This window comes from Aulonocara stuartgranti, assembly GCF_965226115.1.
Source record: "Aulonocara stuartgranti genome assembly, chromosome: 22".
In the NCBI taxonomy this organism is placed as follows: domain Eukaryota; kingdom Metazoa; phylum Chordata; class Actinopteri; order Cichliformes; family Cichlidae; genus Aulonocara; species Aulonocara stuartgranti.
Window position 1 is genome coordinate 32373070 of NC_138957.1, and position 71095 is coordinate 32444164.

The 71095-nt window shown below is 41.3% G+C and overlaps 5 protein-coding genes and 4 long non-coding RNA genes across 14 annotated transcripts in view; 7 read left to right on the forward strand and 2 right to left on the reverse strand.

The window, feature by feature from the left end:
- The window catches only part of LOC309699235 (uncharacterized protein), a 3556-nt gene extending 3471 nt beyond the window's left edge, over positions 1 to 85 (forward strand). For all 4 annotated transcript variants that reach the window (XR_014274268.1, XR_014274269.1, XR_014274270.1 and 1 more), the window contains one exon: positions 1 to 85. This exon is cut by the window's left edge. The gene's annotated coding sequence lies outside the window, so the exon portion shown is untranslated.
- A 153-nt stretch (positions 86 to 238) lies between these two features.
- Positions 239 to 1921, forward strand: LOC309699245 (uncharacterized protein). The gene is made up of 2 exons (XM_082522196.1): positions 239 to 619; positions 1509 to 1921. Exons 1-2 carry the CDS (start codon positions 360 to 362, stop codon positions 1777 to 1779), a joined length of 531 nt encoding a protein of 176 aa, XP_082378322.1. The 5' UTR covers positions 239 to 359; the 3' UTR covers positions 1780 to 1921.
- Positions 1922 to 2119: 198 nt separating this feature from the next.
- Positions 2120 to 3718, reverse strand: LOC309699256. Its single transcript, XR_014274274.1, has 2 exons — positions 3220 to 3718; positions 2120 to 2384 (listed from the first exon to the last, which is right to left on the reverse strand). It is a non-coding gene; the product is annotated as an uncharacterized lncRNA (long non-coding RNA).
- A 16380-nt stretch (positions 3719 to 20098) lies between these two features.
- On the forward strand, positions 20099 to 23337 carry LOC309699274. Its single transcript, XR_014274292.1, has 3 exons — positions 20099 to 22319; positions 22607 to 22675; positions 22784 to 23337. It is a non-coding gene; the product is annotated as an uncharacterized lncRNA (long non-coding RNA).
- Positions 23338 to 25898: 2561 nt separating this feature from the next.
- On the forward strand, positions 25899 to 26687 carry LOC309699267. Its single transcript, XR_014274285.1, has 2 exons — positions 25899 to 26290; positions 26420 to 26687. It is a non-coding gene; the product is annotated as an uncharacterized lncRNA (long non-coding RNA).
- Positions 26688 to 34260: 7573 nt separating this feature from the next.
- Positions 34261 to 37431, reverse strand: LOC309699254. Its single transcript, XR_014274271.1, has 2 exons — positions 36193 to 37431; positions 34261 to 34419 (listed from the first exon to the last, which is right to left on the reverse strand). It is a non-coding gene; the product is annotated as an uncharacterized lncRNA (long non-coding RNA).
- Positions 37432 to 42019: 4588 nt separating this feature from the next.
- Positions 42020 to 48992, forward strand: LOC309699076 (uncharacterized protein; the record flags this gene model as incomplete). Its single annotated transcript, XM_082521931.1, has 2 exons — positions 42020 to 42625; positions 47137 to 48992. Exon 2 carries the CDS (start codon positions 47598 to 47600, stop codon positions 48990 to 48992), a length of 1395 nt encoding a protein of 464 aa, XP_082378057.1. The 5' UTR covers positions 42020 to 42625; positions 47137 to 47597.
- A 7312-nt stretch (positions 48993 to 56304) lies between these two features.
- Positions 56305 to 57758, forward strand: LOC309699228 (putative nuclease HARBI1). Its single transcript, XM_082522175.1, has 4 exons — positions 56305 to 56855; positions 56932 to 57044; positions 57130 to 57241; positions 57322 to 57758. Exons 1-4 carry the CDS (start codon positions 56423 to 56425, stop codon positions 57702 to 57704), a joined length of 1041 nt encoding a protein of 346 aa, XP_082378301.1. The 5' UTR covers positions 56305 to 56422; the 3' UTR covers positions 57705 to 57758.
- Positions 57759 to 62861: 5103 nt separating this feature from the next.
- Positions 62862 to 70284, forward strand: LOC309699215 (major histocompatibility complex class I-related gene protein-like). Of its 3 annotated transcripts, none has more exons than XM_082522152.1 (7): positions 62862 to 62975; positions 64319 to 64591; positions 64944 to 65222; positions 66377 to 66706; positions 68150 to 68254; positions 68453 to 68470; positions 69169 to 70284. In XM_082522152.1, exons 1-7 carry the CDS (start codon positions 62927 to 62929, stop codon positions 69216 to 69218), a joined length of 1104 nt encoding a protein of 367 aa, XP_082378278.1. In that variant the 5' UTR covers positions 62862 to 62926; the 3' UTR covers positions 69219 to 70284. The 3 variants fall into 3 exon arrangements, with proteins under 3 accessions (XP_082378278.1, XP_082378279.1, XP_082378280.1); XM_082522153.1 differs by having other exon boundaries at positions 68457 to 68470; XM_082522154.1 differs by having other exon boundaries at positions 62911 to 62965.
- Positions 70285 to 71095: the final 811 nt, after the last annotated feature.

Below are 71095 nucleotides of genomic sequence, written 5' to 3' on the forward strand. Positions count from 1 at the left end.
ATGGTAGTCATTATGAGTTCTGGCTATTGTATTTGCTCTGACGTAGCATTAGAGCACAAATTGTCATTTAATTTTATTGTACATTTAATTGTGTCATTTAAGTGTTGCGTAACACTACACAATGATTAAATGCTATTGAGGCAGCATAATAATACATTGGTGGTTTATTTACAAGATTAGACTTTTAAACAAATAAACAAAATAGAAAATAGAAAAATCCATCGCGGGTCAAAATATGATATTTTGACGTGCGTGAACCGGAAATGTGGGAGGAATGTGGGAGGGAGTTGTGCCAGACCGGTATCTTTGCAAGATGGCAGCTATCGAGCTAGCGCTTGAAGAGAGAGTCTCCCTTCTCTATGTACTGTGGAGAGCAGAGCAGCAGCGTAAAAGACGTCCTCGCCGTACCTGGGTCCATCAGGTCCTCCAGAGGCATGAGCAGTTTGGTGAGTTTCACCACTTGCTCCAGGAGCTGCGCCTGGATGACGGCCGATTCCAGCGCTATCACCGTCGGCCAGTTTGAGGACCTGCTTTCCCTCGTCGGTCCCAGCATTGCCCGCCTAGACACCAACTACAGACGCTCAATCCCACCTGCAGAGCGCCTGTCCGTCTGCCTGAGGTTAGTAAAACTATTTAATACGGTAGTCCTTTATTGATATCTGTGCTAATATGCTAATCCATCCAGTTATACACTGCTAACATGGATGTGCTATGCTAACAGTGAATGCTGTCGGTGTTTACTGAAAGCAAACTGTGGTACAGAGACGACTCTTTATAATATTTCTAGTGATACTCAGAAGCTCTCATCAAGCCCCGATTTAATTCGATTTATGCTGTTATCAGTGTTTGCATGATAACATGGCTGTGGTGTCACATCAATGTATGCGCTCGGTGTTTGCTGATATCAAACTGTAGCATTAGGACCACTGAGTTAACCTTTGTAGTGATACTCACTCCTTTTTATTTAGACCTGGTTTAATTCTGGGATAGTTGAATATTTGTATATAATCCCTGCAGCTGTCAGACTCTATAACAGGGGTCACCAGCCTTTATTAAAACAGAGTTAGATAAAACTGTGAACAGTTTGGTTCATCTTTAGTTACATGGTTCTATCTTGATAAGCTGTCTTATCACAGATTAATTTTTCAAAAATATTAATGATTTAAGCAAGGAAAGGGCTACATGTCAACATACAACTCTTTATTTCTATTAATGTCTTACTTCATTCCTACCTGATTGACATGTTTAGGAATTATGCGTGATTGGCACACTGTAGTTGTGAAAGTTGCTACCAATCAAATTATGATATGTTAAAGTTAAAACAAAACACAACTGTTTTAGATATTATCTAATATACATTTTGTAATTATCCTTATAATTACAAAAGGTTTTATGTAAGATTCATGTTTTGTGATTTAAATCTGACATCACAAAAGTATTTTGGAATTTGAATGATGTATTTTGTAACTGCAGTACACATAATACTGATTTTGAACAATTTTGTCCAGGTTCCTTGTCACCGGGGACTCCTTCAGGACCATCGCGTTCAGTTTCAGAGTCGGTGTGTCCACGGTGAGCCAGATCACCCCCCAGGCAGCGACGTCCATCTGGGACTGTCTAGTGGACGACTTCATGGCTGTGCCTTCACCTGGAGACTGGCGCTCCATCACAGAGGGATTCCAGGAGCGCTGGAACTTCCCTCTGTGCTGTGCAGCTCTGGATGGGAAGCACATCCAGACAAAGGCACCCCATATATCATATAGGAGACACACACATTGATATACACTAAATATTCATTTCATTTCTTTTTTGTGGTGCCCAAATTGATGCACCTGCTTGATTTTGTTTAAACAATTATTGCACACTTTCTGTAAATCCAGTAAACTTCTTTTCACTTCTCAAATATCACTGTGTGTGTCTCCTGTATGATATTTAACTGACATTTTTTTATTGTAACAACCAACAATTTATACAGGAAAATAATGTCTATTAACAAGGTTGCCCAAACTTCTGCATCCCACTGTATCAGTATATTTTGTCATTAGTATAATATGAAATAAATTCTACATGTGTCAAGTCGTGTGCCAACATTTGCTGTGTAGTAGAACTGAGACATTAGTCATTATAAACATTTATTTGAAATAATATTAAAAGTCTCAAACAGAAAAACATTAAACATAAATATATAAAATATAAGAATTTACAGAGAGACAGGAATAAAAAGGACCAGCTGCTCTCCAGAGCAGGAACAAGGCTGAGGAGGAAATGCTCCATTGGAGACTGGTGTGGCCTCTTCAGGGACTCCAGGATGGCCAGCTCCACCGCCGATGGACCGTCCTGGGACCCGTCCCTCATCTGCCTCGGAGCCGTCCTCCTCTGTGGGCCTGTAAAACAGCACAAAACACAAAGAAATGAGAAGGCTGCTACTAGATTTTAATTTCAACATTGAAAAAAGAAAAAAACAATAACAGGATATAATCAGATTGGTTGTAGATATTTAGTAAAGGTGATCACAAGGGAATCCCACCGACTAAAAAGGTATCAGTGCTTGCTGTACATATCTGTGGGTGCAGCAGCAGGAGCTCAGGGACTGGGGATGCTCTGCTGCAGAATCAGTTGGTTCTATCAATACAGTATTAAATGTTAACAGGTTCGATATAATAATCGTAGAGTAGACAGTGGTCCCTCATTTATTGCAGGGGTTCTCAGAATAACTAGCCCCTGGTCACAGTTCTCACAATTGATTCTCAAAGTGCAAACCTTTGTAGATTGCAAAACGTAAAAGTATTATTATGCCGCGGTTTGTCTTCATCTGCCCGCCACTTTCGTGCGCCTTTTTCCCTCACGGTGCAGGTGTCTATTTCCGAATGAGGCTCATAGTTATGGGTGTTTTTGTGCTGTTTTTTCTATTGGACGCGATGGTTATCAAAACCAAACGTGATAAATTTGGCAAGCGCAGGAGATTTGTCAATCAGGCTGCAGAATGCAATGCTGTACTGTGCAATAAAAAATCCGCGAAAAAGCAAAGCAGTGACGGATGAACAGCGGGACCACTGTGTGCTGTTTATTAATAAACAATAAAATATATTCCTAAATGATAACATGCATAAAAGCAGAACGGTATTTGTACGTCAGTGGGAAAATAGCGGTGGCTTGCTAGCTTTTGTGCGGCTTCCCCGGGTCAGTGAAAACTTTCAAAAGAGAAATGAATGAACTTACCAGGTTGCCCGATCTCTTCACATATCTTCCTCCAAGCTCGGTCCTTTTTATTCCTGTCTCGGTACTGAAAGCAGCTGGTGTTGTACAGCTCCGAGTTGTTTGCTACCGCATTGATTAGCCTTCCCCTCCATTGAAGTATGAAAGGCTTTGGCTGGATCTGCCCCTTTGACCTAGGTAACAGCCACGTCACCAGGCTCCTGATTGGTTGTCGCGGCGCGATTTGACGCTGGAGTTCAGATTTTTCCAACTGAGCGGTAGACGCGAAACGCGCGTATGCACAAAATGCAACACAAAAACTCACGCGCGTGGTTTTATTCGCGAGTCAAACGCGCCAGACGCGCTACACTGACGCGCGTTTCACGCGTTTTGGCGTTTTGGCGACGCAAATCTGCTTCTGAATTTTCGCGGGACCCGCAATCGCGCGTCATCGCGCCTTTCCATTGACTTTACATGTAAACCTGACGCTCTATTCGCGTCCATCGCGTTCGGTGTGAACACACCGTTATTAACTTGAGCACAACTCTATAATGAGCAACAAACTGCAATATGTATAAAAATGATCATGGTTACACCTGCAATGAAAGATCATATGACCATTCTGACACCTGTAAATAGAAGATTAACCTGAGGTTATAACAATCACCGTAATACAAATGTTAATGTAATGTCAAAAGCTTCAATAAATGATCAATGCAATGCTTGTTATATGATTCTGATGCAATAATAATGCTGATGCTAAAATAACAGTAAAACACCCCCTTTTTATCCCGTTTATAAACTTGACACATAAACGTTTATAAATGCCTCTTATACTTTTATTTCCCCCTGTTTTCCCCTCACTGACCACAGCAGGGGAATCTATGTTTTGATTCAGCCATGAATCCAGCTCACCTGATTCATCACTGAGCCCCACCGTCACTGGTGTCTGACAGGGTGGCGCTGCATATTCTTCCTTTAATGTCTCTATTTTCAATCTGTTAATTAGAGTGCTTAAACATGAAGTAGACTACGTCCACAACAAGTCAATACAGCTGTAAATGTGGCCAATTATCAATCTATTATCAATCAATAACAAAAAATAGATTTTATTTTATGCATGCTTTTAGTCAACCACTCACCCAGAGGATCTCCAATCCCAGAAAATTCCTTCTCCTCATTTAATGAGTCCGTCCTCCTTCCATGCCCTGGTAACTGGTCCATCCAGAGCAGGGCTCTCAAAATTTCAAAATCCCTGGTAGCCCTTCGGGCAGGGACTCTTCAGTTTTTGGTAGCCCAAAATAAATGTAAGTAGCCCGAATAAAAAAGAGAGCAATTTTTTTGATTGATGTTTTGTTTCCTGTTTTGTTTCCTTTACAATATTATACATTAAAGTATAATATTGTAAAGGAAACAAAACAATCAAAAAATTGTTGAAAAACAAATTACAACATTGTATAAAAATTACAATCATCAACTCAAATACTTGGTTCTAATTGAACAGAAATTTCTATGAACTTGTAAGAACTAGGGATGGGTATCAGAATCAGAATCAGAATACTTTATTGATCCCTGGGGGAAATTATTTTTTGTTACAGTGCTCCATTTTAAACCAACATTAAGACAAGACAGACAATACGCTAACTAAGAATAGTACAATATATACATATATATACATACATACATACTGTCGAGGAGGGAAATTATTTTACTGCTATTGTCAAATAATTGTCATTGCATTAATAATATAATCTGCAGCATGGATATTGCATTCCAAGGTTTAAACAGTGTCTCTTTCAGAAAGACTGAGTTGCAGGCTGACAGGAAGTTGTATGCAGAAAGAAGCAGGAAGTTATTTTGAGCCGCAGGCTAAGACGAGGCTTTAACAATGTAACAGATAGCTTTAAGAAGGCCTTAAGCAGCTATGACTATTTTATACACAATGCATATCTGTGCTTATTAAAGAGTTGGAGCTCGGTCAATTAATTGGGGGTCGGAAGCTTTGTTCGGCGCGATGTTCGGACAATCTATTGTGCAAGTGACTTGGAGCCAGAGAAGGAATTGCAATACATGCTTACAAAACACTTATATATCAGATCATTTTATATTAAGGTTTTAGTAGAGGGTCTTGATTAAAACATTTATTTAGTAGAAGACATACACATAGTCTCAGTGAGCTTCTGGTCTGGTAAAAGGTCAGAAGTGCAACAGATGAATTAAGAAAGAGCATTTGAGGACGAGACACAGACAGTAGGTGAAGAGGTGACACAAAGAGCATGTGAGGTCAACACACACACACACACACACACACTTTAAATTAGATTTATTTAGAGGAGAGGTTAGTTATGTTTGGCTGTAACTGCAAAATTGTCTTGGTAAAAGAGGAACCGTTTCTTGGTGTCTCGGCAAGAAAGAGGAACAAGACAAGAACTGAAAGGTAGACAGGAAGGGCTAGCCATGAAAATAGAAGATGATTTTCTAGGTGAAAAGTCAGGATGATGTTGATCTGATCTATGTATAAAATGTGTCTGTGACGTATGAAGGGGCGTCAGTAAATAAACCCTGATGCTATAAAATATCTGTTCATGCTTTGATTAAGTCGAAGACTACTTCCTGTCTGCGTACAGAGTTGTCTTCCCACACGTGTGTTCATTAAAATCATCGTTTGACTTCACCCGGCCGGATCGGTGTGGTTATTCTTCGATCACCTCTTGTACCCTTCCTCAATACTGAATCTTAACATTTGGGGGCTTCGTCCGGTTATTGAGGAGGGAGAGTTGGAGGTTTAGACGGAGAAATCCGGGGTCTTAGGTGGTCTGACGGGCAGACATGAATTCCAGTGGTCTAAGTGAGTGGGCATAAGCCGGCTTATCCAAAAGGTAAGGCACTACCTGTTGAATTATTTCCAAAGTGTGCCAAATTGGACATGATAAAATTTAAGTCTACTCACTGAAGTTACTGGTGGATGTCTGTTTTGATTTTGATGAAAATCTCATGAGTTGAAGCAGTTAGAGTTCTGCTAAGAAGAAATGAAAGCAGTAAAGTCTGCTAAAGCAGTTTGAGTCTGCCAGGAAAAAGTTTAAATATTGGGTTGAAGTCCCAAAGAAATTGAGTTAGAGTCTCAAGTAGTTTGGTAGGGAATTGGTTATTGTGTTGGTTAGAGTCCAAATTTGGTCATAAGAGTGGACCTGAGCGGTCATTTTGTGAGTTGGAGTCTCCATTTGACCACTAGGTTGCACCTGCCTCAGTTATACACTTGTTTCGGGTGTTGATTGTTGTTTCAAAGTATTATAAATTATTCTAGAACGGCAGTTAGAGTCTGCTAGGAAGCGCAGTTCTCGGAGGTAATGCTCCCTCCCGGCCAAGGACGCTTGGCCCTGACCTATCGGCGAATAGGGTTAGTACGGTTGGCAACCGGGGAGAACTTGGGAACCTCCAAAATAGCTAGGAGTTAGAGTCTCCTTACCGTTTGAAACGGTATCTGCGCTTTTTTGGCCAGCAGAAGTGGATTTCGGGCGTGTAACTTTAACCTAAAACTTCAAAAAGTTTGGGTTGGTTGACGCTTTTAAATTGAGTTAGGGATTTTAGAAATGAGGCCAGAAACAGTTAAAGTCTTGATACTGGTTAATTGATCGCAAAAAACGGTTATGTTAAATTTGTCGAAATTCGATAGGTGTTAAAAGGTTTAAAATCTGTGCAGTTGTAAATATAAGACGTCTCTGTATTAAAAAAGATCTCTGTGGGTCGAGTCAGCAATGCACTGACTGCCTGCTGCTATTCTTAGATGAAGAGTGTGTGTGCATGCAAATGAGGCAGCTGATGCAGAGCGCATGAGAGGACTATGCTTTCGGTTTTGTGTGTCATTCAGCTCTATAACTATTGTTTGCAAATGTGGATAAATGTCTGCAATTAAAATGCTGGCTTAGTAAATAATAACATTGTAAATATATGAATGGTGACAGCGTTTCAAAATAGAATATAAGAATTGTTTTTGTTTAAAACCAACGTTTAGGTAAAGAAGATTTAAGGTGGATTTGAAGGCATAAACAAAAAATAAAAGGGTTACAGTCTGCAAGGGTTGTTAATACATGAGCTGACTGGATGCAGAGTAAGTGGAGTGGTCATCCTGAGAGGATTGAATGATGCTCTAACTCTGTGGTCAAGTCAGACATAGGCTTTAAGCAACCATGAGCCACTAATAAGCGTGACAGATTAATGAGTATGTGTAAATTGAACTTGTTAAATAGCTTTGATAGGAGTAACTCAATGAGCACGCAATAAAGTGGACCTGTTAGAACCTGTTTGACATTTGTCGCTTTAACAGTAAATGATTGTGTTGTGTCCCATGCACTAAACAGTCCCATTTAATACTGTAAAATCGTTGTTTAAATAGAATAAGCAAACATGCCTGTGATTTATTTTGCAACCTGTAACATACAAATTGCAGAGGAAGAGGGTCGACTAGAGGTGACCTGTGAATGTCACATAGTGACTGAGGAAGGTGGTTCACCTTATGAGATGACAGTGTGGTCCGAGATTGAGCTGCATGAGCTAAATGCCTATATACAACGTTGTCTATTTCTATTTCAAGGCTTAAAGGAGATGACTGAGCATGAAAATGATCCAAATTGGGAGCCCACAGAGGCCGCCCACTTTGCTCAGGTTATGGTAGAGTCGGTACTAGACGGTTTTGATTCTGATATGCTTGCTTGGGAAATAATGTAATTATCTGTGGAGATGTCTCCAAGCAATTAGTAGATTTAAAGGAGACAAATGTGCTTGAGAGTGCGTGGTTGAAATTGTATGTGTGCGTGTGCGTTTGATATGTGGGAGCCTTCTCGGGCAGCGATTTTTTGTTAAACCTGTGGCAGGCTGTGCAACATGGAGAAAGCTTTGACATAATGTCATAAAGGTGATTTCTTGGTTTTAGATTTATTAGTATGGGATGCTTGAGGGTGTGTTGCTGTAAAGTATATAAGGGACGCGCAGCGCCGTTAATGGGTTTAAAATAAATGAAAAAACACTAATCCGAGGAACTATTGGAGAGGTAAGTATACGGAGATGAGCGCGTTGCGCATAAGGGTTGCTGGTGTCATATATTAACACTCGGAGGGCGAATAATTTTGATTGAGTGTCAACGCTTGAGAACGCGAGGACAGCGTCTAAAGGGCTGGGTTAAACTTTGTGTATCACCGAGCAGGGGAAGAGGAGCTAGTGGTTGCGAGAACAGCGAGACGAAGACTGAAACCGAAAGTTAAGCGTGTCTGGGTGACCTAGACCAAGAAGGTGGAGTCGACCAACGCCATTGGAAGAGGTAAATCTGTGTTTCAGAGAATGGCTGACAGCTCGGGTGCGACACCTAGTAGGAAAAGGGGATGCAAACCTCTGAAGGATCAGCTCGAACAGCTTAAGAAAGCTGTTCGCTTGGCTTCCCCTGGAGTATTAAAATCAGCAGAGAAAGAGTGCCAAGCGATGGAGGTTGAGGTAAGTAAACCTATTACATCCCAACAGAAAGGGCTGGGTGATAAAATACCTCTGAGCTTGGTGTTAAAAACTGAAGGAGAAGTGTATGGACAAATGCATGAGGCCCTACGTGCGTCCATAGAGGCATTAACGGCATTGGAGGTTATAAAGCAGAGAGTAATGCAGGGAGGGCCAGAAGAGGAGAATGAAGGCCGTGCGACGTCATCAGAAGAAGAAGACGATGAGGAGGACGAAGATGGAGGAGCTGAACCCCAACCAAGTACAAGCCTAATTTTGAGGAAAAGAAGTGTGAAGAGAGACCAAGCACAGAGACGGCCCATATTTAAGAGCTCAAAGAGTAGAAAAGTGAGTTTTGAACAAGGAGCTCCTGACCCTGGTTTAAGTCTGCCTCTAATAGCAGGTCCAAAGAACGAACCAGTTTATCGCGCCTATAAGGTGAGAGATTTGGAAGCATTGGTTAAACAACTTCCACCAATAACCAAGGGAGAACATTGGGAAGGAGAAGAATTAGCGCTGGGCGACTTTCGCACTTTGGCCGGACGTTGTATGCTGGGTGGTGGGTTAGCAGATGTAGAGCAGATAGCTCAAACAACCAGATATGCAAATGACCTGAAATATCATGAGGTGCAGAGTGACTTAGCAGATGCAGTTCGGGAGAAGGACCCAACTCCTAACTCTGGAGCCATTCCAAAAATTATTTGGGATCCCAAAAACACACCCAGAGAGTGTTTAGCTAAAGCAAAGGAACAATGGTTGTTAGGAACAGGAATACATCCGGGGAAGGAGGGTGAAAGTAGAGCGTGGTTTCGTTCGGCAGTGCTGGCAGGGCTGCCCAACCAGGTTACAGTTGACTTGGAAAAGAACCCAGATTTTGCCGTTGCAGACTCGGTGCAGTGGGACAGACATGTGACCCACAGACTTCAGCAGGAACAGGATTTGGCAAACAAACAAAAGAAAGAGTTGGAGGAAGCCCAGGCGTGGCTGGTCAAGTTGCAGCTGGCAGAAGCAAAAAACAAAGCAGGAGACAGAAAGAAAGAGGTCTAAAGAGAGCGCAAGGAAAATAATGGTGGCAAGGCCTCAGCCCGATCCTGTGCCTGACTGGCCAGATCAGGATTCGGGTCTCTACCCTGATGACCGTTGGCCCGCCAATGCACCAAGGCAGCGTCAACCAGTAGGGAATTGGGGGACCGGTGGACCGCAGAGAGGGCGTGGTGGATCCGTGAGGGGAGGACAAAGGGCTCGGAATCCGGGGAATCCTGGCAGAGTGTCTTGGACTGCGTGTCTGAGATGTGGAGCAGAAGGACACTGGGCCCGAGATTGCCCTGAACCGCCGCAGAACTATCAGGGGCGAGGCTATCAATCTCAGGCACGAGGAGGCCCAAGACAAAGAGCTGCTTACAGGGGAGCACATCAAGCTCCAAACCCGAATGCAGCACCAGCCCCGAGTACCCAGTAGCCGACTGGGGCTGGGAGGGGGAGCAATACTGACGGAGCCCGGAGAAACCGAACAGGGTGGGAACGGCAGAACCCATGCTGTCGATGACCGTGGAAGGCACTGAATTGCCCTTCCTGGTGGATACTGGAGCAATATACTCAACATTGAAAGACACACCAGACAGTGCAACACTCTCCTGTCACACAGTTAATGTGGTAGGCTTTTGCCGGGATTCCAATGACACTGCCATTGACAAATCCAGCATTGACACAGCTGGGAAAACAGACTTTGAAGCACCAATATGTGGTGTCCTCACAGGTGCCTGGAAAATCTCATGGGCAGGGACCTGCTTGTGAAACTGGGATCACCTTCAAAGACTCAATATCTAGTCCAGAACTCTGAACAACCCACTGCCGAAATCTACTGGGGGAGGCTAGTGGAAGGAGGCATTCTGAGACATTATCAGCTATGGAAACCCTGGATAATGAGCCTGGCCGTCTATTCCCCTGCGCGAGATCCTTTCCACGTTACACTCTTTTATGATAGGGAAGATAACGATATCTATTGGGAACAGTTCCAGTCTGATCTTGAGGGACAGACGTGGAATGTGCAAACACATAACATTTATGTTGGACCAGAAGGTGTGGCCGCGGCTGTGAAATTTACTGATGAACAACTGCCTTGGTACAATGTGGGAGAGGATTCAGCCCCTCACATTACATTGGCGGTCCACGAGGGTCATGGGCCAAGAGATCTGGGACCAATGGTCAAGTGGGCGCTGGACAACGCATGCTGGCAAAGCACCCAAATTCCAAATGTCTGGTATGCACCAAAATGTAAAATATATCGCATAACTTGTTTGTCCAACGATGCAGTGATCTTAGAACATAAAGAAATCTCCAGAATACATGGCAGGGAAAGAATGGATCATCCTGATGCAGTAGCTGAGCTCTCAAAATTGCCTGGTACTTTGTGGTCCGCAGGGCCCACAGATGTAGGTCTAGCTAACTGTTCGCCTGTCCTGTTCCGGCTGAAGTCTGACATACCATTTAACAGACCATAATAGAAGCACAAAACTGAAGACCAAAAGTGGTTCACATGTATTGACCTAGCGAATGCATTCTTTTGTCTCCCACTGCACGAGTCACTCAGAGACATTTTCTCATTCACATACAGAGGCCGCAAATTTAGGTACACACGCCTACCACAAGGCTTTGCACTCTCACCAGGAATTTTTAATCAGGTGTTGAAAGAGGCATTGTCCCCATGTCAACTGCTAGGGGGCTGTACATTAATACAGTATGTTGATGATCTTCTTATTGCAGCCCCGTCAGCAGTGGCCTGTACGGCAGCATCGCTCGTGGTGTTGAACAGATTGGCGGAGTGTGGCTTCAAAGTGAGCAAAGAAAAACTGCAGTTGGTCCGGCCAGAGGTAACATTCCTGGGCCGGGTGATCGCACACAGATCAGTGGGGTTAATGAACACACACAGAGACCAAATTCTGACACATCCAAAACCAAGAACTGTGAAGGAGTTGCTTTCCTTTCTTGGCTTGACAGGTTACAGCAGGCAGTTCATTCCGAACTATGCGGGTAAAACGGCCCCTTTAAGGGACCTGATCAAGAAAGTTGGTGTTCGAAATCTGAAGGCTGAATTGCCTTGGACGCCGGACACAGAGACAGCGTTCATTTCACTAAAACAGGATTTGTCAAGAGCCACAGATCTGGCCACACCTAACTATGATGAGGCATTTTATCTTGATGTTTCAGAAACAAAGGGAGTTGTGAATGGTGTGTTGTTTCAGAAAAAAGGGGGAGGTAGGGATGTACTTAAGTATGTCAGCATAAGATTAAATTCAACAGAAGCAAGGCATCCCACATGCACACAACACGCAGCAGGAGTAGCAAAGATAATTCAGAAAACAGCACATATAGTGAGGGAACACCCACTGAAAGTGCTTACTACACACAGTGTAGTGGCCTATGTGAACTCACAGGCATTCACAATGACTCCACTGACGCAACAAAGGTTCAGCAAAATTTTAGAGGCGCCAAATCTGATACTCACACATGAAGGAATAAATATGGCAGACCTAATGGGGTCAGGAGAACCACATGACTGTATTAAGAAAGCCCAGGTTGAAGGAAAAATCGAGGGACAACAGTCGGCCCAGAGAGCTGAAGTGATAGCCCTAACTCGAGCCCTGAGGTTGGCTAAAAACATGAGAGTGAACATCTACACTGACTCAGCATATGCGTTTGGAGCAGCTCATGTGGAACTGGCTCAGTGGAAGAGAGCCGGGTTCAGAACGGCCACTAATGCACCCATCTGTCACAAAAAGGCCCTGGAGGACCCAGACGAGGTAAGTATTATAAAATGCAAAGGCCACTCACAAGCAGACAGTATGGTGGCAAGAGGAAATCAGAAAGCTGACGAAGCCGCAAAGGAAGCAGCGGGCTACAAAGGACAGAGACAACTGGTGCAGGTAACCCCAGAAGAGGAGGTTAGCACTAACAGCATGGAAGAAGTTAGACAGGCTCAGGAGGAGACATCCCCAGAGGAAAAGGGGGTGTGGGAAAACAAAGGAGCCTGGCAAGATGGCGGTTTGTGGAGGGGGCCAGATGGGCGTCCCGCTTTAACGGCCAAAATGGCGGAACAAAAGGTGAATGAGGCTCACGGGCTTGGTCACGTGGGAGTGGAACAGATGGAGAGAAATTTGTGCCGATGGTGGCATCCTGATTTGAGAAGGATGATACTGGAAAAGGCCAGAACGTGCCTAATTTGTGGGGCACACAACCCAAAGCCAGCAGTAAAACCTGAAGCTGGTAAGGTTCTCATGCCAGGAAGGTCAGGAGAAGAGGTCGTGATTGATTATACCGACATGATTGATACAGGCCCAGGTGGGGTGAGGTATTTGTTGGTGTGTGTGGATGTTCTGATTGGATGGCCCGAAGCATGGGCGACCAAATGTGAAGATGCGAAAAGTGTGATTAAGTGCTTAACCAATCATTACATTCCAAGGCATGGGTTTCCCAAGAGAATTAGATCAGACAATGGTGCTCACTTCAAGAATAAAGATTTGCAAGAGGTAGAGAGGATGAACCTAAATTTGGAAAACAAGTTGGCTAAAATTTGTGCGCAGACAGGGCTAAATTGGGTCGCAGCCCTGCCCATTGCTTTGATGACCATAAGATGTTTATGATGATGTTAACTTTGTATTTCAGGTGCAGTTATAACTATTTTATACATATTGCATTTTGTGCTTTTAAAGGAGTTGTGGCCCAAATTTGTCTCTGGAGGGTCATGAGCCTTTGGCTAGCGCTATGATTAGCCAATCTACTGTGAGGATAATATGAGTTCATGAAGGATTGCACACGCTTACAGACACAGAGTTAAGAAACACACATGACAGTAGTGATTCCAGGCAAAAGGCCCTAAATTCATTTAGCTTTTAACTGAACTTAAAGAAGGACCAAAGAGGAAGGAAAGCATATATTTTGGTTAAGTCTGATACATTAGAATTAGAAGGTATTGTTACATTAAGGGAGCAAAATGAAATAAAAAAGGTTATACCAAAACAGGTGATAACATAGGAAATGTGAGGTTTTAAAATGAAGTTAGTGTTAACACATAGGAGTTGTTTCAAGGCAGCATTTAGCTATGCTGAAATGTATACAGGAGTAATTGCTTATATGCTTAAACATAATTGATTAAAGTGGTTGTTTTCTTTTGGAGTAGATTAACTTGCAGCAGCGACAACTTGTGCACAGGATGTTGATGATCAGATAAGGGAAAGTAGAGCGAGCAACTGGACGTGAAACCAGCGCTTAAAAGAATTTTAAAGTGATGAGTAACGTTGAAGAGTATACATAAATACAAGTCAATAAGTTAAGAAGGTAATTAGGATCAGGCTTTTGATTAAAGAGTCCCAGAGAGGATAAGTTAGGGAGATGCAAGAAAAGGTGTTTTGTTTCCTTTGCAGAAGATCGATCTCGGCGACCACAGGAGGGGCGAGGATCCTGGAGATCTCGAGGTTCGAGACCACCAGAGAAGGGTCTGCGTGAGGACACAATGTATTGTGACCTCTGGTGTTCCAGAGGTCAAAAGGGGGAGTGTCGAGGAGGGAAATTATTTTACTGCTATTGTCAAATAATTGTCATTGCATTAATAATATAATCTGCAGCATGGATATTGCATTCCAAGGTTTAAACAGTGTCTCTTTCAGAAAGACTGAGTTGCAGGCTGACAGGAAGTTGTATGCAGAAAGAAGCAGGAAGTTATTTTGAGCCGCAGGCTAAGACGAGGCTTTAACAATGTAACAGATAGCTTTAAGAAGGCCTTAAGCAGCTATGACTATTTTATACACAATGCATATCTGTGCTTATTAAAGAGTTGGAGCTCGGTCAATTAATTGGGGGTCGGAAGCTTTGTTCGGCGCGATGTTCGGACAATCTATTGTGCAAGTGACTTGGAGCCAGAGAAGGAATTGCAATACATGCTTACAAAACACTTATATATCAGATCATTTTATATTAAGGTTTTAGTAGAGGGTCTTGATTAAAACATTTATTTAGTAGAAGACATACACATAGTCTCAGTGAGCTTCTGGTCTGGTAAAAGGTCAGAAGTGCAACAGATGAATTAAGAAAGAGCATTTGAGGACGAGACACAGACAGTAGGTGAAGAGGTGACACAAAGAGCATGTGAGGTCAACACACACACACACACACACACACACTTTAAATTAGATTTATTTAGAGGAGAGGTTAGTTATGTTTGGCTGTAACTGCAAAATTGTCTTGGTAAAAGAGGAACCGTTTCTTGGTGTCTCGGCAAGAAAGAGGAACAAGACAAGAACTGAAAGGTAGACAGGAAGGGCTAGCCATGAAAATAGAAGATGATTTTCTAGGTGAAAAGTCAGGATGATGTTGATCTGATCTATGTATAAAATGTGTCTGTGACGTATGAAGGGGCGTCAGTAAATAAACCCTGATGCTATAAAATATCTGTTCATGCTTTGATTAAGTCGAAGACTACTTCCTGTCTGCGTACAGAGTTGTCTTCCCACACGTGTGTTCATTAAAATCATCGTTTGACTTCACCCGGCCGGATCGGTGTGGTTATTCTTCGATCACCTCTTGTACCCTTCCTCAATACTGAATCTTAACAATACATAAGTCACTTATAAATAAATATTTGGAAAAGAAACATGTGTAGTTGTAGCAGCAACAGTGTGTTAAGTGGATGCGTTGTACAGGGAGATGGCCACAGGCAGGAATGATTTCCTGTGTCGTTCAGTGGTGCTTTTCGGTAATCTCAGTCTCTCACTGAACGAGCTCCTGTGACTGACCAACATGTCATGGAGTGGGTGGGTATCGGTGTCGACATAAACGGTAGTAACCAGACCGAAAAGCAGCGCACATTTCAGTGCTTTATTTCGGTGCTTTTTTTTCCTGAGCTGTGATACACTTCTAGCCAATCATTTTACGTTTCCGAGGATAGTAGGCGGGGCCAGGTACGTACGTTCTGTTAGAGCAGAGCTACAGATTAAAAATGTCCAAGGCGAAGCGGTCAAAAGTCTGGCTGTACTTCGCAGCAAAATATGCAAACTCAGCAGCCTGCAACAAGTGCTTTAAGCTGATACTGTGATACTGTCAAAGGAGGTAACACCAAGAATCCGATGAAACACCTGGCGACGCATAGCGTTTTTTTTAAAAGCCGAGAAATGCGCCGTATTTGATAGCTTGCTGCGAGACCTCACACCGTGCACGTCGGGTGGGTTGCCAGTTATCGGACCCGGAGCAACATCCCCCAAAAACCCGAAGAATAGAGTCCTGGCCCCTAGCCCTGCCAGTGTAGCAGAAATGATGACGGATGATGATGCAGCAGCAGCCGTTCTTCTCTGCGTGAGTAGCTTAATGTTATTAGTGTGTAATTTACGTTGAGTAGGCTAAACACGTTATTACATTAATGCAGGTAAGGTGAACTAGCAAACATCATCATAGCTACATGCGGCTGTCTTCTTGTTTGATGGCAGATACTCCCTTCACCCTGGCCAAAAAGGCTAAAATGACCAAAGAAAAAGTGGTAAACAGCTAAACATGAGAGGTTTATGGACAAAGTTTGTGTTTATTCCATTGTTTAAGCACTGCTTCCAGCCAAGAGTGATACCATATATGCCACATAGCTGCAGAAAAGGCTAACATTGTTATCTTTTTACATAAAAAACCAGCTGAACATGAGAGGTTTTTGGACAAAGTTTGTGTTCTCCATTCTTTAAGCACCGGTTCGAGCACCGTTTAAGCACCGGCACCGTTTCAAAAGTACCGATTTGGCACCGGTATCGGATAAAACCTAAACGATACCCATCCCTAGTAAGAACTGTGTAGGACATGAATCAGTCTGTGTCAGATCCTGAATTTGAAATTTCCGCTGAAGTGACGGGTAAGAGACAAGTGGAACCAAGATCTAGGCCATTTGCTTTTTGAAGTTTGCAAAGACTGCTAAATTTTGCCAGTGGTAGTTCACTCTTTGCAACATAGTACGCTGTTCTAAACAGATTTTTCAGGTTTATTTTTAGTATGTTATTTGCAATTGGTGTTTGTTCTGGGAAAGATATTGCAGACTGAGCAATAATGCATTTCTTGCATTTCTCATGGGTTCTAATGGGGGCCTTTCTTAAAATGACTGGTCCCAGTAACAAAGGCGCTTGTCGACTCAGAAATCGAGAGAAAACCAACAACACACCCGGCAGAACATTATGTTATTTACAAGGGTGCACATAAGTGGTCCGCATGTGCGCATTCGCTGTCAAAATAAAAGACGCGCACCAGATAAGAAGTCAAGGTCAAGGTCAAGGTCAACCTGATCCAGCTCCGTCAGCCATGTCTCGGAAAAAGCCATTACACAGCTGTCCCTGAAGTCTTTCTGGAACCTGACGTTTCCCTGGAGTTCATCCAGCTTGTTCCTAAGAGACTGAACATTTCCAAGGATAACAGACGGCAGGGGAAACCGACTGACCTGTTGTCTCCTCATGCGCAATTTAACACCTCCACGTCTCCCTCTTTTCCTCTTCCTCTTCTCACTCGTTCTGTTAAAATCTTTATGTATAAAATCCGGCATACATGAGGTGAGGTCCTACCGTCATACGGTAAGTTAAGTTGTAACAGTTCGTCGCGGGAATAAACAATCCTCAGCTGACTCACGGCCTCGCCCACCTCATTGGAAACAAGCCAGCACAGTAGAAATCCAACCACAATGAAGAAGAAAGAATCCATGACGTTCTCACTATTGTGGAGCGTGTGTCAGTTTGTAAGAAACTGTCACTTCTTTCAACCAAAACACATGCCAGCAATAGAACCGAAAAGAAATGATAAAAACTTAAAAACTTAGGATGCCAAGCTCTCACTCACTGCCGGTCGCTGCGTGCGCATGCGCCCTCTTGCGGTGTTCTGACATTTGTTTGGAGGTGGAGGAACACCAAAGTAATTGCTTAAAGGAGCTTCTTCGACATTTTTAAGAGTTTTAAACAAATGTCTGTCCTCCTCCAGAAAATCTTATGTATGCAAACATAAGATTGTTGCAACTTCATATCTTGTGCGCGTTTTTTTTTTTTTTTTTGACAGCGAATGCGCACCTGCGGACCACTTATGTGCAGCCCCGGTTATATAGCTCGTCATATTGCAGCCACAGAAATTCTTTTGTCCAAGAAACCATAAAGCTGCACTTTCTTTTTGCCTTATAGTCTGATTTGTCATAACTTTTCCGTTTTGTGGTAAGCTTTTCTTTGGCTGTCACTTCTTCACCCTGACCTGTCTTATTTGGCTCAGCAGAACTAAAATATATATCCTGCTGCTTTTACACACATAACGGTCAGCGATTCTCTGTGCGATCAACCTCTCATATGTTTAAGCTTGCTGCGGGAGATTTCACTTGTCATGTTTGCATAGTAAGCTAACGATTGATAAGACGATGTCAGAGGAATTGGGGCGCAAATTATCATCACTCACCAATCAGTACTGTCGCTCTCTATACACAGTTCGCACGATTGCAAAGTGAAAGCAAAAAACAAGCGCAAATTCAAACGCGATTTCAATATGTCACATATTGACAGTGGCTCACCGATGCCAATGACATAATTACCCAGCTACATTTCCGAAAGAATGCAAAAGCATTGACATATATTTTTCCTTCCTACAATAGCCCGACGGGCAGGGCAGAGATAGATTTTGGTAGCCCGACTGGAAAAATCGCTAGCCCCGGGACGTCGGGCTACCGATTTTGCAAGCCCTGTATCTGATTGAGGAATCACTCAACTTTAGAAAAGAGAGTTTATTACAGAGAAATGGCTCTTTCCAAAATAAAAGCTATACTATACGCTTCTTCTGGGCTATATTCTCAGCAGCATATTGTAGCGGGTCAGGGCTGTTCGGGGTTCTGTTTGTACAGTTATGTTTTGTTTATGTTGCCATAGTGACGGGTGACGCCCTCTCGCCGCGACGGTGTGTCCTTCCGGGGTCAGAGGGCGCCCTGTGTGTTGTTGTTGTTGTTGCTGTGCGGTTGCCGCGGTGAGCAGTTAGCTAGCGGCAGTGTTCTTCTGCAGATGTCAATAAACGGCTGTGCTCCCTGGCTAGCTCACGGGAAGCAAGACCAAACGACACCTCCGTCTCCTCGTTGTCTGAGCTCGCCACATTGGTGTCAGAAGTGGGATGATGGTGGCACCCCATGTTCTGACCCGAGTGACTTTTCCCCTGCCGGTCGTGACCGGCCGGTGCGCCAAAAGAAGGCACCTGGACATTTGCAAAGTGAAAGCAAAAAACAAGCGCAAATTCAAACGCGATTTCAATATGTCACATATTGACAGTGGCTCACAATGACATAATTACCCAGCTACATTTCCGAAAGAATGCAAAAGCATTGACATATATTTTTCCTTCCTACAATAGCCCGACGGGCAGGGCAGAGATAGATTTTGGTAGCCCGACTGGAAAAATCGCTAGCCCCGGGACGTCGGGCTAGCGATTTTGCAAGCCCTGCAGAGCCAGATCATCTCGAAATATACATACAACAAGCCAAACCACACCTTGGTCACACCAACCCTTTTCCGCCCTGAAGATGTCCAACGCCATCTTAGTCTGGACCAGGGTTTTAACAGTTTTGCAATTTTCATTAGTTTTTTATTTTTATTTAGTTTCGACTTCAGATTTTCAATTTTCTGTCAGTTGTAATTAGTTTTTACCAATTGTTTGCTAGTTTAGTTTAGATTTTATTTTTTTTTGAAAATCCTTAGTTTCAGTTTAGTTTTGATTAGTTTCAGTTATAGGTTTAGTTGTGTTTGCAAATATTAAGTGTAACAAAATCCCAGTTTCATCATATCAGTCATGCTCTTCTGCTTATCCTTGGGTGTTGAGACTATTAACTATTAACTCTTTCAGCACCGGGTGTTCGTAATTTTGGTTCAAGTTAATTGGTAAACTTTTTGAAGGCAACTGACTCACACAGTTATGTAGATGTCCCTGTCCTGTTGTCTCCGGATGCATCACGCTGCCTTGTCTGGGGTTAGCTTCTGTTTTCTGGGGGTGAGGGTTGAGTGTGCTCCCGTACCTTCTCAAGGTAAGCTAGGTTAGCCTTCTGGTGTGAACTTTTCAAGTGCACTTTTGTGGGATTTTTTCCCTTTAGAAATGTCCCTCATTTGCCCCTCAATTTGTCTCTTTCCACTACAAGACACTTGCTTTAAGCAAAGCACAGTCATATTCAAAGTAATCCCAAATTGGACTCTGGCGCTTTCTCCCGACTTTTCCTGACATGATTCTGCGCGTGGACGGAGCAGCAACACAGACGACTCGACTAACGTACTGGCCACCTGCTGACATAATGAGACAGCAAGCAAAAATCTGGAAACTAAACTTAATTTTCACCCTTGACTATCCGGTTGTTCAGTGATGACGCGACGAATCCTACTTCCGGGTCTAAAGTGGTCTGCGTTTAATATGGCTTTTGTGTTGTTAACATGTTTAATGTTATGTGTTTTCTTCTATTTGATCTCAAGAAGCTCCTAAAAACAATCAGTGATCCCTGTTGACCTCCCTCGGCTTTTATTACCACTAATCATTTATTTAAGCTCAGTTTTTAAAACCTTAGGATGTAACTACAGCCCAGCACATGCAGCAGTATATGAATGACTAACCTCGTATTGTGGATGGATTATCTCAGTTGTTCTCCTGGCTGAAGTTTGGTCCTTTTACAGCATCCTGCCATGCGATTACATTTGTTTCTGACCACCGAGAACCCTCACGTTAACTTTTATCGAGTGGAAAAAAAAGTTAGCTTGTTTATATTATGCTAACATGCTGTGTCGCTAGCGGTCACGTAGCACATCATTATATACCAGCTAGCCCAACTTCAGTAACCCTACAAACGTCACTGCTGTTTAGTTTTCTGTCTTCATTTATGCTGGAAGTGATAGCAGAGCTGTACGTTTTAATTTGTTTCCAAAACCCCGCAGTCAGGACATGCTATATTGTATTTAGATAGAAGCTAGCGAGCTAACTCCCTGCTAACTTCTAACTCCGTTAAATGTCATAAATTCCGTTTTCATGGATGCCTGGATGTTAAACTCAATTGTTACACCTGGTAGAGCAGAACGCTGATCATTTTATTAAAGATGAAAGACTTTAGACAGTTTTTCAACTCTCAGTAATGCCATAGTGATAGTTTGATATATGGACCTGCAGCGGAGTGTAGACCCAGACACGGCTAGTGACATCAGACTGAACAACCGGATTGCACTTTTTTCCCGCTTCACTCAGCATGCGAGCATTGTGCTTTACGCTGGGCAGAGGGGGGAGGGGCGGTAGCAGTAGCACAGGAACAGAGCGGGAAGAAGAGAGAGAGAGAGAAAGAGAGCCAGGGACAACAACCTTACATTAGAAAGGTATAGTAATCATCCACAACTATTTTCAGTTGCAGATGATAAAGGATTCAGAAAGTTTATTCATGCAGGTCCATATGACAGAGAATATGCATCTTCTTTTTGTTTTCATATTTTAATTTATATTTAATTGTGTTGTGGTTTGCAGTGTTTTGTGTTGTTTCACTTTAAATTTGTAAAAGGAAAAAGCTGAAAATTTAAATAGTTAAAAGTTGAAATGTGAATAGTTGATTTTTGTATTATATGATTTATTTATTACATTTTATGTGGAGTGAATAAATAAAAGTATATTTACGGTGGCCCCTACAGACAAAGCACATACAAACTTGAAATCACGTACGAACCCTGAAGCACGTACAAACTCCAAAACACGTACAAACTCCAAAGCATGTAAAAACTCAAAAAACGTACAAAAGACAACAGAAGTGCTCCAGGATGCTAGGGGCAGTGTTGAACTTTTGTTACCTAGTGGCTACACAAGCCTGCAAGCACCGGATTTGGTGTGTGGTAATAACAGGTAAATGAACATTTTTTTTTTAAATTATTTGACTATATATGAATGCTTGTGTATAAATACACAAACAATACACATATGCGTTCATGCTTTCAATTGTGTAATTTAAGTGATCTAGGTAGCTCTGTTTTGGAAGTTCAGTTCATGCTAGAAATATGTTTTGGAGTTTGTATGTGCTTTTTGGAGTTTGTACGTATTTTGTCTCTAGGGGCCACTGCATATATTTATATATAAACATATATAAATAAAACCACTTTTTTTTTACATTAGTAATTCCTTTTGTGCATAATTTTATATTATTGTCAATAATAAATTAATTAAAGCAACAAAACAACCTGAAGAGCCGGTTCGGAGCTGAAAGAGCCGGCTCTTTTTAGTGAGCCGAACCAAAAGAGCCGGAAATCCCATCACTATGGGATATCCAAGATGGAGTGGTCAAACCACTGTTAACCAAAAAAAACACGGTGGCAGCAATCACTGACGGAGAGACAGTGGCAAAAATTACTTTGTTTGAGGAATTCTCATCCAAAGTCAAAGAGGGCATGTCTTATATGATGAGGGGACATGAGCTGAGGGGCCAAGCTCCCCCTTATCTAATCAACATTACGGCGAGGACACAGGTTTTTAAAGCTCCTGCCCTTCCAGTCACAGAGGCCCTCATCACAAAGGCGGAGGAGCTTCTTGATCCACCTTCCCCAGCAACACCACTGAAGATGAGCCCAATGTTTGGAGGGCTTACAGTGGAAGGGTAGGTTGTGGAGGTAAATATTTGTTGTTCCATCAGAATTGATATTGCTTTAGGTTTTCAAAGAAACCATTACTTTTTTGTCTTTAAAAGTAAAAATAATAATTTTATTGTTCTTGTCAAGCAAACACAAAATTGTGAGAACAAGATCAACTGCTATTATTTTGTAAATGGTTGTAGATTTATCATTAACAACAATAATAAAATAATAGATGTAGTAAGTCAAGAAAGAAGCACATAGATGTACACACACAGATTTATGCAATCACTATAACTGACATTATATTTTAATTGAATTTTTAGTGTTCGGCAGTGAGGAAAGTTGTCGTAGGCAAACAACAGGTGCCTATACAAACGCTCCAGCTAAAGCAGGTAATGGTGCAACTAAAGTGTAATATTGAAAATGGTGAAAATAGGCATATTTGAGATTTGTATTAGTTAATAAATAAATATTTCATTCTGTCATTTTTGTGATTTCAGGATGGGCATACCATGACTGTCTCCTTGTGGAGGGAGGCATCAAATCTCGATGTTCATGTGGGAGATCAGATAAAGGTCTCCCACGTCAAAGTGCACCGCTCTGCCTATGGTGTACAGCTCCAGACGACCTCCTATATAAAGACTGAGGTATGAAGAAGCCATATGTTTGTACCAACATGTAATAGCAATGTCATTTACCAAAATGTTTAGAATTATAGGTGGTCCAAAAGATTGTTCATCTGGACGTAGCATTTTCAAGTGGGAGAAACGTTTCGTCACTCATCCAAGTGACTTCTTCAGTCTCAGCGGACTGCAGGTTTCTGTGGTCTTTGATCAGTGCCCATGACAATTTGTATATTATTGATCAATGAACTGACCTCCCAGCCTATTGTTCCTTCAGTGGGCTAGTTTCAGTCATTATGCAATGTACTGTTTAAAAGATTGGTTAAATGAGACTGAAGAAGTCACCTGGATGAGTGACGAAACATTTCTCCCACTTGAAAATGCTACGTCCAGATGAACAGAATCAACCTTTTGGGATTTACTTACATGGATCATTGAGCATGCATCAAGACGTGATTACCATATTAAATATATGCTTTTTGTGTATCGACAAAGGAAGATGAAAGGACAGAAGTAACTATAGTTGGTGTGGCCACTGCAGAGCAGTCCACCCAACTACAAGTTCTCCTTCAAACTGGAGAAACCCTCTTCATCGAAGGGGAAATGTGTAAGCCCTACGAGGAGGAGTTTGAGAAGGCCACGATCACCGTTACTGTAAAAAACAAAGGAAAACAAATAGTAGACATAAAAAACCCCAGAATAAATATATATATAGTTCATTTGTTTTGTTTGTATTTTTTAAAATGTTCAAGTTTGAAAAATGATATATTGTTTTTATTTATATTTTATTTATATATGTTTATAATTTTTTATTACATGTTGCTATGTTCATTCATTTAAACAATATTTAAAAGTTATAGTTTCAATTGCAGTCTTGTGCCAAGTGTTTTGTAATCTGATCAAATCTAGTAAATAGCTGAAAATGCATAAAGCAGTCTCATGTTTATTAAATGAAACAGAAGACATGGTTTATAAAACACTCTCTAATGTACAGTTACATTGCATGCTCTGTACAGAGCTTAACAGACTTTTTAAGCACTTAAAACCTTCGATAAAGAACACTGCTCCTGTAGGCCAACAACTGCCTATCTGTATGTTCAACATCAAATAATAATGTTTTTATGTGTGTGTTTTTTCGAAGGCTGAAATATTATATATGTTTTTCTTAAACAGTTTGAAAACATTAATAACACACCTAGAAACAAAGATCAAAGCTCAATATTGTATTTTCTGTGTGTATTAAAGGGGGCAAGTCCATAAACAATATTTCATTTGGTAGCTTTGCAGAAGCCAACAAATTAAATTCATTATTTATTTTAACATTCCTGCTGTTTTCATGCTTGAATTGCTGTTTTATTCAAATAATTATGGAAGGACAAATGATCAAGTCAAGACTTCTGGGTGGATATGATATCAATTAAACAAGGTATTCACATTTTATTAATAAGGCCAGGAGTTTATCTAGCAGGGGTGGGGAACTCCAAGCTTCAAGGGCCAGCATCCTGCATGTTTGTGATGTATCCTTGATCCAACACAGCTGATCCTCACCTGCTAAATCATACTATTTCTGCTAAATCATAATATTTCTACTAAATCATAACATTTTCACTAAATATAGTATTGCTAAATCAAAGTGTTTCGGGGGTCCAAATTCATATGCTGTATCCTCCTGAGGACCCGGCCTTTACTTGGGATTGGTCCTCCGAAGGGTGGGTAGGCCGGAAGTGAGTGGCTGTGAAATTGGACAGTCTAGCCTTCAGATTTGTGTCACCAGCTGTCTTGGCGGGGTTTAATAAACTCAGCCATCTCCTCCTTGCTATCTAAAATATAACAGGTCACTGATGTAAATTCTCAATCATGTCACACTTCTGTTTAATCAGCTTTCTGTTTGACGTTTATTCAGCTGTAATCTCAGCCAAACCAATTTACTCACGAACAAATAAAACACTGAAAAAAGCCAAGTAATAAAATGTTATTGATCTAAATAATATATATACATTTCAACCACTATATTTTAACTAAATATAGTTGAAATATAGTGGCATTTCTTTGCGGGGCCACACCACACCCCTCCATGTGCTTGTCAGAGGTAGCCTGACTCCCATTTGTGGCTTGAGTGAGTCAGGAGTTCCTGCCATACAATGGCATTGATGCTATGGACTCATCCCCCCATTCCCCAGACCTGAATCCAATTGATCACATCTGGCACATCATGTCTTGCTCCATCCACCAACGCCATGTTGAACCACAGATTGTCCAGGAGTTGGCGGATGCTTTAGTACAGGTCTGTGAGGAGATCCCTCAGGATCCCCCAGGTATTGTAGGGAGGTCATAAAGGCACCTGGAGACCCCACACACTACTGAGTCTCATTTTGATGTGTTTTAAGGACATGACATCAAAGTTGGATCAGCCTGTAGTGTTTTTTGTGACACCAAATCCAGACCTACATGGGTTGCTAAATTTGATTTCCATTGATAATTTGTGTGATTTTGCTGTCAGCACATTCAACTATGTAAAGAATAAAGTGTTTAATAAGAATAGTTCATTCATTCAGATCTGGCATGTCTTATTTTTGTTCTTTTTATTTTTTTGAGCAGTGTATATCACATAGGGCTGAACGGTTAATCGTTAGAAAATCGCGATCTCGATTCATACTTATGTGCGATCTCATTTCCAAATGACAACGATTTAAAAAAAGAAAAAAAAAAGATGACGACATAGTACCGCATTTTGATCCCGGACGTAATCTGCATGAAAACAAGCGCTCACTCTTCCTGCTCAACAAATGACAAGGGCGGAGCCTTATACCACGTGATACAGAAGCTGTACCGTGTGATGCTAAAATTAGCAGGGAAAAAACAACGGAGAGCACGTCACGAGAAAGGATGACGAGAAAGTGACAGGAGAAAATCCGTCCCGGTCAACCACCCAAACATCAATAACGGGAACCCTATACCGCGCTTCCCTATACCCGTCGAACTCCCGCAGGTGAAGAAAATATAATCTGATCAAACATTATTCAGCTTTAAATATTGTTCAGCTTTAAAGTTACTGTGCAACTGTGTAATAAAAATGTGCTCACGACTTTGGCCTTGAGAGCGATAAGAAGCGATCGCCTCATCCTGCAGGTGCAAGATATCTGCAAGCGAAGAGACTAGAACACCCAAGGCCGATTTCCTTTTATGGAGTTGTTTTTCTGCTAATGCAGCACTTTCCTCACAACCCCCTCCTGTAAGTTTTAGAGAATATATACCCATCCTCACAGCAAATCTTGGGAATCTCCTGATGTGAGCTGTGTTGAGAGGTTGTCTCTGTCTCAATAAAAGTTCACTGATTCCCCATCTGCCGCAGGTGTCCGGTTGTCTTCATTCTCCGCCAGCCTGGTTAAGTCAATTCCTCCTTAACATCTAAAAGAACCTATTTAATGAAGGAAGACGGGTTCACTTTGTGTTTAATATTATTCTATTGCTGTTGTTGTTTTTTTTGTATCCTTCAATTGGCGTCACGAACAGGATCCGCTCCAGGTCAACTGGAACGGATGGGAGGACTTCGGCCGTGGTCTGAGTGAACGGAGTTTGGACAAAAGCTGTGTGCACACAAAAACAAGGTAAGCAGACCTTTTATTTCTGCTATATTGAACATTATAAAAATACTTAGTGTCCAAACTCCTAGTAATTCATAACCAAAATTGTCTGGCTTACTTAAGGCTTGTTGAGAATCAGACAAGTGAATAAGAAATAAGTGAATAAGAGATAAGTGAATAAGAAATAAGTGAATAAGTGAATAAAGATAAGAGTGAACTGAGGTCTGACCACGGTTGCAGCCGACGGGTTGCTCTCCGGTGTCGGATACATACCTCAGTGCAGGTCTGGGACCTTGAAAGGGTTTATTAGTAACGCCTTTCTAAACAAATTAAAAGGTTAAAGGCCTTGAGAATATTTTTTAGTAATATTCTCTAAACTACAGAAGGGTTAGGAAGGCCCAGAGGACTTTATTAGAAAAGATCCTCTAAAACTTAAAAAGGAGAAGTACTGGTTGGAGTCCAAAGGAGGGGTCCCTTTGATCAATAGGAGAAAACGGATCTCTTCTTAAAACCCCGATGATTTTAGTGTTTTAAATGTTTTGATGTTCTGTTTGATATTGGACACACATAAATACACGCTGAATGCTTGCTGTGGAACACTGGGCAGGACAGTTTGGTTCTCCGTTGTTCACAGATTACACAATTAAAGGAACTAGGTTCCTCTTTTGGTTAAAATAATACACCACACATAGAATTTTTTTTTTTTACACATTTATTACATACATAAGGAGGGTAATGAGTGACTGCAGGTAATGTATGAAGTGTGAATGAGACGTGTGAACAAGGTGACAACCAACTAGCACCCCTATCAGGAAGCTCTAGGCAAGGTTACCCGCCAGACTCCGGTTTGGTAGAAGCTTGGTAACACCTGAAGGGATATTTCAGTGCTGACTCACCTTTAAAGCAGCGCCCCAGCTGTTAGTGCCTAACAGAGGCAGAAACCCAGCTGGCCCAAATTCTCCTTTAAAATCAATAAAAGAACACTCCTCCATTGACAGTAAAATGGATGGAGAATTAGATCGAGAAACTAATGATGATGGTTGGGGTCCCGGTGTTATTCTTAGCACATTGGGAGAACAATTAACATGTGTTGAGACAGTCATCAACTCCACACACCAGCCTAAAGAAGCAAAAAAGCAGAAAGAGTCATTGAGGAAAACAGCTGAAAGGTTAATGAAAGAAAAGGGAAAGGACGAGGGGAGTAGTGGTAACTGGGGAATAATTTGGCAGAATAAGGCTATGCAGGCAAAAGAGAAAGAGGAAGAAGCCAACTCAGCAGCAGCAGGTGCAGGTGTGATGACCGGGGTGAGACACAGAAAGGAAGCAGATAAGCACGCAGGCCGCAAAGCTAAATTTAATCACTGGGTGTGTTTATGGGAAACTGCAAAACCACACATGAAGAAAAATAGGTCTCAGCCACCTCCCTATTCTGCCTCAACTCCTCCCTCAGCAGGCATATATCCAGTACTTAATATCTCTGGTGGAATAATGACTATTGGAGAAGAACCGCCCGTAGCTCCAACTCCCATAGATACCAAGCATTTTTGCCCAGGAAGCTCCTCTCTGTCGGCGACATCCTCAGCTAGTAGTAGAGCCCCCTCTTCTATGTCCCATTGTTTTGGAACCGGATCTGAGGGCCTAACTGACCCCCCTGCGAGCGCACCATTTGCGGTTCGAATGAACAGACAGGAACCCACTGAACAACAATTAACTGATCAAGAAGCAGCATTACGCACCTGCTTAAATGAACATAGGTCAGTGGTCCAGGTGAATAATCGTGTTGCGTCAGCCCCTCTTTCCCGGTCCAACCCCTTTGCCAGCACTCCTGTCGCTGTTAAAGGAGATCTGACCGCTACTGCAAAAACTGAGCCTGGCACTTCACCAAATGTCACAGTTACCATGTCTTTGGTGGGCCGTCAGGATCCGGAAACACAGATGAGTTTAGCCCACGTTTTTGCTGACACTGCTACCCCACCAGGCGGGGAAGAAACTGAGGATACTGATGATGAACTCAGTGACCTTAACAATACACCCCCCTCTACCCCTCCCAGTTTAGGATATCAGACTAGATCTAAGGGCCCTGTGCCTCAGCCTCCAGGCATATTTCCCCTGGTCCAGACTAAAGCGCAACGTAGACCAGTGTATCAACCTTATTCATTCGGAGATGTCCAGGCCCTAGTGGACAAACTCCCTGACATAACGGAGGGAGGGAATGCCTGGTTGGCTGGTTTGGATAAATACACAGCTGGACAGGACCTCGCACTGGGAGATTTTAGAGCTATTATAACTAGGTGCACATCCCGATCTCAGGCAGCGGACCTGGAACAAAATGCGGGTACTACCATGCATGAGAACGAGGTGCCACTAATGCAGGCCTTGAGGTTTATTGGACCGGCCCTGCGCAAACAATTCCCACCCAAAAATCAAGGCACCTTACAGAAATTTAAATGGGAGGGAAAGCAAAATCCCACCCATTATCTAAATCAGGCTGTTGAAGACTGGGTGAACCATACAGGTCATCACCCCAGTAGGACTTGTTCACAGAGCATGTGGTTTAGAAGGGCGGTGCTGAGGGGCATTCCGGAGTCAGTAAGCCAGAAAATGGAGGATAATCCTGATTTGCAGGACTGTGACTTTGCAATCTGGAAGAAACATTTGATTTTTAATCTTAACAAAGTGCAGATTAAGTCTGATGATAAAGCGGAGAGCGTCGAAGATTTACAGTTGCAACTGTTGAAGGTTCAGCTGCAGAAAGCAAAAAACGACCTGGGTGGAAAAGGTGACAAGCCTAAAAAGCAGCTTGTGGCCGCTGCGGCTCCCCCTCCTGGTCCAGTTGCCCCTGATTTGTATCCGAACCCATGGCCAACTGATCCACAGCCCCCCCAGTATGGTGCTTATCACTCCCCGGCCCCTTATGGGCAGAGAGGTTCCCCATTTGGAGGAAACAGAGGTGGTTTCAGGGGAAGGGGTCAGATGGGAGGTGGTAGGGGAGGCCAGATGTATGTTTGTTTCCGGTGTGGACAACCTGGACACTGGGCTAAAGCGTGCCCTTTGAACCCGGCTGCTGGAAGAGGCAGGGGAGCCCGTGGTGGGCCCTATCAGCATCCTGGCCACAGAGGTGGACCTCGTGGTGCTGTAGTTGGAGTGCCCCCGGCCCCACAGATGCCTGTGATGGGGTGGGAGTACTACGAGGGTGGTCCCCAGCTATAGGACACCCCACAGACTGCCCAGGACGGTGAAGGGACAACGGCGGACCCTATGCTGTCCATAACTGTAGATAGAAGAAGAAGCAGCTTTTTAGTGGACACTGGAGCTACATACTCCACCATTAAGGATGTTGCTCGTGAAAGACTTACTGACAGAGTGATTACAGTGGTGGGCATATCTGGGGAACCTAAAACTCTGCCTTACACCGTGCCCCTCCCCACAACGGTTGGAGATCAGACCTTGTTACACAGCTATGTTTGTTCAAAACAGGCGCCTGTGAATTTACTGGGAAGAGACTTGTTGATTAAATTAGGAGCCACAATACTCTGCTCTTCACAAGGCCTAACTGTGACTCTCCCTACTGGGGTTGTACTTCCCTGCTCTGATGGGCCAGAGGGAGGTGGTCAGTTTCTGCTGCAACCCTCCTCCTGTTTGGCGGACTCTGCTGACATCTACTGGGCATTATTGGAAGTTGAAACACCTGCTGAACCAGGAGTTTGGACTGCTTTTCAGCAATGGCGGCCGTGGCTCTCACTCCTACATCCTTATGTCCCTCCCCCTGACCCACCTCATGTTACACTGTTTTATGACAGGCATGACACCACCTGGTACCAGCACATGTTCCAAAAGCAGTGTGAGGGGCGGGCTTGGTCTCTGAACATGTCGTGCATTTTTGCGGCACCGGAGGGCGTGGCAGCAGCGGTTACTTTTACAACAGATCAATTACAGTGGTACATGATGTCTGATGAGGCAGCTCCCCATGTGTCACTGGCCTTACATCCTGGACACCAGGCTAAGGAGCTGGGTGGAATGGTTAAACGTTCCCTTGCGGCCACTGACTGGACACCTACAAAACTCCCACAGGTTTTGTTTTCTCCATCTACCAAGACATACCAAATTTTAAATGATTGCTTTAATTCCTCAACACTGCAACATGGAGTGGTCAGCGGGTCACATGGAAGAGAACACACAGACCACTGTGATGCTGCGCCTTTACTCGACTCTCTTCCAGATTGTTTGTGGTCCCTTGGACCCACAGATGTAGGTTTAGTTGATGTGGAGCCAGTCTCTTTTCAACTGTCATCTGCTACCCCTTTGTGGCAGCCTCAGTACCCACACAGACCGGAGGCTGAGGCTGGGATTGCAGAAACAATTTCTGGTTTGGTCACTGCCGGTGTCTTGGAGCCCTCCTGCTCTAAGTGGAACACGCCCATCCTACCCGTTGAGAAAAAAGGCACGGGGAAGTTCAGAATGGCACATGATTTGAGAAGGATTAATGCCTTACTTGGCACTCCTACTTTGCCTGTGCCTAATCCTTATGTTGCCTTGACCAACCTCCCACCATCTCATGCCTGGTTCACCTGCATTGACTTGGCTAATGCCTTTTTCTGCCTCCCACTTCGTGAGTCACTGCGTGACATTTTCTCATTTACATTTAGAGGCCGACAATGGCGTTACACTCGCTTACCACAGGGATTTGCCCTCTCCCCAGGACTGTTTAATCAGTGTTTGAAAGAACTTTTACAAACCAGCCCACTACCATCTGACTGTATGTTAATACAATATGTGGATGACCTTTTGCTGTCTGCCCCCACGGCTGACATCTGTTTGGAGGCCACCAGAGTGGTACTTCACCACCTGGCCAACACAGGTTTTAAAGTGAGCAAAAACAAACTACAGATTGCAAGAAAACAGGTTTCTTTTCTAGGCCGCATGGTCTCACAGTCCGGTATTTCCTTGTCCCCAGAACACAGGAACTCCATTTTGCACCATCCAAAACCTCTAACTGTAAAAGACATGTTGTCATTTTTGGGCCTGACTGGTTACAGCAGGACCTATGTCCCAGACTATGTTGGCCTTACTTCCCCTTTGCGCGTTTTGGTAAATGAACAAGGCATGAGAAACCTCTCTGCTCCCCTCTCATGGACTACAGAAACAGAACAGGCGTTTATAAAGTTAAAACAACAGCTTTCTGTCGCCTCTGACCTTGCTGTGCCAGATTATGCTTTGCCTTTTCATCTTGATGTTTCTGGAACCGGAACCCATATCAATGGTATCCTGTTCCAGAAAAAAGGGGGAGAGAGAAAAGTGTTGACATATGTAAGCGTAATGCTTGACAACACTGAAAAACGCCACCCACCGTGCACACAACACGTTTCTGGACTTGCAAAAATCATTCAGAAAACAGCACACATAGTGATGAACCACCCACTAAAAATTTTGACATCACACAGTGTGGTGGCCTACGTCTCCTCACAGGCCTTCACACTCACTTCACTCAGGCAGAGACGCCTCAGTACCATTTTGGAAGCACCACACATCACCTACTCACATGAAGGCATAAACATGGCTGATCACATGGGATCAGGGGAACCACATATGTGTGAAGAGGTTGTGCAGGTACAGGAGAAAATCAGGCCAGATTTGCAGGCAGAACCTCTAATGGATGCAGAAAAAGATTGGTTCACAGATGGATGTTGTTTCAGAACTGAAAGTGGAATGTTGAAGGCTGCATGGGCAATAGTGGAACAGACAGACATGAGATGGAAAACAGTGAAAGCAGAGCAGTTGACAGGACAACAGTCTGCACAGAGAGCTGAACTGAGAGCGGTGATTGAAGCCTTAAGGATGGGAAAGGGACAGAAAGTGAATATATACAGCGATTCAGCTTATGCTGTGGGAGCAGTGCATGTGGAGCTCAAGCAGTGGCTAAGAGCTGGTTTTTTGACAGCCAGCGGAAAGCCTATTAAACATGAGATAGAAATGAGGGAATTAGCGGAAGCACTGTTGTTACCTGTTAAGGTGGCAGTGGTAAAATGCAAAGGACACAGTGCCGGATTGGACTTAGTGGCATTAGGTAACAAACAGGCCGACTTAGTAGCTAAGCAGACAGCTGGTTACTTACCCTCCCTGATTATGGTAATGGACCCAGAAGCCACACCCCCTCCAGAAAGACCACCCATACAACTAGGCCTAGCCACAATCAGAGAGTTACAGGACAAAGCCAGCCCCCAGGAAAAATCATTATGGGTAACAAGAGGGGCCACAAACACAGATGTTTGGCGTGGCCCAGATGGAAGGCCCATTCTACCGCCAGGGGTCAGACAGACAGCAATGGAAGAGGCACATGGAGTGGGGCATGTGGGACCTGCACAAATGATGAGGAACTTAGCCGCCTGGTGGCACCCTTATCTAAAAGACATGACAAAATACATGGTTAAAACCTGTAAGGAGGGCAACCAATTTGGAATCAAGCCCGCCTTCAAGCCAATAGCAGGGTACTTCCCCATCCCACTTTGCCCAGGGAAAGAAATAATCATTGATTACACAGACATGGTGGACAGAGTAGGTAGTTACAGGTACCTGCTGGTGGCTGTGGATGCATTTTCAGGTTGGCCAGAAGCCTGGCCGACAGCAAGTGAAAACAGTGGAACTGTGGTGAAGTGTCTGATTAATCATTATATACCACAGCATGGGTTTCCCGAGGTCATAAGGTCGGACAATGGTTCACATTTCAGGAACCACGATCTGCAGAGGGTTGAAGCCGCATTAGGTTTGAAACATAAGTTTGGCTCAGTTTACCACCCCCAATCCCAGGGGAAAGTGGAAAGGATGAATCAAACTCTAAAAACTAAATTGGCTAAAATCTGTGCACAGACCAAATTAGATTGGGTTAAGGCATTGCCTCTTGCATTAATGTCCATAAGATGCTCAGTAAATCAAACCTCTGGTTACACTCCATTTGAGTTGGAGCATGGCAGGCCTTTTCCTGGCCCCTCCTCTCGCCTGTTAATGTCGGATGAAGCTGATTCAGACCTCGATCCGAGGACATATTATAACATGCTCCGCAGTTTTGTTGCCCAGTATTCCTCACAGGTCGCTGAAAGAAACCAGCAAGAGCTGAAAGAGGCGGCTACACCTGGAATGGACTACGTCCTCCTGAAAGTCACAAAGAGAAAGTGGGCTGAGCCTCGCTGGACAGGCCCTTACCGCATAACAGAGCGGACCTCCCACGCTGTCAGGCTCGAAGGGAAAGGTGACACCTGGTTTCATTACACACAGTGCGCTGCTGCCACCGAACCAGGAAGAACCTTGAGAGAGGTGCAGAAGGACCTGTCAGAAGGAGCTGCAACAGCATCACCAACCACTTGAGGGAGCCAAAACTCAACCTACAAGCCGGCTGGTTACAAAAGGGGGTGTTCTTCATACTGAACTAAACATTTTTATTTTTCTATTTTTAACATCTTTTATGACTTTGCTTTTATATTGGCTTGAGTTTTTAAGATTTACATTTTACATTGCAATAGTTTTAACCGCTGAAAGCTCATTTAAAGTTGTGTCACTGATACTTTTTGTTGCTCTTTAACTCCTAGAACACGCCCTTGGCGAGGTGGGGGGAACTGGACCACCTTTCTGTGCCCCATCATCCTCTATTAGAAGACATCCAAGCTAAGTAAACATGTCTTGGCCCTTTCCCCCTGAAATGACAGGCAGGCAAAGATGTTGCGTCTTTGTTTGCTTCCTGGCCCTGGGTCTCATTCCCATTGGCATAATCCTGATCTGTGAAGGGCCCCCGACACTTCTGACACCTTCAAGTTCAAAAGCTTCGCCCCCTTCTGACAGTCCCAATCTGACAAATGTAGCCCCTAGGGTCTTGCCCACCACTTCCTCTCCAGTTTTGCCCACGCCCGATCCATTTAGAAAGAAACGAGACACGGTTACCTCCTGTACCCCAAGTACGACTAGAATGATTACTCTCTGTGTCCCCAACAATAAAAGTTGGGTAGTCGAAATAGATTTTGCTAGCTTCCCAGTCACTCCCGTCACCAAAGACCAAGGGGGGGATCTTTTTAACCTTGCAGTACATCTCTCCTCCTCAGTGTGGTATATAACCCTGGGAGGTTGGCATCAGTGGAAGTGGTCCAGTTTAGTGTCAGAAACGGACCTCGATTGGTCCAAGCACTCTAGGGGTCAGGCTTTGCACTGGAGAAACCAAAATATGCTCAGAATAGCAAAAAAACCGGATCTTTCAGGCTTAATTTTTACCCTAAAGGATCTGGCCTTGACCTCCTGTCAACAATTTATACTTGCCCCTTGGACTGATCGCACCGCCCTGTATTGGCAAATGGAAATATGCCCTAGCGTTGGTGCAGCTCCAAGCTCTGTAGTTAAAGATGATAACCCCACCTTTAATGGCCCTCCGGTGACATATACAAACGGGGGGAGAAACGGCCGAATACGCATTGTAGACACAAATAAAATGTCTAAAGATGACCTCTTCCAAATTCTAACCGGTATTTCTGGAGCAACAAACAACTGGTTACTACTAGCTGAACAAGCTGCTGACAAGACGGCTTCCGACTGCATAGTGTGTATGGGAGCCCGCCCCACTTTAAGAGTGGTACCGGCGCCAGTCAATAGTGCATGCCTCCTGCATCTTATGAACAATACAAAACGAGGTCATTGCTCATATCTGGAAAATCACTTTCCTAAAACTCAACGCTCGGTCTCTAATAAACCACCTTTCTTTTCTTCAGATGTAGCTGTGAACAATTTCACTTGTATTAACCTGACTGGCAATGCAGTAAAACTAGGTAGCTTGAACTCTTCTTGGTGCACTGAGAAGACGGTTATGAAACCAAACTTCCGACCTACGGCTAGGGCTGATTTGTGGTGGTGGTGTGGCAATAACAAGTTATATGATGGTTTCCCTCGGGATGCGTCAGGTCTTTGCGCTCTCATAACTCTTATTTTACCTGTTTTAGTCACTCCAGTAGATCTCTCTACAGAAGTACACGAAGTTGGCCTCCCATCCTCCTCTGAACGCCGCTCTAAACGTTCTCTAATCCCAGGTTCAGCTCATAATCCAACCTATATTGATGCTGTAGGTATACCCCGTGGGGTCCCCGATGAATATAAACTGCGAGACCAGGTTAAAGCAGGATGGGCCTCGATACTTTGGATGGTTGAAATAAATGCGAATGTAGACAGAATTAACTACATTCACTTTAATGTGCAACTGTTGGCTAATTACACTCGAGATGGTTTTGAAGCTGTGCATGCACAGTTATCTGCCACTTCCCTAATGGCTTTCCAAAACAGGGTCGCAACGGATTTTCTCCTCGCAGAAAGAGGCGGAGTCTGCAGCCTTTTTGGTCAGGAGTGCTGTACCTATATCCCCAATAACACAGCTCCTGATGGTTCCCTCACTAAAGCTATTACTGGTCTCACAGCTCTTACTGTTAAAATGAAGGAACACTCGGGCGTTGATACTGCCATGTGGGACTCTTGGTTTAACATGTTTGGCAAATATAAGGCCCTTGTAGCTTCCGTCCTAGTTTCCATCTCAGTTTTTGTTGCTGTCCTAGTCACCTGCGGTTGCTGTTGTATTCCATGCATTCGATCCCTCTTCCAGAGACTGATTGTTACAGCTCTCACTCCTGAGGATAAGGATCTCGCCCGGCAGATGCCTTTATTGGCTAGTCAACTTCCCACCTCCTCGCCAACGGATGATGAAAACTCTGATCGTGAGGGTGACGAACATTATCGTCTTTCTCTTGTTTAAATGCTTCTAGAATGGTTGTTTCTCTGTGGTGTTTTGTATTAGGCTTGTTATTAATTGTTTCCCTCACCCACTTCCTCTTGAAGGATATATCTGGTTGAACTGTGTCTGGTCGGGTTGTGAGGGTTAAGCGATGTTCTCAGGGTCTCCGGACTTAAGCCTGAGCGAATGTGTACTCCCACCACTGGATATAAATTGTTTTTTTTTCCACACCCCTTCCTCACGTTTTACCATATTCACTTTTGAATGTCCTTAGCAGTTACCGTTCTGGGTTTATTTTACGGTTGATTTATTCTTTCACATTTTCACGTTTATATCTCTCATTATTATAGTATACTCTGTACTCTCCACATTTTTATCATTACTTATGCTTTTTGGTTGCTGGGTTACAGGAACTGTTAATTTTGTGTCACTACCCTGGTTGCACTGACTCGTTGTATCCTTGGGTGCAGGACAGCTGTTACTGCTTTCGTCGGGAACCGAGACTGCTTGCAGCCGACCCCTGGGCAGGGTGGTGCCTGGACTCTTTTCTCCTCATCTGCAATGACAGATAAAGACAAATGATAAGACCCGAGGAGTTTTTCGAGCCAGGCTTCGACACGTCTCTGTGTTCCTTTGAATGTTACTTATTTTTGTGTGTTGACCCATTTAAGATGGGTCAAAAGGGGGATTTGAAGAAAATATAATCTGATCAAACATTATTCAGCTTTAAATATTGTTCAGCTTTAAAGTTACTGTGCAACTGTGTAATAAAAATGTGCTCACGACTTTGGCCTTGAGAGCGATAAGAAGCGATCGCCTCATCCTGCAGGTGCAAGATATCTGCAAGCGAAGAGACTAGAACACCCAAGGCCGATTTCCTTTTATGGAGTTGTTTTTCTGCTAATGCAGCACTTTCCTCACAACCCCCTCCTGTAAGTTTTAGAGAATATATACCCATCCTCACAGCAAATCTTGGGAATCTCCTGATGTGAGCTGTGTTGAGAGGTTGTCTCTGTCTCAATAAAAGTTCACTGATTCCCCATCTGCCGCAGGTGTCCGGTTGTCTTCATTCTCCGCCAGCCTGGTTAAGTCAATTCCTCCTTAACATCTAAAAGAACCTATTTAATGAAGGAAGACGGGTTCACTTTGTGTTTAATATTATTCTATTGCTGTTGTTGTTTTTTTTGTATCCTTCACAGGCACAAAGAAATTACGGAGGCTATCACTTATCACCTGACCAAAGATATGGCTCCCATCAACACTGTGCAAAACGAGGGATTTAGGAAAATGATCAACACCCTAGACAAACGCTACACAGTGTCGTCCCGCAACTATTTTTCTATTGTTGCACTACCTGCTCTATACACGCAGTGTCGAGCAACGGTGGAGACGGAATTTCAAGCAGTACAACATTTTGCGGCAACAACAAAACGTGAGACATTTGTTTTTTTTTATGTTTATTTATTGTTTTTATGTTCAGTCTCAACTGTTACGAAGTTGATGTGCAGTTAATAAATGCAATAAATATTTATACTGGAAATATTTATACTGGAATTTATACTGTATACTGGAATTATTATACTGGAATTTATACTGTATACAATAAATATTTATACTGGAAAAGAAAATCGTGAGAGAATCGCAATCTCAATTCTAAGCCAAAAAATCGTGATTCTTATGCAAAATCGTGCAGCCCTAATATCACATAACTTCCTCCTAATGTGCTCTGCGCAGTGTATGTACTCTCCATCTATGCAGTTGTTATGTGTTTTAGGTCTGGTGAACTCGATCATCAGCTCACTGTGTTCAGGTGGAGACACTTCCAATTACTCCAGTCATTTTCAACTTCCCTAAGTGTTGTGCTGTATTAGCTTCTGTCCTGGCTGACGCCTATCAGGGCAAGTCCATTTAGCTCAGAATTCATATGATTACTACCAATGTTTATTAGAATAAAAGAAATAAATGTGAGAAGAACATGTGAGTAGTTGCTGTTAAAAAGCCTCATGGCAATGGGGATAAAGACCCTCCTGAACCTCTGAGTCCTGATGATTGTTCTCCATTTTAGATTACAACTTCTTCCTCATCTGCTCTGCACAATGTCTGACTGACTCGACATCTTTGCAGACTGTCCTGCATTGTTTTGTTTTGTTTTTTTAGGCCTGGTGAATAGTGATGGGATTTCCGGCTCTTTTTAGAGATCCGGCTCTTTCGGTTCGACTCACTAAAAAGAGCCGGCTCTTTCGGCTCCGAACCGGCTCTTCAGGTTGTTTTGTTGCTTTAATTAATTAATTAATAACAATAATATAAAATTATGCACAAAAGGAATTACTAACGTAAAAAAAAGTGGTTTTATTTATATATGTTTATATATAAATATATGCGGTGGGCCCTAGAGACAAAACACGTACAAATTCCAAAGCACATTTCTAGCATGAACTGAACCTCCTAGTGATGGGTCGTTCGCGACTCTTCGCGGCTCTTTGACGTGAACGACGCGAGCCGGCTCCTTATCGCGAGCCGTCACGTGGGGGTTTTTTTTTTTTTCCTTTCAGCCTCTCTCTCGCACTTTTTTTCCGCTTCACTCTGCACGCGAGCCTTGTGCTTTATGCTGGGCAGAGGGGGGGAGGGGCGGTAGTTACACTCAGTAGCACACGAACAGAGCCAGAGAGAGAGAAAGAGTGGCAGGGACAACAACATTAGAAAGATATAGTAATCATCCACAACTATTTTCGGTTGCAGATGATAAAGGATTCAGAAAGTTTATTCATGCAGGTCCATATGACAGAGAATGTGCATCTTCTGTTTGTTTTCATATTTTAATTTATATTTAATTGTGTTGTGGTTTGCAGTGTTTTGTGTTCTTTTCACTTTAAATTTGTAAAAGGAAAAAGCTGAAAATTTAAATAGTTAAAACTTGAAATGTGAATAGTTGATTTTTGTATTATATGATTTATTTATTACATTTTATGTGGAGTGAATAAATAAAAGTATATTTACGGTGGCCCCTAGAGACAAAGCACATACAAACTTCAAATCACGTACGAACCCTGAAGCATGTACAAACTCCAAAACACGTAAAAACACGTACAAACTCCAAAACACGTAAAAACTCCAAAGCACGTAAAAACACGTACAAACTCCGAAGCACGTAAAAACTCAGAAGCATATAAAAACTCAGAAGCACATAAAAACTCAAAACACGTACAGAAGACAACAGAAGTGCTCCAGGATGCTGGGCACAGTGTTGAGCCTTTGTTATCTTGTGGCTACACAAGCCAGCAAGTACCAACGACTGGATTTGGTGTGTGGTAGTAACAGGTAAATGAACTTTTTTTTAAAATTATTTTAATATATATGAGTGCCTGTGTATAAATACACAAACAATACACACATGCTTTCAATTGTGTAATTTAAGTGATCTAGTAGCTCTGCTTTGGAAGTTCAGTTCATGCTAGAAATGTGTATTGGAGTTTGTACGTGTTTTGTCTCTAGGGGCCACCGCATATATCTATATATAAACATATATAAATAAAACCACTTTTTTTTACGTTAGTAATTCCTTTTGTGCATAATTTTATATTATTGTTAATAATAAATTAATTAAAGCAACAAAACAACCTGAAGAGCTGGTTCGGAGCCGAAAGAGCCGGCTCTTTTTAGTGAGCCGAACCGAAAGAGCCGGATCTCTAAAAAGAGCCGGAAATCCCATCACTAGAACCTCCAAAGCAGAGCTACTAGATCACTTAAATTGCACAATTGAAAGCATGTGTGTATTGTTTGTGTATTTATACACAGGCACTCATATATATTCAAATAATTTTTAAAAAAAGTTCATTTACCTGTTACTACCACACACCAAATCCGGTCGTTGGTACTTGCTGGCTTGTGTAGCCACAAGATAACAAAAGCTCAACACTGCGCCCAGCATCCTGGAGCACTTATGTTGTCTTTTGTACGTGTTTTGAGTTTTTATGTGCTCCTGAGTTTTTACGTGCTTCGGAGTTTGTACGTGTTTTTACGTGTTTTGGAGTTTGTACGTGCTTCAGGGTTCGTACATGATTTGAAGTTTGTATGTGCTTTGTCTCTAGGGGCCACCGTAAATATACTTTTATTTATTCACTCCACATAAAATGTAATAAATAAATAAATCATATAATACAAAAATCAACTATTCACATTTCAAGTTTTAACTATTTAAATTTTCAGCTTTTTCCTTTTACAAATTTAAAGTGAAACAACACAAAACACTGCAAACCACAACACAATTAAATATAAATTATAATATGAAAACAAAAAGAACATGCATATTCTCTGTCATATGGACCTGCGTGAATAAACTTTCTGAATCCTTTATCATCTGCAACTGAAAATAGTTGTGGATGATTACTATACCTTTCTAATGTGACGTTGTTGTCCCTGGCTCTCTTTCTCTCTCTCCCCTTCTGGCTCTGTTCGTGTGCTACTGAGTGTAACTACCGCCCCTCCCCCCTCTGCCCAGCGTAAAGCACAAGGCTTGCGTGCAGAGTGAAGCGGGAAAAAAAGTGTGAGAGAGGGTGAGAGAAAGAAAAAAAAAAAACCACGTGCTGGCTCGCGATAAGGAGCCGGCTCGCGTCGTTCACGTCAAAGAGTCGGCTCTAAGAGCCATTTCGTTCGTGAACGACCCATCACTACTGGTGAACTCTTTACCACCTACTTGGTGTTGGTGTTCAGGAAATGACTGTTGTCATTGCTTCAGTCAGTTAAACAAATCTATATTAAGACATCACATTTTAACACAATGACCTTATATTGATTTATGACTTTTAATCATTAATTCAAATTTAAATAATCATGTTTGAAATATTTATTCAACTTTAAAAATTTAATTTCTGCTAGTTTTTTTCTGTGGCAAAAAATACTGTAAAATTATTATTAAATTGACATACATTTTTTACATTCTCAAATGTAATTTCCCACTACCAGTGAACGCCTCTTTTTTCTTAGTTTCTGGCTCACTTCTGAACTTCCGCCCACTTCCCCCCCGGATCGCTGCGGTAAGCTGCTTCTCTTCTCTGAAATGTCTATCATCTGTTTGAGTGATTCACCGAGTTGTTGTTAGTGACTTTTCGAGAAGCTAGCCCTGACAACCCAATGCTAACGCCTAGCGCTTTTATAGACCCAGTTTGAAATGACAATGGGTCATTTGACTGTATGCTACACTTTATTGTGGTGTTTCATTAGCTTCATTCGGCGTGTTAGTATTTCTGAGTCTGTTACGAAAGGTGCAGTTAGTTCTCACAAATCAGTCGGTTAAAACAGCCTCATTATTTAGGCTGTAAGGGTATGTAATCTGCCGCCATCTTAGAACCATTGCGGTACATTACATAATTGAAGCGGCAGGTTCTGCAACTTTGAAGGAGCCATTTTACCGCCTCTGACCCAACAGCGGGAGAAAAATCCAAATTCATGGGCTGCATCCTCCTGAGGACCTGGCCTTCGCGGTCTCCGTGGGCCGGGTGAGGCGACATAGGTTAAAAGAATATAAAAAATCTGCAGAGCCATAGTAGTATCTGCAGTAAAGATCTTTTCATACATTGTATACATTATACCACAGGCCAAGGTGTCTCAATTTTTCTAATTTTTTAATAATATTTTGTACATTTCAAGGACTTCTATTTTTGGAGTGTATTTTTATGTATGTATTATATTATGCATACACATTAAAAGTGAATCTCTGTCCAAATGCACTCAGTTTAGAGCAGGGCGATATGGCCAAAAATATTTATCACGATATGTTACAGGAAAAATGATTCTATGTTTCTTTACCTTCTTTTAAATGTACAAAGATGCCCTTTGTCTATGGTTAGATTAGTTTAGAATTATCCTTTTAGACTTTCCCAGCAAAGACATATTGTTTTGGGACATATTGTTTTAGATTGTTTTATCTCTCACAGCTCTCTCCCAGCTCTCTGCTGACGAGACTAGTACCACATATGGAGTTGTTTATTTTATCTGTTTATTATTTTCTTATCCTGTTCTCACTGTCTCTGTGCTCTGTGCCTATAAAAAATGCCAAGCCACTGTGCATGGTGTGAGTTGTTTTCTGGCAGCTCACCCGTGTACACGTTTAGCAAAGAAAGTAACTTTGTCTCATTGTATCTTTATTTCTCCTGGGTTTTTTTGCAGAGTTTTCTCCTAACATTTCTTGGTCCTTCGGAGCCGGAGCACCTCCATCGTGTCCCATCTCCGTGACCAGTCCACGTTGAATGACTGTCGACAGCTCACACACTAGGTGTGTGATAAAAGTCCAGGAGCGTTACATTGGGGTCCTGGCCAACGTCTTAGAAAGCGACCCACGGTGGTGGGGCCCGATCGAGGTGGACCAGATCCGGTGACACTGACCAGGTAGATACAGACACACTGACACAATCTTGCGTAAAAACGTATTTTAAATTCAGGGAATTTAAAATAGCGGAAGTAGCTCGTCGACTGGTAGTTTTGGAAGCTCGTCGACTGGTAGCGTAGCTCGTCGACTGGTAGCTTTGGAAGCTCGTCGACTGGTAGCTTGGGAGCTCTGGGTAGCTCCCCCAGCTGGGTCTAGACTGGGTCTAGGGAGTAAGTAGCTCTGGGAGCTCCCCTTATCATAAAGGTTCTGGTCGCGCGCGCGTCGAAGCTGTGAATGTGTGTGTGTATTGTTTTAATTAACGGAGCAAGCTGAATTTTCACGGTCCAATAAGAGACTGAGCTGCTCCTACTGTGTTTTTCTTTTACTGCTATTCACTGACGTGCTGGTGAGTTGAGAGAACGGTCGAGTTCCGCCTCGTAAAGTTCACACCGCTTTCGGAACTAGTCCGAAAGTCGAAGGGCGTGTGAGCAACCACTCTCGTCTCTAATACCAGCGAAGGTGATAGCAGCTGTATCGTGTATACATTACTTAAACAAAAATAAGTAAATACATAAATAAGATGGGTAATAAAGAAAGTGAAATTAAAACTCACTCCTGCTGACGAGCAGTGGTGAGAAAAGAAAAGTCCAGGGGCCGGACAATGTCTGTAAATTGAGAAATTTAAGAAATCAAAATATAAACAGTCAGAAGAACAGAACTCAACTGCCAGTTTAGTAAAACCAGAAGACGAGACACTGTGCAGTGCCCACAATCCTTTTAGTAAACCAACACTCATCCCTGCAGCCGCATCTGCAGCAACACCCATATCAGGAAGAACATAATAATCCCTTAAGTGAAAACTAGAGATCACAGTAGTTTGAGGTAGTTTAAAAGGGTTGAAAACAGACCCCACTGAGTAGATATAAATATAAAAAGTACAAAATAAAGATAAAAAGGGAAAATTACAGTAGAAATTATCTTTAGAGTATTTGAAATTAATAATAGACAGGATAACAACCTGTAAAGTGATATCAATGAAACACAGTTGGCATGATGACCATGCCCACAATGTATAAATGGATATAAAGCAAATAATTCACACAAAAATATTTTAATAACATAAATAAAGTATATTAAGACTGTGTCACTGTTCAGCCAAGGACAGTGTGTGAAAAGGTAACTGTCTCCACCTTGGGAAAAGGATGATACTGCAGGTCATCTGAAGCCCTTGATGGATACAAAATAAAATATAAATAATATATTATAATAGAACTGCCTGGTCCGCCATGCAACAGAGAGAACAAATGTGACCGCAGATTGGATGAATTCTAAATTATCTGTTTGCTGAATAAGATGATCCTAACTAACAAATTGGCTCAGTAGTAGTATAATGGTACACACTAATAAAATAGTATAATATGCTATTGCTGTTATCTAAGACAAAGAGGATAATATTAACAATGACATAATATTAACATGAAGAGGCACCTTAGTCGGTTATGATGTAAGGTGGATAATTGTTAAACAGTAGTCTGCATCAAGCTTAAGGTTTGCTGAAACTCAGTGTAATGACATGTGAGATGAAGACAATACAGAGAATAACTAAACTAATGAAGTGCATAGAGGCACTTGACTAGCTTGAAACCTATCATCCTAGAATGACACATTGCTGAGATATAGAGCACACCTATAATAACAACCAATAAGCAAAACCCTGTAGACAACAGCTAAAACTACAGGATTGAGAAGCTGAATTAAATATGTAGACACTGCTAAGCTGATGAGCATGTTCCACATTTTCTTTTCTTTTTTGTTTCTTTTAGAGCAGAAGCTGCTGTAACACACCCAAAGAAAGACTCTAGGTCTGACCAACCGTCTCAGTCGTGGGCAAAAAGATGACAGTCAATAAAATTCTAAAAGATAATTTATTGACGAAAAATATATCAAGAGGTAAAAGATAAAACAGTCCAGTGTCCCACTTGTGAATTGTATAAAAACACACAGTCCCAAGGCCAGAGCCAGCTATGCCACACGGCCAAGTTGCACTCCACATGTTGCCTTTAACAGGGTTAGAAGTTGTCCTTGGAGACCCACCACCCTGCAAGCATATAGTCAGTGGTCACTCAAGCCTCTGCAACTCTGCTGCCTTTAGGCTGTGGCATATAATAGGCCCTGGACTGCACAGAGAGACAAAACGACACACTTAATATAAAATTCATAGCGCAAAACCCATCCATCCCAAACATATCTGATTTCATCACATTACATACCTGCACAGAGAGACAAAACGACACAGCAGTGTTTGTAGTGTGGGCTATAAGTAGACCAGTGTATCAGTGCAATCAAGTACACCTGCCTCTAATTAGTCCAACCCCATTCCAGCCATTGGCTCACCAAAAAATGTGACACACACAAAACCACTCCCAACCCAGTGCAACTTCACACAATAATATGGAGCTGAATTAACACAGGCACATTAGTCTACCATGTTACAAGCTGCATGCTATTAAAAGCCAACATATGCAGACTTCTGCCTTGTTCGGGTGGCAGCATTTTTCTTTTGTGTCCTGACACGTTTATGTTTTTGTTTTCGTTTGATTATTTTGTTGGTTTTGGAAACAAATTTAAACGAACTTGTGACAATACTTGACACATGGTGATTAGGCATATGATTGAAAAATGCCTAGGTTTAGAGCTGTGAGCTATGAGCTGTGAGCAATGCAAAGTTAAATATATATATGTATAAATGGGAAACAACCCTAACTTCAAAGTTTGAAATGTGTGAGATCCATGATTTGTTTGAAAAACTAGAAATTATTTAAAACTGCCTTAAGTGAAAATGTAGTGTTGCATCTATTCTCCCAAACCAAGACAAAAAAAGAAGCAGCATTCTGTACCTTAAAAATAAGGCTGACGTGTTGACAATAGACTAAAACACTAATCCACAGGTGGCTATCAGGAACAGAGAGGCGAGCAAAGTCACAAACACCAAGGCTGCAGACAGCCACGCAGAAACAGCAGATAACATAGAGACAACGCCTGCTAGAACTGTGGAGAGGAAGGTCACTTCACACGAGATTGTAGGAGTAGGCCACAGAGAAATAATGCAAAACAGTTTTGAGGCAGCCACTTAAGAACTTATTTGACCTTACAGCACAGGCCGAAATTGTCTAGGTTACGCAGTAACCACAGTTAGTAAAATAATAGAAGCAAAACCACTTTCTTCTTCATATTCTGCACAGAGCGCTGAGCTGATAGCTGTGATTCGCGCATGTGAAATACACAAAGATAAACAAATAAACATATATACAGACAGCCAGTATGTTTTCTCTGCTGTGCATCATTTCGCAAAACTATGGCAAAACAGGGGAATGATTACATCAACCGGAAAGCCGGTTCAGCATGCCAGCCTGCTACAGCGCCTACTGACTGTAATAAATTTACCACAACAACTCGCATTGTGTAAATGTGCAGCTCACAAAACTGATGGCTCTTTCATTACTACAGGCAACAATTTTGCTGACAGAGCAGCAAAACAGGCGGCGCAAAAGACAAACTTCACATTGATGGCAGTAGACACACATCAGATTCCGCTGGATGTGTTGCAAACTGAACAAAAAGCGGCAAGCACAGCAGAGCAGGCAAAATGGCTAAAACACGGTGCAGTTCTGACAAACGACTTAATGATGTGTTATGGCAAGCCAGTGTTGCCAAAATCTCTCCACAAGATGGCGGCATTAGTGACTCATGGCTGTACGCATTTGTCATCGGGGGGAATGACCTGTATTGTCAACTCTCATTTCTACACTGTAAATTTTCTACACTGTAAATTTTGAAACTTCAGCAAAACAATTTGTCAGAACGTGCATGACGTGTCAAAAATATAATGCTCAGGGAAATCTGAAACCAAAACGAGGCCGTTTTCCCACTCCACCTCACCCTTTTCACACAATTCATATGGATTTTATTGAGCTAAGCGAATGTCAAGGGTCGAAATATGCCCTAGTGGTTATAGATGTGTTCTCAAAGTGGCCAGAAATCTATCCAGTGAAAAAGGCAGATGCAATTTCAGTAGCAAAGTGCCTGTGCAATCACTTCATACCCACATATGGCATCCCAGCTTTGATACGATCAGACAACGGCACTCATTTTGTAAATGATGTCATCACTAAGGTCTCTGAAGCACTCGGTTTCAGCATAAAGCACCATTGTGCATATCACCCTCAGAGCGCAGGCCTTGTAGAGAGAACTAACGGCACTATAAAACAAAGGCTCAGGAAATGCATGGCAGAAACAGGAAGGCCGTGGCCTGAATGTTTGGGTTTAGTGAAAATGTGGATGCGCTTAACACAAGGCTCCCATAAACTAACTCCATTTGAAATCATTCATGGTAGGCCGTTCCCACTGCCCATCACCAGTCAACCAATAGACAAATCAATCAGAGAAAACACATTAGCAGAATGGATGTCTAAGCTGTTAGAAAACAAAGAGATCATTGTACATAATCAACAACCTGATGATGTTTCTCCAGTGTCTTGCAGATTACAGCCCGGTGACTGGGTTCTGATCAAGGTGCTCCAAAGGAAAAACTGGAGCGCACCCAGGTGGGAGGGACCACATCAGGTTCTCCTCACCACGCCCACCGCTTGCAAAATAGTGGAATGACCATCTTGGATCCATCAGAGCCATTGCAGACGAGTAAGTGAAGCCATCTAAACTCAGCCGACACAGGCTCGCCCAATTGTTGTGATCTCGCCCGGTGGAGGGAACAGCCTTTCTGGCCGGGGGGTCTACTCACGACAGGAGGGTGTGTCCTGTTGTCATGAGGTGGTGGCTCCTAATAACTGCAGCGGCCCTGACCCTGGCCGGGCTCCTCATCTTTGCTTCCGTGAGGGACAACAAGTCACGCAATATGGAGAAAAGACAGACACTGTATGACGAAAGTACACCAAGTTTCCCCATGGCTACGCCACTAACTTCTGGTGGCAGCTTATGAACACTACAGCTCACCTGAATAATAAAACTGACTGCTATGCATGTACCCATATGCCCCTATCCTCACAGACGTCTGGCCTGTGGCCGTACAGCATACCTGAAGATCGCAGTTGGTGCCTGTTGGGCCTGGCAACACATCCAGGCTACGGTACTCTTTGGTCCAAGGCCAACTACAGCATCCCAGTAAAAGCAACCTGGAGGTCATCGTCACTCACGAATGTGCACTGTTCCGGACAGACCTACCTACTGACCTGGCCCCAAGTCTCAGACCCACTGCCTGATGTAATTCTACTGAACAAACTGAACGCATCACAACTGCCAGTATGTGTGATGAACAATGGATCGCGGGCAGTGGGGGAGCTGCCTACTCACCTATGTAAATACATATACACTTTCTGCCCACCGAGGAATGAGAGGGAGTGTATGGCCTGTTCAACCAACACAACCTGTGCCAGTAACGCGACGCTGATGAGCCTCAACTGTCGCTCCGACTACAGCTACCGAATGCCACTACAAACAAAGACTCAGTACCAGACAGGATGTGCACGGACGGCACCCAGCAGTAGAGGAACCAGAGTTTTGGCTGACTGGTACTTCCTATGTGGCAATAAGGCTTATCTGTCACTCCCTGAAGGTTGGGGGGGTCTGTGCGCCCTGGTGCAACTATCAGATCACGTCTTCTTCATGCAAAGTGTTGCACATCACCCAAGCAGCCGACAGAGACGTGAAGTGGACATCGCCTATTCTTTCGGCATTACAGTGGACACTGGAGTGCCGGGAGAGTTTTGCATCTGGGGAGGAGGAGTGAAATTCTTACAGAGCTTGATCCCCGGCATTGGAGTTGCCGAGGTGCGGGATCACGTGGAAATCAACCGATATGCTCTGCTACGACACATCAACTTAACTAAGACCCTGGGAACGGCCTTAGCAGGAGAACAGAAGGCCATCAGAACGATGGTGCTGCAGAACAGAATGACACTGGACCTGCTAACAGCATCACAAGGAGGAGTTTGTAAGCTGATCGGGGAGACATGTTGCACTTTTATCCCTGATGGATACGAAGCTGGAGGAGACATTTATGAAGCTTTGCAGAATTTGACCGTTCTGCAACAATATGTCACTGACCACACACCTGGAGCAGCTACAGCACAAGGCTGGCTGGACTGGCTGTTCGGCAGTTCATGGCTGGCTGCTGTAGCAAAACCGTTTGTCCTTCTAGGTCTCATCATGATAGCACTGCTCATATTAGTGTTGTGTGTGTTGCCATGTCTAAGAGTAATGATTTCAAAGATGATAACAACTACAATGACTGCTTATGTTGCCGTGCCTCAAGAAGAACAGCATCCCGTTGCAATTCTGTTAGAGGAACTTGTAATAGCTGCCAATAAATGACGTGGTGATTAAAAATGACTTGTCAAGTGATCATGCACTGATTAACACAGTAGTTTATACAGGTACAACATAAGGTTTGCTTATTATTTTATTTTATTTTTTGTAGTTTTAGTTTTATTATTTTTCTTCATTATTACTTTTATACTTTCTTTTATTGTATTTTCCTTAATTCTTCTATTCTTTTATTTGTTTCATTCTTTAGACCACATGATTTACATTTCTGCTATGCTGACATTTTGACAATTAAAAAATTGCTAAAGATACTTAATAAATAACCTTTACAGACAATTGTTGTATACATTTAAAATAAGTTAAAACAGGAGGGAATATGTTACAGGAAAAATGATTCTATGTTTCTTTACCTTCTTTTAAATGTACAAAGATGCCCTTTGTCTATGGTTAGATTAGTTTAGAATTATCCTTTTAGACTTTCCCAGCAAAGACATATTGTTTTGGGACATATTGTTTTAGATTGTTTTATCTCTCACAGCTCTCTCCCAGCTCTCTGCTGACGAGACTAGTACCACATATGGAGTTGTTTATTTTATCTGTTTATTATTTTCTTATCCTGTTCTCACTGTCTCTGTGCTCTGTGCCTATAAAAAATGCCAAGCCACTGTGCATGGTGTGAGTTGTTTTCTGGCAGCTCACCCGTGTACACGTTTAGCAAAGAAAGTAACTTTGTCTCATTGTGTCTTAAAACTCATTTTTACTCTTTGGCTTATGACACAGTCTGACCCTGATTTTATTGTTTTAATCTAATGTGCTGATTTTATTGTTTTAAATGTGTTTATATATATATTACTTATTTTATATTATTATTACTATTTTTCTCTTTTTTTTTTCTTTTTTTAACATGCTCAATGTATCATGTTTGGCATGTCAAGTGTACAGCACTTTGTGTTCAGCTCGTGGCTGATCTGAAAGCGCTATATAAATAAATTGCTTGCTTGCTTGCTTGCTTTATTTCTCCTGGGTTTTTTTGCAGAGTTTTCTCCTAACACGATATATATTTGAAGATTTGCGATAACGATATAACTGACGATATAATTGATGCGAGACAGAATACAACTCCACAACTTTACTAGCGCAAAAAAACACCATCCATTTATTTTACTTAAACAAGCAGCTGTTTTTTTATGTGCGTTAAAGCTATATAAAAATTTAACAGTGCAAATGCAAATTCCTTGCTGAAGGTTTAACCAAAAGGCATTTCCAGTAGAAATGGGATGAGATATCCTGAGCATAACCATGTATAAAATCCACTGAAGTTAAAAAAAAGGTGCTTTGCAACATTAAACTGCAGTGTGCCAAATAAAAAAGTCAAATACGTATTTTTCAGACCATAAGGTGCACGGGATTATAAGGCACGTTAAGCGAAACAAAGCAGTCAGATAAATCAAACTTTATTCAACTCATTCTTCTTGCTTCCTCCACTTCTGTACCATTGATTCATTAATGCTATATTCTATCACTGCTGCTCTATTCCCATGTTGTTGCAGTATATTAATGACTAACCTTGTATTGTGGATGGATTATCTCAGTTGTTCTCCTGACTGAAGTTTGGTCCGTTTACAGCATCCTGCCATACGATTGCATTTGTCCCTAACCATCAGGAACCTTCACGTTAACTTTTATCGAGTGGAAAAGTGTTAGCGTTCATCCTGCAGCTTCACTGTTTATGTTATGCTGACATAGCTGTGTCGCTAGCGATCACGTAGCCCAACTTCAGTAACCTTACAAACGTCACTGCTGTTTAGTTTCCTGTCTTCATTTATGTTGGAAGTGATAGCAGAGCAGTATGTTTAAATTTTTCAGAAATCTCTCAGTCAGAACATGCTATATCATGCTTAGGTAACTAGCGAGCTAACTTCCGCTAGCTTCCTGCTAACTTCTAACTCTGTTAAATGTAATGAATTCTGTTTTCATGGATGCCTGGATGTTAAACTTCATAGTTACACCTGGTAAAGCAGCAATGCTGATCGTTTTATTAAACATGAAAGAATTTAGACAGTTTTTAACTCTCAGTGATGCTGCAGTGTTTGTTTGACTTTGGGACCTAAAGCGGAGGGAGTTTAGGACCCAGATTACTCCCAGATTTATGAGCACCTTAGTCCAAAAAAATTCGGCCCGCTTGCATGTTCTACAAAATAATGTGCTTTGTTGTGTATCTGACGGACAAACACCAAACCAGTTCCACATCACTGAAGTTGCACCATTTTTACAAACCAATTCTGGTTCATCCCTTTTACTCAACAATCGGCCGTGTGCGTATGAAAACAAAGGCACTGCGCATGCGCGTTTTACCCATATTCTATCGCGTTATTTCATTTTCTTATCGTTGCCTAACATTGTACCGGTATTACCATGAACGGTAATATGGCCCAGCCCTAACTCAGTTCACTTTTTACTCACTGTGTGCATCATTCATTATTCTCCTGCAGTAATTAAGGTTAGGATATTTTTTTTTTTTAAAATTCAAATCCATTCTTCTTTGGCAGTAGTAGTCTTTAGCAGCATTTAAATAACCTTTATCAGATTTGATGGTTTTGTTACAGACTTTTCAAAAAAGTGTTTTGCTTTTCTTTCACAAATGTGGGGATTAAATTGTGTTAAAATGTACAAAACTGTCTTGCCATGTTTTGTGAAGAGGACCCAGGCACAGAGAGACTTGGTGAATTTAAGAATCTTATGATTTAATAAAGAAATTTGCAGACTTGCACAGAGAGGGTAAAATTATGATGACTGATAATGGAGATGAAGACAACAGATGATGAGGACAGGAAGGAACAGAGGTTTAAATGCACCAAGGAGACAGTCAGAGGGAACTCGGGACAACTGGAGACATTTAAGGATGCAGGGACTGACAGAGACAGGGAAGACGTCTCATCGTGACGAGTAAAGTTTACCATGCCTGGAGGGGCAGCTCTCTGGGTGCTCAGCACCCCCAAAGCTCTGATCCTAGAATCGCCCCTGTCTATTAGTATGTAGGCTTCATTCTCAGGGTTTCCAGTTCTAGGTTTATTTTCTGTGTCCTCCCCTTGTGCCCTGTTCGTGTCCCTGAGTTTGTGTTGTGGATTTCCTGTTTTATTTTGAAGGTCTGTGTCTGTTGTCACTGTATTCAGCTTGTATCCTCTGGTCGTCTTGTGTATTAGGATCAGCTGTGCTTCCTTTTTTTTTTTTTTTTTTCTTTTGCCTGTCCCGTTTGGCTCTTTTGCCATCAGAATTATTGTCTAAAGGCAAAGAAAGATGCCCAACGGATTTACTTTACCAAATTGACCATCCCAGCCTTGCCATAATGGTCCATTTGATTCACCTTTTATTGTTTATTTTATTTTCACTTGCTGAATACGGGACAGACTTGACTGGAGGAAAGAAGGGGAGAAAGAAAGAGGGAAAGAGAAACAGCTGAGAAGAGGGACGGGGGAGAAGGGCAAAAGACAAAAACCAACAGAACGGGCAGAGAAAAAAAATAAAGAAAAAAAATGCATATATCGATTACCTGGATCACCTGTACATCTGTACACATGTTGTCAAATAACCAGAACCTACTGTATTCCTATTTATACATATTATTTTGAGGTGGCGTTTTTATGGAATCTACACATTTTACTATCTTACTTTTACAAGTTTCTGGAAAAACTGGAATAAATTCATCTTTGTGTTATAATCACTTTAAACTTGTGAATTAATGATCTTTGTCGCTGTGTTTAACGTCTGGCGACATCTAGAGTTGAAACACATTTATTTAAATGCACAGTTTAACAAATAAATCTTTAACCCCAAGGGGAGCCAAACCTCATTTAGAAAGGCAAACTTCTGGCACCCCCTTACATTAATGAGAGGAACTACTTTTTCCTTTCCCAAGACAATGCCTAATTGACCATCTACTTATTACATTAATCCTAGAACAATAACGACGGGTGTTTTTCACCCAAAGTGATAGTGGTAGTGTTACAAAACTGCATATTATTGTTCTAGAGCTATGAATCAAAATTAAAAAAACAAACTCTCATAAAAGATCCATCTATCAGTCGATCCTATCGCTAAGGGAGAGGCCAGCCACCCTTTGGAGAAAGCTGATTTCTTTTGGTCACCATCCAGAGCTTGTGATGATGGGTAAAGGTAGGGACGTAAATCCACCAGTAAACTGAGTGCTTTGCTTTTATATTCAGCTTTCTTCTCACCATGATGCCCCAGTGTAACGTTTTGCAAAGCTGGAAGTTTGGTCAGTAGATCTTTAATCTGTAAAATTTTTGAACTGTAAAAATGTAAAAGGAAACATTTTCATGAATATTACAAAATTTCTATAATGATTACATAAAATACTTGAACCTATACTTATTGAAATAAATAATAAACAAATGATAAGGGTATCGACTATATTGTATCACCCTATACTAAAATAAATATTTGTATATTTATACTACATTATAACCTTAATAGTATGTAGTATTGAATTAATAGAGCTGAGATAGGCAGTAGGCATATCCATATTCAAGTCTACTATGAAAAGAGGACAGCATGACAATAAATACAAAGGGTTCACCGTGAAGTGCAAGCCACTCATAAGCCTAAAGAATAAAAAAGGCTAGATTGGACTTTGATTTTAAAGAAAAAAAACATCTAAAAAAGCCATTAAAGTTCTGGGAAAACATTCTGTGGATAGATAAAACCAAGATCAAGCTTTACCAGTATGATGGCAAGAAAAAAACATGGAAAAGGTGTGAAACAGCTCATGATCCAAAGCATACCACATCATCTGTAAAACACGGCGCAAGGTTGGGAGTGCATGGCTGCCAGTGGCACTGGGAAACTAGGGTTTTTGCAAGCTAAATGCAATCCAATTGATTGGGTGGCATTTCATAATACCGATGAACAATGACCCAAAACATACAGACAAAGCAACCCAGGAGTTTATTAAAACAAAGAAAAGCAAAAAGGCACTAACCATGGCAGCACAGGAACAAGGGGTCTGCCACACCAGTATCCTTGGTTTATGTGAATAAATAAAGATAACGATTAGCATACAGATGAATGACAAGTTTATTTTTTAGCTCCAATTATCCTAAACGCACCAATTCAGTGAAGCTTAGCAAGGTCACGTGGGCCCTCTTCCTCTGCATGCTCTCCAAGATGATGATACAGGAATAACAAGTTTAGCAGGACGTGGCCCTGGTGTATGAAGGTGCAGGGGAAACACTGATTAGTTACTTAGTTTTCGAGCTCTACTTACAATAAAAGTAAAAATGGGCCTTCACATGACTCCTCTGACAGCTGGGACTGTGCAGGGCTTACAGCTGTGTCTGGTGAAGGAAGCCGAAGGTGAAGCCTTGCCTCTCTCTCCAGGGGAACAAGGACAGTTGCCGGGAATGGCTGGAACCATACTGCTCTGGGAACAGGGACTAGCAGGGCCCTAGCCAACCTCACCCAGGGAGGAACTATAGTCTCAGGATCAGCAGGCTGAGAAGCAGATGTAGTCTTAGGGAGTGTCCCAAGGAGGGCTACAGTTTTGAGGGAATCCATCACATGAGTGTCTTTAATGGAGCCATGATGGTTTTTAGTCACAGATTTGTTGCATTTATGAAAATTTTAGAAGTATAAATGAAAGTTTTCAAAAATGTGTGTTTAGTTCTGAGTATCATTAGGCAATATATTATCTAGGCAAAATAAATAGTCAACTTGTGTTTCAAATTAAAAAATTAATCGGCTTAAAAAAGGATTCCCATATGACAAATGCGCAGTCTGCAACCTGCTTTACACAGTAAACCACAAGAAAGAGAGACTTTCAAAAATCACTGACTAAATGCAAACAAGTTAGTGATAAGTCAGATGCAGATATATATCGTTGTGGGCTAAGGGGAGAAGCTACTAGCCCAAAGACTCATGGGACTGTTCACCTGACATTCACGTATTGAGTTACAGCATTATAACAGCTACTGCAGTTATCTTGTGTTGATATTGTTAACGTATAACATTATTGCAGCTGTGTGTTCTGTATTGATTGTGGCCAGCAAGGACACCATGACTGAGACTGCTGTACCCGCTAATCACCTCTCTCCACTGTTATGTGGTGCTCCTAATAAAAGCAGCATTCCTGTAGTTGAGCGGTCTATGAAACACAGGAGCTGCAGGTTAAAATAGAGATCTCTTTCTCCTACTTTGCTTAAGTTTGCCACAATATATTTACCAAAAAAAGATCTCTGTGAAGTGTAGTTAAATAACTTATCTCCTAAAATGCTGCTCACTTACAGGTGAGAAATATAAGATAAGACTTCATTGATCCTACGGCAGGGAAAATTGTGCGTTACCACAGCTCAGGTACAGATACGAGCACAAAGAGATCCTCCCTAATCTTGATGGAACCTATCAGTTGAGTGTTCTCCTCAAGATTTCATCAGTCATGTCCCAAGAGTGGTGGAGATATGACTGTGTGTTTCAGCTTTTTGATGTAAAGGATCATCAATCATCACCAAATTGGAGAAGGCAGCAATCAGAACAAATTGGAAAAATGTAAATTCTGAAAGTGAAAAAAGATTTTATGTGATTTCTTGAAGATTTTATCTTCTATCCCACAATCCAGTTAATATATTGTTTCAGAAAGTTAATAATAATAAACCAATAAATCAAAAGATTTGAAAAGAAAATGTGTGACAATTAGCCTTCATTGGATAGTTTCAGTACAGATGGACTGAGACTGGCAGGAAAAAACAGGAAACTAACATGCAGCAAAAATTAAGAGTCAAACTGAGGACCTCTTGATTTTTTATTTTATTTTATTTTTTTGTAGAATTTTGTCAGTTCTAAATAGGCTGTAGGTGTGAATGTGATTGTTTCTCTGTGATGGACCTAAACGATATTGCGAAAAGTGTTCCCGTTGTGCTTTCACACTCATATGAACTTAAGTGAAGTGATATCCAATTCTTAATTCTCAGGCTCTCAGGTAAGATCCAAACCTCACCCCAAGTTTGCTTCACTTTAGTTTACTTTGCAGCCACTACTTTATATATATTGTACTCATTGCCCAAGATATTGTTTCATTATTAGATTAGTTTATTTTTTCCATCACACAATGTTTGCACTCATATCAACACTGCAAAGTCAAAATTCAGATTTATGTTGTATTAATAAACTTTTCTTGAACTGATGGTTTGGCTTCTCCTTCCTGGTTGGCAACAGGTGTGGCTCAGGGCTGAGAGACCTGGGCCCTGTTTCAGGAAGCCGGTTTAGTGGAAAAACTGAGTAAGTATACCCTGAGTTAACGAAAACCCAGAGTTTTCGGTTTCACAAAGTGAGTTCAGCTGCAGCCTGAGTGAGTCACTATGACGACACACTCCGTGAAGCTAACCTGCCCCCTAGCAGGTTTACTACAACTAACCCTGACTGTCTCCGCCCCTTTGTCGGAAACCTGACAGTAGGAAGTGTCGGACATGGCGTGTCCCTTCCTTGAAGAGCCAGTAGATGTTGAAGCCCAAATTCTCTGCAGGGCTCTCCGCCGGGAGAGAGTGATCAGAGCGCGTTTGGACATTTTATCATTTCCTGATGATTGTCTGTGCGAACGTTACCGTTTCTCAGCACAATCTATAAGTTATTTGAATAACATCCTCAGGCCATATATTACGCATGTGACACATCGCGGACATGCTCTCAGTTCATTACATATTATTTGTATTGCACTTCGTTTTTTTGCAAACGGGAGCTTTCTGTATAATATTGGTGACGCTGAGCACGTTTCCAAGGCTACCGTCTGTCGGGCAGTCAGGAATGTTACAGTTGCACTGAAACGTCTCCTGTACTCGTCTGTGGTGTTCCCCGGTCACAGACCCACAAGATTTATCAAAGAGGGATGCCACAAAATTGCAGGTATCAGGATGACCAAAACTTAATGTATGATGTGGTGATACTTGAACTACTACTTAAATTGCACATTTATTTTCAGGGTTCCCAGGCGTGATTGGCTGTACAGATGGCACTCACATTCCAGTCATTGCTCCTTCAGTAAATGAAGGAGACTATGTGAACAGGAAGTCTTTCCACAGCATTAATGTACAGGTACATAGTTCCCTGTAGCATTTCAAACTAACAAATTATTTCATCATAGTAATGGATGCTAATTTGTGTTCTCTGCACTGTGAAGATCATATGTGATGCTGCCAACATTATCACAAATGTGGAAGCCAAGTGGCCAGGCTCTGTCCATGACTCACAAATATTCCGTGAATGTACACTGAGCACAAAATTTGGACATGGTGAGTTGAGAATACTTTAAAATATATAAAGACCAATTGCTTCAGGGACATTTGAACTGAAGTGTATCCTTCTGTCTTAGGAGAGTTCACTGGCTACTTGCTTGGTGATAGGGGGTATCCATGTTTACCCTATTTGCTTACCCCTTACCCTGACCCTGAACCGGGCCCACAGCAGCGATATAATCTGGCTAATTGCAGGACAAGAGCCAGAATTGAAATGACTATCGGAATGCTTAAGGCCCGGTTCCAGTGCCTGCAAAGACTCAGGGTCACCCCAGAAAGGGCATGTGACATTATTGTGGCATGTGTGATTCTTCACAACATTGCCACAATTAGAGGAGAACACTGTCCTTCTGAACCAAACATCAGCAGTGATCCAAACCATGAACATCCTGACCCTCCCACGGACATACAAGATGGAAGCGCAGTCAGAGACACCATATGTCACAATCATTTCCTTTGACCCATCACCTCAACATGTTGAAAGAAGAATAAACAGATTTTTTGTTCAACTGGCTTTATTGGTCGCCTGTATTTCCTGTACACAAAGTATTAAAAGATGTAAACCTCATAAAGTGTCTCTGTTGCTTCCTCCTCTGTAACAGCTGTCAATGTTTCTTCATTATTTTCCTGTAGTAAAGAAATTAACAACATTGCTGTTCTACTGTACACTCATATAATCTGTGGAGTATTACTCACAACTGCATGTTGGTCTGGCTCAACAGGAGGCTGCACCAGATGCAGTACACCATCACCATCAACTGATAGAATATGAGGTTTATACAGGTCACTTATGACTTACAAGGGACCAAATGGCAATTAACAAACATACCAATCACCTTACACTTCATTGTCATTATGCTCTCAAAGACAACCAAGACTGAGGGAAGGCAAAATCAGTAGGAAAATAACTTCACTACAAAATAATCCATTATGGTAAAGAGTTTATCAGATGAATGAGTAGCACTGCAAAGGTGACTGTGAAGAAAGGATGTATGCACATCATGTATTATTTTGAATTTACCCCTTATGTAGGCACTTGTGTCTTGCGGGGTTATTGCCTCAGAGGATGTCCCCGCAGAGATGCCTTCGGCCACAGGGCGCCCACTGTTTTGGCTGAGGGCCAACTGCTCAGCCTCTGTGAGTGGTGGTGGTGGAGGACCCCCACCTGTTTTTCGGGCCTCCGCTTTTTTTCTGTTGGCTATAACGGGCCACATTTGAGCATACAGAGTAAGCAAATATGTACTTGTAATGTGCTCAGATAATTTCAATAAGTGCTTACAGAAAGGAAATTAATGTAGCCTCTAACTGCAATTGATTTACATGGGACAAACAGACCAAGCACTATGGCTCATAATACAATTACACCTCACCTGTTTGGACTATATTTTTATATTTCATTTTTACTTGCTGCCAGGAACGTTTGGGGCCTGTTGGGTTGCACCTGCGCTCACATCACATCACAAAATAAAATGTATAAAATAACAAATAAAATAACATATGATAAAATAACGTGTTAAATGGGTGGAAATCCCTGGATCAATGTTTATATTAACACTCACGCATTGACTCTGTCGGCTATGTTTTGCCATGCATGCTCCCTGTCTTTCGCAGCTGTGGCTGTGTTACTTTTTTCCGCGGAATTTGCGTGTTATCGGCATATGCTGCCATCAGAATTTCAGCCTCAAGCGCTGTAAAATACATTGACCACGCCTTCTTTCCCTCCGTCTCCATGGTGACTCGCTTAATCTGTGCTCCGTTTATCAGGGCTTTATGTATCCTCGTGCGCGCGCTTCACTTGGGGTTGAAGCAACTCCGCGTTGACTGAACTAATTGTTATCAGCCTTTCTGAAACCGAATATTCCGAGTTGGACAGTTCGGGGTTACTCAACCCTGCGTATCGTTTTTCACTCTGAGTTTTCTAAACCGGCTTCCTGAAACAGGGCCCTGAAGTACTGCTGACGGCCTCATTGGATTGAACCACAAGCCTTGTTGCCTGGGGGGTGTTTGTTGAATTGTTTTGTGTTAGTTGATTATATGGCAGCCATTTTGTCTTCCCCTTGTGTGTCCTATGGTTTAGCTAAGCCAGTATATAGGTTCCCTTATGTGTCAGTTCATCTTGTCTTATGTTTGTTTGAGGTTTTACTAGTGGTTATTTTGAGTTAAGTTTATCGCTTTTACCTCTTTTATTAGTCTGTCTGTTTAAGTTTCTGGATTTGTTAAATGTTTTTCATGTTTTGGGGTAAATAAAACCCCACTTTTGAATTAAACCCCTGTGTCCTCTATGCTTTACTGCTTAGTCCCTGACAGCACTGTTCTCGAGCAGATCTGAAGGCCACATAAAGTTTGGAAGTGTGTAGCAATTGGCTCTGCAGACAGTCTGCACTCTGTACACTAGGCATCTCAGCTTTTGCTGACCTTGCTCTATGACCATGGTTGAGTTGGTGTCATACCCAATTACTTCCATATCGTTATAATACCTCTAACAGCTGACTGTTGAAAATGAAGTAATGAGGAAATTTCATAACTAGACTTGTTGCACAGGTGGTATCCTATCACAATACCATGCGGAATTCACTGAGCCTTTGACAATATAGTGTACCTGTCTGGGGTGTACTTCACCTTTCACCTAAAGTCAGCTTGGATATCTGGAAATAGTCCCTGTTCTTAATAATTGTTTTTCTTTGTTTGGCTGAGAAACCAGCTATTTTGATTATCTGCATCATTGCTGCTGTGATTGGTTTCCTTACCTTAACTACTGCTGGAACTGTGGCATATATCTGTACAAAAGGTGAGCTATGTGGAGGTTGATGATTGGACCTAAAAGCAGATGTGTGGAAACCAAAACTTGACTTAAACCAAGAGTGAGCTGTTTATATAGGCTGGAGAGCGATACAAAACAAAGGCAGGAGGAAACTAAGGCAAAACTAACTGGACTACACAGGGGAAAATATAAAATAATAATTTTAAAATTCTAAAAGTTAAAAGAAACTTTTTTTTTGTTGTTTGTGACAAAGACAATTACATTTAGGTAAAACCAAACAGTATTAATCACTGAAACATTCACGATTCCCAAAAGGGGTGGGTTATGGACACTAAGTGACTGATAGAAAAAAGAGATACTGTTGAGAAAATTTTGGGGGAAAAACTGAACTCATGTGGTCCAAAACTACATTTGCGTTTTGGTCCCTTTTGTGTATTTTCCCTCAGATGACACCTTTATTCAGTTTTATTAATGCCTAATCAAACAAATAAAAGCCTGTTTATGATTATAGATTAGGATTATAATTAGATGATTATATTTACACTGGCTCTTTATGACGACAGCTCAGCAGATCAGATGGATCCTGAATCTCACATTAATTTACTTTACTACTATAGCCTAATTTCATGTCTTCTACTGGCCATCTCTTGAATTTATGTAATTATCTTGGGTGTAACTGACAAAATTGACTCATGTTTGAATAACTTGCATTGATTTAACTCAATTGTTTAAGTTACTGCCAAAGAAAAACATCTGTGTGCAACCAATGTCTAATATTGAATTAAGTAAATCCAAAATGTGGTCTTTTTTCAGTGTGACTGCAATTTCTGATATTATTTGTTTATTCATATTAAAGTAAACCTATTTGACTTTAAGAAAGAAAATTAGTGATGAATGACGCTTTGGCTCCCCCTCGTGGTTAAATCAGATACCACGTTGCAGGTTTGATTCTAATAAAGCTATGATGTTCTAAAGGAGAGATAGAGAGGACATATTTAAGAAGGTGTGGTGTAGAGCGCAACGCCGCCATCAAGTCAGTGGAAAAAAGCAAAAACTTGAGGAAAACCGTGCAGTGTATAAGTGACTGAAAAGTCCACCAATAAACAATTACGTCATTTTGTTCTAAACTGCTTCATCTACACATCTTTTTTTTTGTTGCTTTTTTTCCTTCAGTGCCTTTAAATATTCATCACAGGCAGCAGAGAATAAGACCCAAACACTGGACACTGCAAGATAATTTCACAAGTTTATTAACCATAGAAATCATAGGAAAATATGTAGCAATGAGCACGGAGGAAACAGGCAGGCTAGCAGCTGAGCATGCAGATCTTCAGAGACGATGCAGCGTTTAGTCCACGGAGTTCTGTCCAAGGACAAATGGGGGCATGACACCATGTCACTGTGAGTTAAAGTTTAGGTTATTATCTAATAACACATGTAGAAGCTGGCATGAACAGACTAAATATAACTGAGTCTGTAACTTTGTAAAGTTACATTAATTTTGTCAAATTTATGGTTTACTTTGACAAAAAGTCTGATAAAACAGCCTACTGGGAAGAAAGATACATCAAACGGCTCCCACAAAGCCAGTTCTACAGTTTACAGAAAATGTTGCAAAAAAAGGTGAAGCTACAGTGTGAGCAACAGTTCTCTGTGTGAAGATACCTTGTTGGTGTGGATGTTTCTAGCAGGAGAAGGTGATACTAAATCTGAAATCATCTCAAACTGGTATTTTGAACATGACAGTCAGTTCACTGTATTCAAATAGCATCCATCAAGTTGGGATGGGAGATTTGCATCATGGATATCAATGCGCATGCATCATGCATATCAATGTGACTGCAGGACCTGTGTGATGCTGTCACATGTCAATATGGTGAAAAACTCCAGGAATATTTCCAGCATCTTCTTAAATCTAAACTACAAAGAATTAAGGCAGTCCTGAAGGAAAAAAGAGATGCAGCCCGCTAGTAGCAAGGTGTACCTAATAAAGTGGCCAGTGAGTGGCCACTTTATTAGGTAGGAAAAAAATGTCTTCTAATGTATACAGTGTTGTCACTCATCTGGCTTTAATTCTCTTAACCAGTTTTGCCTGGGCTCTCTTGAGTTCACATTACTGTCACAGTGACATGACATAATCTAGGAAAGGTTTATAAAGATCCCACATGAAAATAACAGTTAGCTTCATTTTAGTGAACCATAAGCATATATCCGAAAACACTCAGAAGTTTAACAATCCAGAAGGTTACAGGTTATTTCCATTTAATTCCACTCTAAACAGTTAAAACATGAAAATTCAGTTTTAACAGTAACACAGTCATATATGATCTCATAGGAACATTATGAAAAGTGCATAGATGTTTATTTTTACACTTCATATTCAAGTGTATTTTGTAAACTGTGTCTCTTTAAATTACAAATTCCCTTGTAATTAAAACCCTGTTTCTGTTTTTAGATTTTTACTTTTACTTTTACTTAATATGTTTGAAGAGACATTCGTTGAAGGCGTTTATCATCAGCTCATCTGGTCCAGGTTTTGCTTAGATCCAGTTTCAGTATAACTGAATGGACTGCTCTGATAATTTCCTTGTAATGGCCGTGCAAGTCTTATTCTTAAACGTGGTTACTAGTTTGGAGATGGTAGATGTGCTATTTTAATATTATTTTATTTGTAATTTTAAATGTATTCATTTTTAAGGCACTGTATTTTGTTATGTATTTATTTATTAAGTTATAATTTATTATAGACTAACTTAATTTATTACAGACCTACTTATTACAGACCTTTAATGCCAAAATCACAACCCTCAGAAAGTAGCTTTTATTTTGAAATCAGGTAGTTTCCTGTGGGGGCTGGCTTTACCCAGTTTGAAGGCAGAAAAAACAGACTCTCACGATAAACACAGCAACACAAAAGCAACATGAAACATGTGTATCTATTACTCCTCTGCTCTAATGTGGTATGTCCAGGTAAGATCATACATTAAATATTAAAAGTAGTTTACTTTATTATTACAGCTTGAATATGGCTAACTTTTATGAGTTGTCATTTTGTTTACTTCTCCTTATGCTTACCAGTTGGGCTCTGAAGAAATGTAACACACGCTCTTTGTATAGTATGTGTAATGTATTGTTAATTTGCAGTGGTCGAAGTTGTATAATGAGAAATGACATTTTGTGAAGTATTTCCTCCTTAAACTGTCCTATTTGTAAAGTGTTAAATTAGTCTCAGCAGGGTTACAAATGTATATGATGTCATACACAAGTGTTAACTAAGATTTACAAATGAGTATTAATATTTCGGTGCAGTTTTCAGTGCTCATAAATGTGTGCTCCAGTCCACATACAAAGGAATCTGAACACATACAATGTTTTACAAATGTGTGTGTTAATGTGGTGGACATCTGGAATATTTGGCCTTATCTGTATTTTTTATGTTTGTTTGTTTTTTCAAATAAAACAGCTGATTCTGTTCATCTGGACGTAGCGTTTTCAGTCGGAGAAATATTTCATCACTCATCCGAGTGACTTCTTCAGTCTCAGCTGACTCCAGATTCCCCCAATTTTATAAATAGTAAAGTTGCATAACAACCGAAACTCGCACTGTTTCCTGACAATAAGCCACAATTATTTTTTTCAGACTGTCATGATCACACATAAATGATTGCAGACATTCCCAAACTCTGTGAATGGTAAAAGGTCAGGATCGAAGGTTATGTTGCTTTTAAGGTTGGGAAAACCTGCAGTCAGCAGAAGTCACTTGGATGAGTTTTTCTCTGAGAATGCTACGTCCAGATGAACAGAATCAACTCTGGGATTTTCTGACCTGGGTTTTTGAGCATGCATCAAGATAAATAGAATGAATCTTTTATTTTCTAAATAAATATAAAACACAGGAATCTGGGGGAAATCCAGCACTTGAACGCAGCTTACATTTGTTATCCCTCCCAAATAAATCAGGTGATATAATCAGGTGATCTGTGCACTGGCATTTAATGCTCTGTAAGTTAGCAAAAAGAATGCCACAAATATTCATAGACTTTTTTATGCACAGTGAAGTTTTTGAAAGTGTCAATGATCAGATTTGTGAAGCTAAACATAAATGGGCACATTAATTTTCATTATTTGTTCAGGTTTGGGTACACACATTTATAAGTACTCAAAAGTACAAATATATCATTGTACATGCGTCATAATTGATCACACACACCTGCTGTGGAGTCTGATTCATACCGAATTAATCATATTTCTGATTAATGTTTATATATTTCATTTATTTGTTTACTAACATTATAAACATTTTTGTCCCACAGTGAAACACTCATTGGTTAGTTTTGACACTGGTTCCTCTGGAAACCCAAACATCTCTGAGTTTGTGGGTTTCCCAGTAATTGATGGCATTCAGATGGCTTACTACTGTGACAGCAGCAACAAGATACTGGAAGCAAGACAGGACTGGGCGAAGAAAATATTAGATACCAACCCTCAGATGTTGGAGTCGCTCACTGATTATTGTTTTGTGGATCGGCCAAATCTATTCAGATTATGGATTTCTAGTTTGAAGCAGCAGTTAAACCAAAGCAGAGGTGCAGTGTTTTCTGTTATTTGTTTTGCCAAATCATCATAAATCATGTATATGCATAAACAAAACTGATTAATGTAAAAGATTGTTAGCATAATTAGTTATTTATTAGGTATAATAATACATTTTGTAATCATCAAACCTCACTAGTGTGCCCTAAAAAGAATAAAATAATTCATAAAAATAATTGTTCTCAATTTTAGTCTTGTATTAACAATGTTAAGATTTTAACTTTAAAAATTATAGATCATGTCTCTGTTTTATGTCTTGCATTATGTCTTTATTGTGCTTCTTACAGTTTATACCCTCTGAGTTTCAGATGTTCGCTGTAATCTCTGTTTTCTCTCTCGCCTCAGCTGTCCATATTTTACAGATGATAGAAGGCTGTGAATGGGATGAAAACACCGGAGAGGTTACGGGGCTTTTACAGTACGGATATGATGGAGAAGACTTTCTTAAATTGGATCTGAAGACGCTGACGTGGATCGCACTGAAACCAGAGGCTGACATTGTCAAACAGAGTTGGGATGCTGACACAACCAGAATGAAAGACCGTGAAAAAATCCTCACTAAGATTTGTCCAGAGTGGCTGAAGATGTACATGGAGAGTGGCAACAGCTCTCTGCAGAGAACAGGTAGAATCACATGACCTGATGCAGTAGTGTTTGTTTTACTTTGTATTATCTTTTGAAAAATAGTTATCATTGAAAGAGAAAATGGCAAAAACGTTTAAGTAGATTTAAAATTGAATGATTTAGAAGGTATGAAAACTGATATGAAGTTTTCCTGATAACTGCAGTTTTAGGTTTTGGATCAAAAACATCTTATATACATATTTAGGGCCTCTCTGCAATGTGACAAGATATCATGCCTTCAATCACACACAGAGTCAGTGAAGGGCAGAAAGTCTGATCATCTTAAATAATTGAAACAACAAAAGAAGAGGCCATCTCTCACCATGGCCATTTTGATTATAGCTCCTCTTCCAGCCTCCTTTCTTGTTCATATGCATTTTAGGAACTGAGACATCCTCCAGCATGATGTACTGCGACTGATTTCTGAATAACAGACAAGAGGACTAACAAGATAAGGAGGAAATTAGTGAAATGTCTCAAGAAAAGCAATTGTCAAAATGAAACAGGAAGTTTAAACAGTACCATTTAATAACCTCCTTTTTACTTTTAACTGAGAACATTTATACAGTAATTTAATGTTTTTGTGAGTAAAATTTACAGTCAGCAGGTCAACTTGTTCAGTGAAAGATCTTAATACAGTCATGCTGTAGTTCATCAGTGGTTTCCAAACAGTGAATGAGCCATTTTGCAGCTTCTCTTTTAGCTCCACCTGGTGGTGAATTTGGCTTCAGGTGATGTTAAAATTGATGGATGGATTAAGATAATATTTATTATGTTTGTGGTTGAAAGACTATTATTGACATGAACTGAAACTCATGATTTTTCATTAAGTATTAAGTATTCTTGTGTTCACAATTTCATTACTATATCTCAGAGTGTTTCGGGTTATTTTTAGTCTAAAAGATTTCATATTGTAGCCTTATGCAGCTGCTAGAAGCTGGTGATGAAAAGTTATATGTGTTATATGATCATATACATTAGATGTTTTAAATGTCTCTTGTATTTATCCTCCCCTCTCTAAAGAACTCTGAATTACCTTCTGTCTGAACAGTGCTACACAAATAAACTTGACATGACTTAAGATGATGATTGTTTGGCTCTAACGACTCTGTTTTGAATATTAGGTTTTGGTTGAATTCCTTTCCTTCTTCCAGTTCTTCCCTCAGTGTCTCTCCTCCAGAAGACTCCCTCCTCTCCAGTCAGCTGCCACGCTACAGGTTTCTATCCTAACAGACCCTTGATGTTCTGGAGGAAAGATGGAGAGGAGCTTCATGAAGGTGTGGATCCTGGAGACATCCTCCCAAACAATGATGAGACCTTTCAGATGAGTGTTGATCTGAATATTTCATCAGTCACACCTGAAGACTGGGGGAGGTACGACTGTGTGTTTCATCTCTCTGGTGGTGAGGACATCCTTGTCACCAAACTCAATAAAACTGTGATCAGAACAAACTGGGGCAAAAAAATATTTAACACTGATGAAGGTGAGAGAAACATTTTTTTTGCCCGTATTGTGGATTGATTGTCTATAATGTTTCTGATTGTTTTGCCTTGTTATTTTTTGGACACAAAGAAGAATAACTGTTACTGTAGGAATAACTAATGGAGATCCTAACAGAGGAAAAAAATCTTTCTATTTTTTTCAGTGATTGTAAAATATAATAATTTTCTCTCTTTTGTTAATAATAATATTCTAACTTAATTCGATTCTAGCATCAAATCACAACAGTTGCAAATGTGAGTGAAGTTGGCCCCCCCACCTTCTTCAAATCCGACAAAAGTGGTATCAAACGTTTGTGCTACGTTTGTGCTGGTTTGTGCTGCAAAAATTTTCGTTTGTGCTCCTATCATTTTAAAGATATTAATAAAAATTTCTAGAGGTCATCAGAGGTCAACCAGACCCCCCACATTAATGGAATCAAACAAAACTGGTATCATTCAACTGTGCTATGTTTGTGCTGGTTTGTGCTGCTAAAATTGTCGTTTGTGCTGCTTCTGTTTTAAAGATATTAACGAAAATGTAAAGGTCAAAAGGTCAACCAGCCCCCCCCCAATTACCCAAATCAAAGGAAAATGATGTCAAACATTTGTGCTACGTTTGTGCTGGTTTGTGCTGCAAAAATTTTCGTTTGTGCTGCTATCATTTTAAAGATATTAATAAAATAATGTCCTGATGCGTGCTCAATCATCCAGGTAAGTAAATTCCAAAAGGTTGATTCTGTTCATCCGGACATTTTCAGTGGGAGAAACGTTTTGTCACTCATCCAAGTGACTTCTTCAGTCTCAGCTGACTGCGGGTTTCTCCAACCTTATAAACAGTACATTTGCACAGCGAAGGAAACTAGCACCACTGAATGAACAATGGGCTGGGGGGTTAGTTCCATGATTGTTAGTATGCAAATTTTTATGACCATTGATCAACGACTACTAATCAAAGACAAAGATTCTCGAATGGCCATGAGTACCATTCACAGAGAGTTGGGGAATGGCTGCAATCACAGCATTGTAAGATGGCGAAAGATGTACCCTCTGGCCCCCCTTCTCGATGCAGAGTTGGTCAGCATCCTGACAGCTTGATGGACAAAGCTGTCTCTCAGTCTGTGGGTTCTGGCCCGGAGGCTCTTCAGTATCCTTCCTGATGGCAGCAAACTGAAGAAGCTGTTGAAGGGATGAGTGGAGTCACCTGTAATGGAGAGGACCTTCCGGATGAGGCAGGCGCAGTAGATCTCCTGGGGAGGCAAGAGAGGTCCCCACAATCCTCTCCGCTGCTCTCACTACCCGTTGTCATTTTTTTCCTGCAGGACCCAGTGTGATATTGTTATCTATGTCATTAGAGAGGATGGATCGATATACTTTTGTTTTAAACTACTTTAACTGCACATTTTATCCTATATGTTTATTTTCATTTGTTTTTCTTTACTGAGCAGAGACGTCCTCTGACATGCTGTTCAACACCATCGCTGCAGTCGTTGTTTTTGTTGTTCTCATTCTCATTGCTGCTGCTGGATTTGCTGTTTGGAAAAAGAGGAAAGGTGAGGGATTCAAAGAAACTGAGTTCACCAGTCAATCAGTAGCAGATGGGAAATGCTCAGTTAGATTATTTCTGTTGTACTTTTTACATTACACATGGTTCTTTCTGAATTTATGTGAGGAAAACACGAGATTTTCAGGCACTTCGAAATGTTAAAAACTCATTTGCCTTTTGTTTTGTTTTTGTTTTTTAATTTCAGACAGACGGCCAACATCTTGTAAGTTCCCCTTCCTTGTCTCACTTTGTGACATGCACTCTGGATTTAAAACAAGGATTTTAATAATATTACCAATGGATTTATTCCCATCCTTTTTCAAGACATTTGCTTCAGATTCCTTTATTATCATACAGATCTGTTTAATACTGTGATGCATCAAACACTCTGGTTTTAATCAAGCATTTAATATTAGACCAAGATAAGCTGAGTAAAAGAAAATTGCAGTTTTTAAATTGTTTTATTCATTAACGGAAAAAAAGATATCCAAACCTAGACTCTGAATGAATAAGTTGCTCTAAGTTGATTTTCTTAAGTAAACTTTTTTGAGGCAACGACTTTGCACAATTTTTTTAAGGGAACTAATTAGATTTTACAGTGTATCTTTACAGTGTATCTGTCACTATGTAAAAAAACAACTTGTGACTTTTTTATGATTTGCAGCAAAACATGGTGCCAGGTTAACCTTCGCATGCATGACCCATGTCTGTTTGTGCCTTAGAGTGAAAAAGATAATTATTTTTTATTAATGAATTCTTGCTGATGCAGTTTCTCTTTCTCATTTATAGTCTAGCTCAATTGCTCTGCCTCACTTGAACTGAAAAATTGAGAGGTTTTCATTTTTACTTATTGAGCTGCGGAACATTTTACAAACAGATAAAGAGAAATCCAGACTGAAGGTTTTTGATTTTTCTTTTCAGCTCCTGACAAAGGATCTGAGCTGTCAGAGCGACTAAATCAACAAGGCTGACTGTCGTGTCTCCCTTCCCACCACATCTCAAAAGGTTCTCTATTAGACTGAGAGCCGATGACTGCAGAGGGCATTACAGACACAGTAACTCGTGAACTCACTTTGTGACATGTCGTGTTATCCTGCTGGAAGGACAACATGTTGACACGCTGGTCATAAAGGAGTGGACATGGTGAGCAACATATATATCCTCCATTGCCAACACCATTAACCAGCAGCAGAACATCAGTCTTATTTGCGATATGCATTTCTGGACTCTTTATGTTTGGTAAACTACCCCCTGAAGGTGGGGGTCTGTGATTGGTTAAACTTGTTTCTCTTCTGTTTGTTTTCAGCCTAGCATCCACAGTTTTCAAGATCTCATGTTCAAATTTTGTGTGACATGTCATTATGGTTGACAGCAATGACAGCTTAAGCTGATGTAATTTTGTAAAAACTGTGTCTAGGTCAAGGCCACGCCCTTCAGCAGGAGTTGTGCTCTCTGAGTGCTTCTGCACTTCAGGTGCCCTGGCTAACATTTCTTTCCAAAAAACACTGAACAAACAGGAGGACTCGGAGAGCGCAGCGCCCCACGGATGGCAAGGGTTATACTAAAACTTTACTGCTGTTGTTTGATGTCTTCATTACAACATGCTGAATTGGCTGAAATCTTTCTATAAGCTGTAAAAACCTGAGATGATTCCCTTATCCCCAGATGAACAGAATCAACTTTTGGAGATTTACTTACCTGGATGATTGAGCATGCATCAAGATGTAACTCTTCATTGTTTGTAAGCTTTAGAAGCATTATATTACAGTTTGTTTTGTGCACATAGTCACGGCGGTTTTGAGCCTCAGTTTTGTATTGTATAACAGCCATTGAGCTAACGGCAGGAGCTAGAAAGGTTGCTATTATTATCCATTTGGTGAGGAAACATGTTCCGATATATGTTTAGTAACCACTTTAGTATTTTGGTTTATTATTTAGCTTTTCCTTCCACTCTGTGACATTGAGCAGTACAGGATGTGAAATATTTATGTTCATTTTCATTGCAATAAACAACTGCATGAGAGAAGCAAGTCAAAATCACTCTCGTGATTCTTTCCCCTGTTTTCAGGGGCAACATGAACACGATCCATCAAAATTGTGCGTAATATAAAGTTTTTACTGATTTTCACATATGGTGTGACCAGACAGACAAACAGAACAGATTACATGCTCCCTCTCTTCGGGGAGCATCAAGGAAGTTGTTTCTAAGTACTAAAGATGTAACGCTATATTTAAGTTTATACTTTTATATAGATTAATCCTGTTAAAATAATTACCAGTTTGCAAGAACCTAGGGGGTCACTGGTGAATTATTGCCATTTACATCAAATTATGCATGAAGTTAGAAAATATTTGCACCCTTTGTTAAGAGACAAGAGCAGTTCAACACGGTGAAATCACACTTTTATTAATGCAGCATGGCACTGAATGTAACTTTACAAGGAATCCAGTCATAATTATACAAACAAGATCACAAGAGCTTCTGTTTTGACCACCAAGTGCCAATTGAGTTGTATTATGATGATACACTATAACACACATGATAATGCATGTGTGTGACTTCCAACCGTTTCAGATAGCGGTGAGAATTTTTGTACACAAATGCATTCTTGAGTGAATTGAATCTAGCAATGTTTGCCAAATCATTACTGCTTTTGAAACCTAACTTTCAGATGAGTGTTGATCTGAACTTTTCAGTTATTTATTTGTAAAAAATGTTTGGAATCATGTATGATTTCGTTTCCACTTCTCACGTGTTCACCACTTTGTGTTGGTCTTTCACGTGGAATTCCAATAAAATTGATTCATGTTTGTGGCTGTAATGTGACAAAATGTGGGAAAGTTCAAG

Excerpts from the sequence above, each read along its gene's own strand:
- LOC309699245 (XM_082522196.1), top strand. The coding sequence starts at position 360 with ATGTACTGTGGAGAGCAGAGCAGCAGCGTAAAAGACGTCCTCGCCGTA. Across the intron at positions 620-1,508 it reads CGCCTGTCCGTCTGCCTGAG|GTTCCTTGTCACCGGGGACT; the intron begins GTTAGTAAAACT and ends AATTTTGTCCAG.
- LOC309699228 (XM_082522175.1), top strand. The coding sequence starts at position 56,423 with ATGGCGTGTCCCTTCCTTGAAGAGCCAGTAGATGTTGAAGCCCAAATT. Across the intron at positions 56,856-56,931 it reads GGGATGCCACAAAATTGCAG|GGTTCCCAGGCGTGATTGGC; the intron begins GTATCAGGATGA and ends ATTTATTTTCAG. Across the intron at positions 57,242-57,321 it reads GAGCACAAAATTTGGACATG|GAGAGTTCACTGGCTACTTG; the intron begins GTGAGTTGAGAA and ends CTTCTGTCTTAG.
- LOC309699215 (XM_082522152.1), top strand. The coding sequence starts at position 62,927 with ATGAAACATGTGTATCTATTACTCCTCTGCTCTAATGTGGTATGTCCA. Across the intron at positions 65,223-66,376 it reads CAGCTCTCTGCAGAGAACAG|TTCTTCCCTCAGTGTCTCTC; the intron begins GTAGAATCACAT and ends TCCTTCTTCCAG. Across the intron at positions 66,707-68,149 it reads AATATTTAACACTGATGAAG|AGACGTCCTCTGACATGCTG; the intron begins GTGAGAGAAACA and ends TTTACTGAGCAG.